The sequence below is a fragment of the Herpailurus yagouaroundi genome, unplaced genomic scaffold (genome assembly GCF_014898765.1).
Source record: "Herpailurus yagouaroundi ecotype Mexico unplaced genomic scaffold, PumYag 163, whole genome shotgun sequence".
Lineage (NCBI taxonomy): Eukaryota > Metazoa > Chordata > Mammalia > Carnivora > Felidae > Herpailurus > Herpailurus yagouaroundi.
In genome coordinates this window covers 9,846,705-9,918,566 of record NW_024412404.1, presented here as the reverse complement: position 1 = coordinate 9,918,566, position 71,862 = coordinate 9,846,705, and the positions used below count along the sequence as shown (strand labels likewise).

General features: G+C 39.8%; 3 protein-coding genes and 1 long non-coding RNA gene across 10 annotated transcripts in view; 2 read left to right on the top strand and 2 right to left on the bottom strand.

Moving 5' to 3' along the window:
• The window catches only part of HNRNPH3 (heterogeneous nuclear ribonucleoprotein H3), a 12,154-nt gene extending 5,997 nt beyond the window's left edge, over positions 1-6,157 (bottom strand). For 2 of the 5 annotated variants that reach the window (XM_040485197.1, XM_040485200.1), the window contains exons 1-3: positions 5,944-6,157; positions 687-821; positions 23-161 (exon numbers count right to left, since the gene is read on the bottom strand). In XM_040485197.1, the coding sequence (XP_040341131.1) occupies positions 23-161; positions 687-798 (251 nt within the window). In that variant the 5' untranslated portion in view covers positions 799-821; positions 5,944-6,157. Of the gene's footprint in view, positions 1-22; positions 162-686; positions 822-5,079; positions 5,189-5,943 lie in introns of those variants that run through there. The other 3 variants (XM_040485198.1, XM_040485199.1, XM_040485201.1) reach the window with 3 other exon arrangements.
• RUFY2 (RUN and FYVE domain containing 2) overlaps positions 1-17,563 on the top strand; it is a 74,847-nt gene extending 57,284 nt beyond the window's left edge. Inside the window, exons 18-19 of one of the 2 annotated variants that reach the window (XR_005793445.1) lie at positions 10,423-10,674; positions 16,990-17,563. Coding sequence is in view for 1 of the 2 variants with exons in the window: in XM_040485189.1 (XP_040341123.1) it covers positions 10,423-10,545 (123 nt within the window). In the remaining variant the exon portion in view is untranslated. Of the gene's footprint in view, positions 1-10,422; positions 11,792-16,989 lie in introns of those variants that run through there. The other variant, XM_040485189.1, reaches the window with a different exon arrangement.
• Positions 17,564-22,596: 5,033 nt separating this feature from the next.
• LOC121036703 (uncharacterized) lies at positions 22,597-24,241 on the bottom strand. The gene is made up of 2 exons (XR_005793444.1): positions 24,067-24,241; positions 22,597-23,828 (listed from the first exon to the last, which is right to left on the bottom strand). It is a non-coding gene; the product is annotated as an uncharacterized LOC121036703 (long non-coding RNA).
• A 6,923-nt stretch (positions 24,242-31,164) lies between these two features.
• PBLD (phenazine biosynthesis like protein domain containing) lies at positions 31,165-52,515 on the top strand. 2 transcript variants are annotated; one of them, XM_040485183.1, is made up of 9 exons: positions 31,165-31,297; positions 41,069-41,168; positions 41,527-41,625; positions 44,316-44,425; positions 44,513-44,542; positions 47,026-47,114; positions 47,374-47,552; positions 50,199-50,261; positions 51,615-52,515. In XM_040485183.1, the coding sequence occupies exons 1-9, from the start codon at positions 31,214-31,216 to the stop codon at positions 51,725-51,727; spliced, it is 867 nt and encodes a 288-aa protein (XP_040341117.1). In that variant the 5' UTR covers positions 31,165-31,213; the 3' UTR covers positions 51,728-52,515. The 2 variants fall into 2 exon arrangements, with proteins under 2 accessions (XP_040341117.1, XP_040341118.1); XM_040485184.1 differs by lacking the exon at positions 50,199-50,261.
• The last annotated feature ends 19,347 nt before the right edge of the window (positions 52,516-71,862 follow it).

The following is a 71,862-nucleotide window of genomic DNA, read 5'->3' as shown; positions in this document are numbered from 1 at the left end:
ATCCCAAACTCTCCATCCCCACCTGTGCCCTATTCTTTCCTTGTGTTTCCCCAGAGCATTTTCTGCTATCTCCTTTGAAGCAAACTGCACGAAGGCCTCCCCTGTGCTTCTCCCCTGGTAGTCCATCGTCAATGTTATCCCATTTGGCACGATTTCCAACCCTTTAACCCAAGGACAAATAACCCCATCAAGGGGAACAGTGTTAAAGGCTGAAACATTCCCATCTGAATCAAATATTTAAAACAAGTCTAAACAAAACAAAACAAACAAAACAAAAAAGCTTAAGTTTCCCATCACCCCATAATACAAGCGGAAGATTTTTTTCAAATATTACTGGATTACATATTTTTTTTTTTTGCAACCAGTGTCTTTTTAAAATTAAATACACTAAAAGCTCACCTATATTACATTTAAAAAGCCAAATCAAATTTATGCTCCATATAATTCATGGTTCATCACACATAATTACTCTCAATTAAGTTTACTGCACATTAGTTAGGTTTTACATATTCTACACATTCTGTACTGAATATTAACTGGAGCATATTTCATAACATAATACATTAACCAAGATACTATACTCAAAAAGACCCCAAAACAAATGGGTTTTACAAATTAAAAACTGAGTAATATAATAAAAATATATAATTAAAATACTACTAAACTTTGACTAATACTAGAGGTACCTTGAAAGAACTGAACTATTTCCTCTTTGCTGCAACCAAATGGCAGTCCACGAAGTCGTACTGTCCCATCACTAGCGTCATTTGGACCATTATGTTTCATAACCCAATCCATCTCAATAACGTTTGATTTAAACGCTATAAAAAATAAACAAGCACATAAAGCAGTCAATCAAAATATACTCTTGCTACAGGCACTGAAGAAACACCACTCAGTGGTGTACAACAGGAAATGTAACATATGGCTTGTTGACAATGCAAAGGCAAAACAACACCTTCCCATTTTGGGGTTGGCAAAAAGGGAAAAGTGAGTGAAACCTGTCCCACCACCCACAAAGTACTGAATTTCTAAGGCCCAAATATTTTATAATGCCCAATCTTAAGAAAACTTACACAATTTCAGATTAGTCTTCAAATTCCATTTCCTGTCACCTTATTGTCAACTCTAGCCTTTTCCTCATTTCTCCAATTTTCATTCACTTTTCAGGTTTTATTATTCATTTGAATCATTATGCAAATTCTTTAAAACTTAATTACTCAAAAGCTGCACATACCACCAGTGTCCACTTACAGCAAGAGCCTAAGTCAAAAGTTCAATGAGTACTTCCTTCAATATTAGAAAAATGGCATTACAAAAGTCGTAACTTTTTAGATGCACTTTAAATCTGAACAGTCAAATTGCTTTTGAAGGAGGGGAAAAAATTCCTATCTCTACTTTAAATCTAAACACTTCTCAAAAGCAAGTTTTAAAATGACTTAATTAGGGTAAGTTTTAAAATCGGGGTAAAAGGCCTCAAAAGGCCTTCCAACAGTGTCTGTTTTTTGAAGCTACCTGTTTGGAGTATATTAAAGATGAGTTTACTCACTGCTTTACTTTTAAACACAAATTTTAAAAGGCAACACATTCACATTTTTTTTAGGGTACAGTAAGAAGCCCTCCTAGCCTTCCAAAAAGAACCCATCCACACCCAGCTCCCTTCCCAAGAGACAACCATCCTTTTAGAATTCCAGTACATTTTCAAGAGGCTAATGCAGAAGTCCTTCAGCTGCAGAAACTTACCAGACGCTACAAATTTCACTAAGCAGCTGTAGGAATCCTACTCACCTGAGTATTTCAAACCTTTCCCTCACCACCTCCTCCCCTGTAAACAAAACAATTTGTTCACTTGATTCCTTTACGCTTGAAGGTATTCCATAACAGTGTTCACTAATATTTAATTTCACACCATCTAATTATCAGTGCAACTGTGAGAAGTAGCATCTGCAAAAAGTAAATTATTTTTTTTTGCTAGAATTGGTACATTAAAAAAAAAGCTAACGGACAAATTTTCCAAATGTGGTTATTAAATACCTCTGCATGTAAACAACAACTTTGAGACTTGTTTTGTGGTTTTAAAAATCCTGGGAGGCACTCTAGACACAGACACCAAAGTGGGAAGATTTTGAATTTTTTATCAGACGTTACAACTGATTTTTACGCACATGAATACTTGATGTGAATTTTTAAGAAAACAAACAAAAAATCATTAAAAAAAACCCTGGTTTTGAATCCCTATTCTGCCACTCAATGGCTGATGTAAGCAAACTTCTTAACCTCTCTGTTCAACTGTAAAATACAGATAGCACAGGTGCTTATACTTCACCGGACTGTTACTTTTAAGACTCGTTTATAATGCTTGGTCCGTAGCATGGTTAAACCTTCAATGATAGTCACTGGGTTTTAAAGGGCCCTGTATAACTACTGAATTATACCACAAACAAAATAAAGAAACCTTAATTAAAGGACAGAAAACTATCCTGAGTCTTGAAATACAGATAGTTAAAGTCTTTTCCATAGTCAACATAGGCTTAAGCTTTCAAGCTTCCTAAGGAAGGATTATGTCCAAGGCAGAGGAAAAAGGAGGGCTTTTTGGAAATGTTTTCTATAGCACCTATTAGATAAAAAGCAGAGTAGTCCTGAAAAAAGTAGACCCTGAATCCGTTTGAGAAAAAGGTACGACATTTTGAAGATCTCTACCATTTTCTTAAAAAAAAACAAAACCCAGAAGACTTTAAAAAATGGCATCAACTTGAAAAAATTCCTATAAAAGAGAACTCAATAGAAAAAAGAAAAATTAAAGGATGTAACATCAAATGTTACTTCTGAAACATGTAAGTAGTTTGCAAAATCAATTTAATGTGTTGTAAAAAGACCTTGGTGTAACGCTTTTTATTATTTAGCACGTTTCTTTCTTCAAAGTAAAGATACTTTGTTTTGGGAACAAACAAAAAGATGGTAACTGACTTATCTTCACTAAACTTTAGCCCTTTCTAAGAAACACAAGCAAGCATACTAGTTTTGATTTTTGGATCAGTCTATACTAAAAAGACCTATACAAAACAAAATATTAAGCCTGTAAAAAACACAATAATAAACTTAACACAATTTTAAGTGGAGAAAAAGTTAACCAGATTCAGAAGACAAACTATTTCACAGGATAACTCTCCTCCACTCTACATGTATGCAGACTACACAATTTTAAAAGCCACACTTGATTATTCCTTCAAAACTCAAAATTTGAGTCTAGAATTCTACTTACAAAACCAAGACAAACTCTGAAAGCATACAAAAAGACAATCTGCTCTAATACGTTAATAAAGCGGTCTCAGACACTACCTAGAGTCTACCAATTATTCAGGACAATCCATCTCGACCTTTCTTTGCAAGAGTTTCACGACTAATCCCAATTCTGCTTTAAGACTTCCAAGTGTTAGCACCAATTAAAAATACCAGCAGCTGAACTAGTACAACTGAAGTCACTTTTGAGTGAGACTTTAATTTCCTAAACATGATATTAAGTGAAAGAAGCCAGTCACAAAAGTCCATATGATTTTAAATAGGTGAAGTTTATGGTATGTGAATTCTATCTCCAAGTTGCTAAGCATCTAAGAGGTTAAATGAAATATAAAATTCCTGGGGCGCCTGGGTGGCGCAGTCGGTTAAGCGTCCGACTTCAGCCAGGTCACGATCTCGCGGTCCGTGAGTTCGAGCCCCGCGTCAGGCTCTGGGCTGATGGCTCAGAGCCTGGAGCCTGTTTCCGATTCTGTGTCTCCCTCTCTCTCTGCCCCTCCCCCGTTCATGCTCTGTCTCTCTCTGTCCCCCCGCCAAAAAAAATAAAAAATAAAATTCCTTTATTACACAGAGGCATATACTATCTTCTGAAATATAATGAAGTTAGGGTTTGATGTAACAATAAATAACTTTATAAATGGTAGCTCACTGGTCTTAAAAAATGAGAATGAACTTCAAATTTTGGCAATAAAGTGATAATTAAACTGAACATCTTACATCATTTCCCCTTGCCAATGTGTTTGCTCCTTAATTATCAGTAGAAAAGGTAGACACACCACTAATACCTAAAGGAGATGTTAAGTCCCTAAAATTATAAAAGAGTTCTTTTTTAAAACAAAATTTATCATCACCTATTGCAGCTCAGCCACTTGTATACCAAAATAAGAACATCAAAAAAAGAAAAAAAGAACATGGTTATTAAAAATATAAAGGTAATTAGTAATCAGATGGATTTCCAGATTATGCAGGTGAAAGGACACAAAAAAAGGTTTCTAGGGTAATCCAATTAGGAAAGCCATTATATCATGTACTACTTTACAGAAAACTCTAGGCTTTTTCAAAGGCTACTAAAATCAGACCATCTTCAACAGTAGGAAGGTTTTTTGTTTTTAAAGCTGAAAAAAGTAGGTAATAAGAGTTCTTGTAAGGACGCATATTCATGATCGGGAACTCTTTATAAAATTCTCAGGCCCTGACTCACTTTTTTAGGTACTCAGTGAAAATTACGGACCTAGCTTCTCTGTACAGTTCTAAGGAACCCCCGCCCCCCATCACACCACCACGTGACTGGGCTTTCGGTTTGTTTTTTTGTTGTTGAGTAGGCTTTTTTTCTTGGCCAAAATATCACCACTGTCCTATACTAAATAAAAAACATGCTTAGCTGCCAAAAGAAAATAAATGCTAACTGTATTTTGATGTATTTTACTTCTACAGCCTCTCTGCACAACATACAACTCTTGGAGACTTAATATTGAAAGTAATTAAATTCCTACACAAATTTATGCCATCACTGTTTTAACTGCTTCCCAAAGGTAAAACTCCTACTTACATTATTACTCAGTGTAGTGCCAAACTACACAAAACCCACTGCTAAACCACCCACCCCTGCCCAAAAGTTCAAAAGGCTGTTATCAGAGTTCACTGGACCCGAACGATTAAGTTGCCCATTTCACATCCCTATTGGAAGTCACCCGCTTTTCTTCTTACAAAAACAATCACCCACAAAGTCTTTACGTTTAAGAGAAATGTGAGAAGAATAAAACCCTCTGGAGAATCAGTACGTACTCTTTTCGAAGTTCCAAATCTGGAATATAAGGGCCGGCTAAGCGTCCTTTATTCCTCCCCGGAGACTTTTCGTTTATCTAGCTGCCCTAGAGACCGGAGAGCTAAGGAGAGTACGCCCCTTCCCCCCCGCCCCCCCATCTCTCCGTCCGGCAGCCAAGCCTGGCTTAAAAACCTTCGCCACCGGGCGGCGGAATTACAAAGGAGGCCGTCTGCCTCCTTTGTCCTGGATTTGGGAGTTGAGCGCCTTCGTCGCCATTGGCTTTCCTCCCCCAGCTCCAGCCTCTCTCATCTTGGGAATCTGCGTCAGAAGTCACTCGCAGTCCCGCCAGCCCAGGGTAGCCCAGCCGAGACTGCGGAGGTAGGGAGGCCGCGGTGGGAGACCAGGCCCATCCGGCGCCATTTCCATCGGGAGCGCGCCCGCCAGCCCAGACCCTCCCCCCCCCGCCCCACCAAGTGCCCAACCTTTCCCTGCTCGCTTCGCTCCCCTTCCGGGGGCGCTGTGACCTCCCCCCGGCCTTCTAAATCAGTTTTAGGAAGCTTAGGGGCAAAAAAGTAGAAAGAGGGGGAAGGGCGGGAAGCCGAAGTGGCCGCGCCACCGTACCCAAAATGGCGGAGGCCAAACCAGCAGGGAAAGAGGGGAAATGCTGGATGACCCCCACTTCGGGCCTCAGTTTCGTCCACTGAATTTCACCTGAGCAAGTTCTCCCCCACCGCAGGCCGCCCTCCTTGAAGTGGGAGATCGCCTGGGAGGCGCAGTGTGACCGCCTCCGAGCAGCGACCTCCACACTTCCCCCCCCCACCCCCTCTCAGTCTCTCTTTCGTCCTTCTCCCGACTCCGCTCTCGAAACCACCAGCCCAACCTACCCCCTTTTACTTCAGATACCCTGTCGGGCGACAGTAACGCCGACTCTGGCGCTCGAGGGGTCGGTCGTGAAGAGGAAGAAGTCGCTCGCCTCGTGTAGCGCTCACCACAACGGTTCTTCCAACCGTCTCAGGCGGTGGCAACCGCTAAGGGAGCTGCGCAGCAGAGCGACTGGCTTGGGGGGATGGGAGAGAGCGAGCGAGAAGGAGGGGGTGGGGCGAGAGCAACGAAGACCAGCTACCCGCTCTCGCGAGACCTGGGAGTCGCTCCCGCCTTGGCGCTGGAGGCAAGAAGTGCGCATGCGCGCTGGTGGGCCGACCAATTTGTTTGAGGAGGAGGTGGGGAGAGTGGGAGAGGAAGTCTAGTTAGACGCGCGGGTTACTGTAAAACTGTTAAATGCTCAGAGCTCACCTTTCTGCCCATTCGGGGAGGATGTGAAGTGGCAGTTGCAGCCAGTGTGTGTTGAAGGAACCATGGTGTCGCAGTTTGGAAAAGTTTTCCAGTACTCTGTCCCCACCAAAAACAAATTCGATGGAGTCCCCACCCTGACCCCTCCCCCCACCCTCGTCACCTGCAGGGAAAGGATGCCACGTGATACGGAGGCCAAATGCGGAGAGGGATTTTCTTGTCAGGTTTGCGTTATGCGGTAAAAATATTGTTTCCCCGCTGCGAAGACACCGTAGTGGGTACCAGGCCCCCATTCCGCCTCTAATCTGGGGCTCCTCCTTCCCTGTAGTGGCGCTAGGGCACCGGGCCCAGCCCCCTACCCACAGGCGGGCCTCCTCCCTGAGGGGCTTCTTGATAAACCCCCTCCCCCCCACTAGTCCCACGAGAAAGTTCATCTCTCCACTTGTCTATATTGACGTATAATTAATATGCAGTGTTATATTAGTTTCAGGTATACAACAATGATTTGGTAATTATGTATATACATACTACTCAGTGCTTACCAGGAAGCACTGTACCTCTTAATCCCCTTTATCTATTTCACTCATCCCCTCACCCACATCCCCTCTGGCAACCACCAGTTTGTTCTCCCTTTGGAGGAGTCTATTTGTTATTTTTTGTTTGTTAGTTTCATCTCTCCCACTTTATAACCTGGGGCATGGATCAGGTGCTGAGGACTGACAATTTAGGGTTGTTTTATAAACAGGGCTTTGCGTTCTTGAAAATTGCAGTGCAAGTGACACCTACCTAGTATTTTTTGGTTGTGCTGTCCTACGCCACCAAAGTCCTTAGGGACTTTTTTTTTTTTAATTAAAAAAATTTCAAGCCAAATTTCTGTTGAATGGGTGCAGGCCAGTCCTGGTAAAGAGATCAGTGCAAGTGCAAACATAGGAACTGTACATGAAGTGCAAGAGAGGGAAAGAAATGAATTTGAACACAGGGATGTTCCTGTAGTTGGAAATGTGGACAATGCTGATGAGGGATACTAAGGCAAGCTGAGGGCTAAGCACAAACTAGCACAATCCCCCCCACCCTCAGGTGGGATATGTGTGATGTTCCTCAGGTACCCCTGGCTGCCCAAAAACAAAGGAAAGGACAGAAATCAAATGGTTAAACTGATAGTTTCCATCAGTTAACAGATATCTCATCAATAGCATAATCTCTGGGAACTCCCTACTATCTTAATGATAATGCTTTGCTAGAGGTAAAAAAAAACAACCTTAGTTTGGCAACACCTAGGCTTCCAGTAATCTGTAAATCCTCTTTAGTATATGGAAATCCCTTTAAGAAACTTTCTTTTGACTTCAGCTCCCCCAACTCCACTGTATATAAGCAGTCACTCTGCACAACCCCAGTGCATCTCTTTCTCTGCCCACGGATCTTGTCCTGTGCTTTAATAAAATCACCTTTTTGCACCAAAGATGTCTTCAAGAATTCTTTCTTGGCTGTCAGCTCTGAACCCCACCATCACCCTAAAACCCCAACAATACTAGGTTGCAGACCTTTAATCTCCAAAGACTTTGTACGTTCTACTATAGAAGTTGGGAAGACCTTGAAGGGGTATAAGGGGTGTTAGCAGTGGAGAAGCTTGAATAATTTTTTACCCCATGAGATCTGCAATGTGTAAGGTGTAGGCCAGAGACCAGTTACCTGCATATAATGGAAATGTCCATTTATGGTTTAATTCAGCCTCAAACCTGCTTAAGACAAATGTAGGACAGTAAGAATTGGCTAGGTCATAATGCCCTAATTTTCTTGAGCCCACTCCTTCAAAATACCTCTTGGAGAAAGGGGGATGGGACAGTGTGGTCATTATTACAAGACACAGAAAAACAAAACCTGGATAACATAACATTATGATTCATATTTATTAAGAGCTTGCTTGAGCTAGTGCTGTGCTTAATTCACTGACTCCTTACAATCTAAAGGATAATTATTGTCCCCATTTTACAGATCTGATGTGTGAGTTTAGAAGTACAAAAGTTGGGGCACCTGGGTGGCTCAGTGGGTTAAGTGTCTGATTCTTGACTTCTGCTCAGATCATAATTTCATGGTTCATGGGTTTGAGCCCCAAGTTGGACTCTGTACTGACAGCACGAAGCCTGCTTGGGATTCTCTCCCCCTCTCTCTCTGTCCCTCCCCTGCTTGTGCTCTCTCTCTCTCTCCCTCTCTCTCTCAAAATAAATAAACAAAAAAAAAAGAGGGGGGCGCCTGGGTGGCTGAGTCAGTTGGGTGTCCAACTTTGGCTCAGGTCATGATCTTACAGTTCGTGGGTTTGAGCCCCGTGTTGGGCTCTGTGCTGAAAGCTTGGATCCTGGAGCCTGTTTCAGATTCTGTCTCCCTCTCTCTCTGCCCCTTCCCCACTCATGATCTGTCTCTCTGTCTCTCAAGAATGAATGTAAAAAAAAAAAAATCTTTAAAAAAATTTAAAAAATTAAAAAAAAAGAGGAAGTACAAAAAGTTGCTCAAGGTCATACACGTAGTAATGGAAGCTAGGATTTGAATCAAAATGGTTTTACTGTAGGGGCTAGGGTCTTAAAGCATTCTAGACCTTCCTGGGGTTGCAAATAACCTAACCCTATGCATTAAGGGAACAAGCATCATTTTAGGCAAATTGAAGTTACTTAACAAACATTACCATCTCAGGAGACAGTTCATTGGCTGGAGACTTTTTTTTTTAATGTTTTATTTATTTATTTATTTATTTATTTATTTATTTATTTATTTATTGAGAGAGAGAGAGAGAGAGAGAGAAGAGGGGCAGAGAGACACACACACAGAATTTGAAGCAGGTGCCAGGCTCCAAGCCGGCAGCACAGAGCCCAACGTGGGGCTCAAACTCCTGAACCGTGAGATCCGTGACCTGAGCTGAAGTTTGTCACTTAACCAACTGAGCCACCATTATGCTCCTGGCTAGAGATGTTTGAAGAGGCCTGAAACTTTATGTACTGGTGTCACTGACACCTTCAGCCCCTCTCCTCAAAAAAAAAATTGCTATGTTAGTAAGACTCTAAGCTCCCACACTTCAGATGGAGTTCTTCCTGGGTTCTAGTTACATCACTACTTTACCTTTTCAGTCTTTCAACTTGATTTGGCAGATGTAATGCTGTAATCCCTTTTACCTCTTGCCTGAATTCAAATAATACATTTAGTGCCTGATTGAGTTTGGCATTCTTTCCACATACTTAATTTGTATGGTTCTGGGCCACAATCCTTAAATCATTCTAATGGCTTTTCACCACTGAACTGCAATGTTTTCTTTGTGTTTTGGCCACAATTCCTGTATATTGGGCACTTTGTTGTTTGCCAGTGTAAATTCTTAGGAAGGACTTGAAATTAGTACATGTATTCCTTTTGCTTTTTTATTACAGCAAGTAGGAAGCTTTGAATTAAAAAAAAAAAAGTACACTAGGGGCACCTGAATGGCTCAGTTGGTTGAGCATCCGATTTCAGGTCATGATCTCACGGTGTGTGAGTTCAAGCCCCGCATCAGGGGGCTGTCAGTGTGGAGTCTACTTTGTACCCTCTGTCCCCCCCTCTCTCTGCCCCTCTCTCGCTTGCGCGCTCTCTCTGAAAAATAAAAAATAAGCATTTAAAAAAAAGGACACTAATTTTGGGGCAAATGTAATTTTAAAAAAGATTTTCTTTTTATTATTATTATTATTTTTTTTAAGTAATCTCTACACCCAGTGTGGGGCTTGAACCCACACCCTGAGATCAAGAGTTGCATGCTCCACCGACTGAGCCAGACAGGTGCCCTCGAGGCAAACCTAATTTTTATTTGGCTTCCTATTTTACTATTTTTCTCAAAAGAAAAAAAAAAAGTCTATCTACTATTCCCATTGGCAAATTGAATCCTGTAAGTCTTGGTGGATTGGTTCATCACTGCTCCAGTGATCCCTACAGATTGTTTCCAGATTGATCTCTGTGGAATTGTTTCCATAGAGATGGTTAGAACTAAGGGCTCCGAGCTGCTTTTGAGATTTTGTTTTCTCTTTGTCTTCCTTTCAGTCATTACAGTACTTTTCTATTAGTACAGAGATCAGAGGAACTCCGGAGAGGATCTTGTTGGAGGCCATAATGAGAGAAAAATGAAAAAGGAGAGGAAATGGAAGTACCCACACTCCCCAGAGGAAAACAAGACAACAAATATGTAATCATGTATTACACCATCAGGATGAAGAGGAGAGGAAAATTCCATGCAGAGCCCAGAGAAACAAAAAGAAAGAGAAATTGAAAGAGATTGCACCCTGCTGGGAGAGGGAAGACACATTCACTAAAAATTAGTTAAGATAATTGTTCACATACCTCCAATAGCATTCTAAAATAACATAAAAACTGGATTTTACCATAATCTTTTTGCCATTATGAAAAGCAAATAAACTAAAAAAAAAAAAATTAGCAAAACCCACAAATAAGTTTCTAGGAGTGTGTTTATAAAGTACTTGATGCCTTTGAACACTAAATCTGTCTTACTAAGGTTTTGTAAAATGCTTGTTCTTTGATTTATATCATACTTATCTAGTGTCTTTGGAAAGCAGTGATCTTCCTTGTCATGATTCAAAATTATTTCTCAAGACAAGGTTTCATTACATAGTTTACATTCTTGATACTTTTTGTTTCTTTAAGTCACTTTTAACTGTTCATTCTGGGACTAGGGAAACCAAAATATTTCACCCAACTTCAATTATACACTAAGTAAACAAATGGAAACTTAAAAGGAAGAAAGCACCTAACACACCCTTTTTCTATTTTTTGGAAATAATTAGAAGTATTGAACATTCTTTCTGTTCTAGTGGATTATTGTGAAGAATAGAGACAACAGCTACAAAAGTTAGCTACGTAGGAATTTAAATCAAATTATTGTACAGCTTTTAATGTGTCATAAGCATTAATAACTTAGAAATAGCACAGATAATACAGTAGCAGACTGTTTCCACATACACATGATTTTCAGTTTCTGAGTGGTAAGTGAAAATATAATTTTCATTATATATGTACCTATGTCTCTCCATATACAATGATGATTATATTGGGGGTAGAGCACTTTAAGTAACTAGTTTTCAATACAGGCTAGCAAGTTATTATTTTATGGGCCAAAAAATAGAAGAACCAAGAGATAAATTAATGCTTCAAATTTTACAAAGAAATTCAATGGCAAAACTTAGTATGGTCTTCATAATCGAGGCTTTGGTTCCAATCTCAGCTTTGACACTTCCCTACCAGCTGCTTGATTCTGAAGCATTTAACTTTTCTGAACCTCAGTTTTCAATCTCTAAAGTGGCTTGTTAGGTTGTTATATAGGATAGAGATTAGTAGCAAATAATTCTAGTCATATCCTCTTTCATGTGTGTCCCATCATTGTTAATAAATTTGGCTCATTCTTGTTGAATTTTTATTAAATATGGTGTTCTAAGCACTGTGTTGCAGGGCAGCAAATTATTCCAAGGAAATCTGTGAACTCATATGAATACCAAGTATCACCTCTGGACAGAATAAGTAATATGTCACATGTAATGTATTGTTGTTTTTCTAATATAGTCAGACATGGTTGCTGTTGATACAATAGAAATTGAGGAGCATATAGGTACTCCATTAAATGAATATATTAAACTATAGAAAGTACTCAAATAAGGTAAGCATAGAGTGTTTGAGGAACATAGAGTAAGACCATTAGCATAACCGGAGATAACTCCTGAGCTAAAAACTGGATAATAAGTAAAATTTACCTAGAAAAGGCATTCAAGGCTGAGGACACAATAGGATCCAAGGCATGGAGGCAGGAAATAATTTGATAGAAGTGGGAATTCTAAGCAGCTGGAGCACTGCAAAATAAAGGAAGGGTATAGGTAGTAACCAGATCTTGGGGGAGTTTTTATGCTACCTTGTAGAGCTTGGCTTTTGTTTTTAGATTGAGATCAACCTCAGATTATATACTTCTGGCTGAAGTACGGAGGGTGGATGTCGAGAGGAGAAGAGAGAAGACTAGGAGAAGGCTCAGCAGAGATGATGAGGCCTTAAACTAGAACAGTAAGGATAGACATATGAGGATGTCTTCAAGAAATATTTATTTTCAAATGTTTATTTATTTTGAGAGAGAGAAAGGTGGGGGAGGGACTGAGAGGGAGAGAGAGAGAGAGAATCCCAAGCAGGATCTGTACTGTCAACAGAGCCTGACTTGGGGCTTGAACTCATGAAACCATGAGATCATTACCTGAGCCGAAATCAAGAGATGGATGCTTAACCGACTGAGCCACCCAGGTGCCCCTGGGAATTAATAAACGTAAAAGAAAATTAAGAGACTTATTTATGGCCTAACATATAATCTATTTTGGAGAATGTTCCATGTGCACTTGAGAAAAATGTGTTATTTACTATTATTGGGGGATGTTGTATAGATGTCTGTTTGGTCTGTAGTGTTAGGTTTATAGTGTTATTTAAGTCTTCTGCTTCCTTCCTGATCTTCTGTCTCCTTGTTCTATTACTGAAAGTAGACTTTGAAATCTCCAACTATTATTAAGTTGTCTATTTCTCCAATTCTGCCAGTTTTTTCTTCACGTGTTTTGGGGTTCTGTTGTTAGGTGCGTATGTGTTTATAATTGTTACATCTTCCTAATGAATTGCTCCTTTTATCATTATAAAATGTCTTTGTCTCCAGTAACAACTTTTGTTTTAAAGTCTGTTTTGTCTGATACTGGTATGGTTATTTAAACTCTTTTGGTTACTCTTTGTATGGCATAATTTTTTCCCATTCTTTTACTTTCAACCTATTTGTGTCTATGAATTTAAAGCATGTCTCTCAATGAGATACCACATCACACCTGTCAGAATGGCTAAAATTAACAACTCCGGAAATAACAGATGTTGGCAAGGACATAGTGAAAGGGGAACCCTTTTGCACTACTAGTGGGAATGCAAAATGGTGCAGCCACTCTGGAAAACAGTATGGACGTTCCTCAAAAAATTAAAAATAGAACTACCCTACGGCCCAACAATTGCACTACTAGGTATTTATCTGAAGGATATAAAAATTCTTATTTGAAGGGGTACATGCACCGTAATGTTTATAGCAACACTATCAACAATAGCCAAATTATGGAAAGAGCCCAAATGTCCATTGACTGATGAGTGGATAAAGAATATGTGGTGTATATATACATATATATATATGTGTATATATATATATATATATATATACATATATATATATGTATATGTATATATACACAATGCAATGGAATATTACTCGGTGATGAAAAAGAATGAAATCTTGCCATTTGCAACAACATGGATGGAACTAGAGTGTATTTTGCTAAGGAAAATAAGTCAGTCAGAGAAAGATAAGTATCATATGATTTCACTCATGTGGAATTTAAGAAACAAAACAGATGAACATAGGAGAATGGAGGGAAAAATAAGATAAAAAGAGAGATGGATGCAAACCATGTGAGACTCTTAAATACAGAGAACAAACAGGGTTGCTGGAGGGGTGTTGTGTCCAAGGATGGTCTAAATGGGTGATGTGCATTAAGGAGGGCACTTGTTGGGATGAGCACTGGTGTTGTATGTAAGTGATAAATCACTAAATTCTACTCCTGAAATCATTATTACACTATATGTTAACTAACTTGGATTTAAATAAAATTTAGGGGCACCTGGGTTAAGTGTTTGACTTCGGCTCAGGTCACGATCTCACAGTCCGTGGGTTCAAGCCCCGTGTTGGGCTCTGTGCTGATAGCTCAGAGCCTGGAGCCTGTGTTGGATTCTGTGTCCCACCCGCCCACCCCCCTTTGCACCACCCCTGCTCATGCTCTGTCTTGCACTGTCTCTCAAAAATAAATAAATGTTAAAAATTTTTTTGAATGAATAAAATTTAAAAATTAAAAAAAAGTGTGTCTCTTATAGAAAGCATAGTTAGATTAGTTAAAAAAATTAATTCTGCTGACATCTGCCTTTTGATTAGAGAGTTTATTCCATTTACATTTGATATAGCTACTGATAAGTTATGGTATAAGTTTGTCATTTGCTATTTATTTTCTACATGTCTTATGTCTTTGTTTCTCTATTCCTCCATTACTGCTTTCTTTTGTGTTAACTACAAATTTTATATCTATATATAACTTTGTATATATATGATATATATTTTATATCTCTATATATCATATATATGAATATTTTTTAATAATATATGTATATTTCTGTAAGAATGCATTTGTAAGTGTACATAAAACAGAAGGATATACATAAATAGAGAAGGCTAAAAGTTTTTAAGAGTTATTATTGTTTTGTTTACTTATTCATAAGATTGTAATAAGATCCATAATATTAAAAAGCCCACTATTTCCCACCATTGCTAAAGTTAAATCCAAATAGTATGTTGTAGAGAGAGAGCATTTTTCTCTAGAGACTCTGTAGATCCACTTTTCCCCATTAATTTCAAGATAGAGCAAAATTTCACAGTGCTTTACAAAAAGATTGATGTCTTTTAACTGTGAGACTATCCAGAGATTCAGAATTCAAAATACAAATATGCAGTATAGTTGGATAGTCAAATATACCTACTATATTGCAGTAGAAAGAGCCTAAGCAATTTTTGGCCTATGTTCAAAGTTTTACTACTGCAAACAAAGTGCTGAATCATGTTTTTCTTAGAAAGAATCATAACATCAGTTTATAACCTATTTTCTTCAGTTCACTCTAACTCCTTGGACTTTTTAGGGGGCAAGAATGTGGGTCTTATTTTCAAGTAGTCAAAGTATTTTTTAAAAATTTGGTTGAGGGGTGCCTGGGTGGCTCAGTCAGTTAAGCATCCGACTTTGGCTCAGGTCATGATCTTGGGGTTTGTGAGTTCGAGCCCCACGTCGGGCTCTGCTGACAGCTCAGAGCCTTGAGCCCATTTAGGATTCTGTGTCTCCCTCTCTCTCTCTGCCTCTCCCCCACTCATACCCTGTCTCTCTCCTTCAAAAATAAACATAAAAATTTTTTAATTTGGTTGATAAATAGTATGTCAAAATGATGAGAATGGTAAACTTCAACAGAAATGTGAAAAATTCCAAAACAGTGGGTGTTTGAACATAAACATAGGTGAGGAATTCAAAACCAGGTTATTATTTTAACAAAACCAGGCTAATATTTTAGCAAAGGCAGTGTTCCAGAGCTCTATTAAGTCTAGGAAATATGCATAATAGTAAACACAAAGTAATAGAGTGCCACATACACACACACACACACACACACACACACACACACACACATACATATATATAATCTCCACCGCTAGATGAAACTAATTCAAACATAAATTTTCTTCCAGATTTTGATTTAAAACTTATTTTACTTATAATTATTTTTTATAGTTATTTTCTTTTTACCAGCTAGTAATATAGACAGTGTTTATGTACATTTTGAATGCCAGTACTCTATTCCTAAGGATTTTACATTTTCAAGGAAGTAAACTGGTATTTACTAATGAGTAACCTAGTTTTGAGGCAGCAGTCATAAGCAAAAGCTAAGTGGATTCTTTTGTGCTGAGAGCTAGGGAATAACAGGAATCAACTTTCTGTTGTCTGTAGTCCCAGGAGACTGTAAACAAACTAAGAGTATTACAGAGGGACAAATAAGCATTAGTGTTCCCAGGCACACCCATGGGCAGGTTTAATAACTAAGCTATTTGAATGTGAGGCTTATGATTTCTCTACATTTACTTGGTAGATTAGAATTCAGGAAAGTGTCAGGGTGCCTGGGTAGCTCAGTCAGTTGAGTGTCCGACTCAGGTCATGATCCTAGGGTCGTGGGATCAGCCCCATGTTCAGTTCTGTGCTGACTGTGAAGCCTGCTTGAGATTTTCTCTCTCTCTTTCTTTCTTCTCTCTCTCTCTCTCTCATTCTGCCCTTCTCTCCTGCATACGCTCTCTCTCTCAAATCAAAAAAGAATTCAGGAAAGTGTCCACACAGTTCTCAAAAACAAACCTGATGGATCTCTGGGGGAGGTAGTAGGATGGAATTGTCAAATGGGATTTTAGTTTTTTCTGTACTATCTTATTGTTTATAAGGAGATTATATTCATATGCTAAATTGATGATTAAAAACTTTAAAAGTTAAAAAAGATACGAATAATTGAGAAATCATCATATAAATGTAGATTTCTGAACTTGTACCCTCTCGGGGTAATTGATTCCTCTTTAAACAGCATATTTATTTGGCATTTTTGAAGGGCATATAAAGCCACTCTAGGGGTCCAAATGGAATGTGATTAAAACTAGAGAAGGATAAATAATTAAATTAAATAATTTGGGTCATTTGAAAAACACCCTGCCTGGTATCTGCACCTCAGGACCACCTTAGGCTAACCAGGATGCCAGAATTTGTGCAAGCCTACTTACTGGGTGAAGAAAGGCAAGCTGCTTAAACTTTACCTGCCTCAAATTTTCTCAGCAATTCAATGGGAGGTTATGCTGCTTTTTCCTTGCAGAAATGAAATCACAATTTATTTTAAGGGGAGAGAGAGAAAAAAAAAAAACAGAGACATATTCAGTAATAAAGAGTAGAAGAGCCTTGAGATTGAGAAGTATAGCTCACTCACTGATGTCTCTCCTCTCCCAGGGTACCTGGCATTGGACCCTGACACACAGTCACTGTTGAACCGAAGTTTGGATTTCCAAATCTACAAAGATGAAGATCAAATTGTAGACAACGGCTCCAGCAGATCTTTAAAGGCTCACCTCTGCTCTCTCCTATCCTCTTCTCTCCTCTATTTCTATATCCAATTTGCTTGCCCTGTCATCAATCCATGCACTCTGCCTAAGATACCTATTCCCACTTTTGGAACAGCCAGACACTTTTTTGTGTATGTTTTTGGACCAACTTAAATGCCACCTCATCTCTGAAGCTCCCTCTGACTGTCTCCTGGGCAGGTATTGCCCTAGCATCATGTTCCTAAGCATCTTATGTAATTTCTTTCATATTACAATTTTTATGTTGGGTTCCCCACTGGTTGAGAATTCTTTGAAAGAGAGCTAGTGACTTATTTATCTTTTTATCCCCAAAGTCTGGCATGTGCCTGGCATTTAGGAAATACAAAGTAATGTTTAAAAAATAAATTGTTAATGTGAATTTTACCTTAAGCATAATCTGCCACCATAGGGCACAACAGGGCTATCAATTGATTACATTAAATAAAATAAAAAAAAAAAACCTCTTCCTTTCTCTACTTTTTGACCAAGAATAAAAATTAAAATAAAATTATATAACATTTTAGATAAATATTTTTATGATTTAAGGCATTAGAAACATCATGCATTTTCTTTCTTTTTTTTTTTTTCAACATTTATTTATTTTTGGGACAGAGAGAGACAGAGCATGAATGGGGGAGGGGCAGAGAGAGAGGGAGACACAGAATCGGAAACAGGCTCCAGGCTCCGAGCCATCAGCAGGGCTCGAACTCACGGACCGCGAGATCGTGACCTGGCTGAAGTCGGACGCTTAACCGACTGCGCCACCCAGGCGCCCCATATCATGCATTTTCTATATGATTCTTCAAGTATAGCATCAGCATCACTTGGAAACCTGTTAGAAATGTAAATTCTTGTGCCTCATCTCAGACTTATGAAATCAGAAATTCTGGGCATGAAGTTCAGTAATCTGTATTTTAACAAATCCCCCAAAGATGATTCTGATGCACTTTTTTTTTTTAATTTTTAAGAGTTTATTTATATTTGAGAGAGAAAGAGACGAGAGAGAGAGATAGAGAGAGAGAGAGAGAGAGAGAGAGAGAGAGAGAGAAAGCGAGCTTGAGCTGGCAAGGAACAGAGAGAGAAAGAGGTGAGAGAATCCCAAGCAGACTCCATGCTGTCAGTGCAGAGCCCAACTCAGGGCTTGATATCACAAACTGTGAGATCATGACCTGAGCTGAAATCAAGAGTCGGACGCTTACGTGACTGAGCTGCCCAGGTGCCCTGACCAAGTGTAAGTTTCTCAAGCATTTTTATTTGTTCTAGAACAGTGTTTCTCAGATTTTAGAATGCAGCAGAATTGAGGCTTCTGGGTGGCTCAGTTGGTTAAATGTCTGATTCTTGGTTTTAGCTCAGGCCATGATCCTAGGGTCATGGGATTGAGCTCTGCATCAGGCTGAGCATGGAGCCTAGTTAGGATTCTCTCTCATCTCTCTCTCTCTCTCTCTTTCCCTCTCCCTTCTCTCTCTCCCTCTGCCCTTATTCCCTGCTTGTAATCCCATTCTCTCTTAAAAAACAAAACAAAACAAACAAAAAAACCCTTACACTTGGTCAACAACTATTTTTATGTAATCAGAAATAAATCTTGCGTGCTTAAGACAATACAGTTTTCTAGTATTTCTTTTAATTTTGTTTGGAATTTCACACATTTTTCATAAATGATAAAATGATACATTTGCTTTCAAATTCTAGTGTTTCATAGAAATTAAGAAAATAATCCCATTTACAATTGCACCAAAAATAATAAAACATCTAGGAATAAACTTAACCAAGGAGGTGAAAAACCTGTACTCTGAGGACTATAAAACATTGATGAGAGAAATTGAAAATGACACAAGCAAATGGAAAGATATTCCATGCTCATGGATTGGAAGAACAAATATTAAAATGTTCATACTACCGAAAGCAATCTACAGATGTAATGCAATCCCTATCAAAATACCAACAGCATTTTTGACTGAACTGGAACAAATGATCCTAAAATTTGTATGGCACCACAAAAGATCCTGATTAACCAAAGCAATCTGAAAAAGAACAAAATTGGAGGTGACACAATCCCAGATTACTACAAAGCTGTAGTAATCAAAATGTATAACTGGTACAAAAATAGACTTATAGATCAATGAAACAGAATAGAGCCTAGAAATAAACCCATGATTATATGATAATTAATCTTCAACAAAGGAAGCAAGAATTTGCAATGGGAAAAAGACAGTCTCTTCAACATATGGTGCTGGGATAACTGGACAGCTACATCCAAAAGAATGAAACTGGACCACTCTCTTACATAATACACAAAAGTAAACTCAAATGGATTAAGGACCTAACTGTGAGATCTGAAACCACAAAAACTCTAGAAGAGAGCACAGGCAGTAATTTCACTGACATTGGTCATAACAATGTTTTTCTATGTATGTCTCCTGAAGCAAGGGAAACAAAAGCAAAAATAAATGATTGGGACTATATAAAAATAAAAAGCTTCTGGACAGTGGAAAAAAACAATCAACAAAACTAAAAGACAACATACTGAATGGGAGAAGATATTTGCAAATGACATATCCAATAGAGGGTTAGTATGCAAAATACATAAAGAACATATATAACTCAACATCAAAACCCCCCCACAAATAACATAAAAAATGGGCATGAACATTCATGAAGACATGAACAAACATTTCTCCAAGAAAGACACAGATGGCCAACACACATGAAAGTATGCTCTACATCACTTATCATCAGAGAGATAAAAATCAAACCCCAATGAGATATCACCTCACACATGTCAGAATGGCTAAAATAAAAAACAAACAAACAAAAAAACCAAACAAGAAGTGTTGGTGATGATGTGGAGAAAGAGGAATCCTGGGGCACTGGTGGTAGGAATGTAAACTGGTATAGCCACTGTGAAGGATGGTTCCTCAAAATTTTAAAAATAGAATGACCATATATCCCAGTAATAACACAGCTGGATATTTACTCGAAGAACAAGAAAACACTAATTTGAAAGAATATGTGCACCCCAATATTTATTGAAGCATTATTTACAATAGCCAAATTATGGAAGCAGCCCAAGTGTGCATCAATAGATGAATGGATAAAGAAGATGTGGTATATATAGACAATGGAATATTATTCAGCCATAAAAAGAATGAAATTTTTCCATTTGCAACAACATGGTTGGATCTAGGGGGCATAATGCTAAGTGAGATAAATCAATCTGAGAACGATAAATACCATATGATTTCACTCACATGTAGATTTTAAGAAACAAGCAAATGAACAAAGGAAAATAAGAGACAAACTGAAAAACAGACTCTTAACTATAGAGAACAAACTGATGGCTACCAGAGGGAAGGTGGGGGGGGGGGCGGAATGGGTGAAATAGGTGAAGGGGATTAGGAGTACACTCATCGTGATGAGCATTGAATAATGTATAGAATTGGTGAATCACTATAGTGTACACCTGCAACTAATATAACACTGTGTATACTGGAATTAAATTCTAATGTTTCTTATACCAAATTCCTTTGTATTTTTGAGTGTCTGTAAATTGTAAGAGAATTTTAAAGTTCTGATTTTTTTAAGTTTATTTAATTATTTTGAGAGAGAAGAGAGAGCGAGAGGGGAAGGGCAGAGAGAGAAAGAGAGAAGGGAAGGACAGAGAGGGGAGGAAGAGGCAGGGAGGGGGAGAGAGAGAGAGAGAGAGAGAGAGAGAGAGGAGAGAGAGAGAGAGGGAATCCCAAGCAGATTCCACACTCTCAATGTGGAGCCTGATGTAGGGCTTGAACCCACAAACTGTGAGATCATGACCTGAAAGGAAATCAAGAGTCAGATGCTTAACTGACTGAGCCACTCAGGTGCTCCAAAGTTCTGAGTTTTCATTTCAGTGATCTGAAAAATTATTTTGCACTTAAGACAAAATTTCTCATTTTCAGTGTTAGTTTACAATTTCATGGAACTAAGATTTTAGTTCCTTAAGTGAGAGTTTCTCAAATTCTGGTCCTTGCATATATTCTAAAGCATAGTGGTTAAGAACATGGACTCTAGGATTCGACGGTTAATTAGGTTCAACCTTAGGTATTACCTAAATGTAGGACTTGGGCAAGTTACTTAAATTTTCTGAGCCTCCATGTACTTATTTGTAAAATAAAGATGGAGATTATAATAGCATTTATCTCATGGGGGTGCTCTGAGGAGTAAATGTTCTCAGAACCATGTCTAGCACATAAAAAATACTCAATAAGTATTATCTATTATTCTTAGAAACCTGTAAAGCAGTTAGGCTTCTGTTTAAGTGGTGGTCTCTTAATTTCCACTCAGGTCATGATCTCAGGGTTAGTGAGTTCAAGGCCAGCATCGAGCTCCACACAAAGAGTGAAGAGCCTGCTTGGGATTCTCTCTTTCCCTCTTCTCTCTACCCTTCTCCCACGCATGCATGCTCGCATGCTCTCTCAAAATAAACAACAACAAAAAGAAATGTTTTCATTTGAGAAGCAATGCAGTATATCTAGAAGCTTCAAAGTACTGAGTTACAAAATTTTATCCTTCTAAACTAGATTAAGAAAACTTCAAAAAAGTAAACACTGTACTTTCATTATTTATTATTATTTTTTAAAAGTTTATTTTGAGAGAGAGAGAGAGAGAGAGAGAGAGAGAGCGCATCAGTGGGGTAGGGGTAGAGAGAGAGAGGGGGAGAGAGAATCCCAAGCAGGCTGTGTGCTGTCAGCAGAGAGCCTGATGTGTGGCTCGGTCTCAAGAACCAGGAGATCATGACCTGAGCCAAGATCAAGAGTAGGATGCTTAACTGACTGAGTCACCCAGGTGCCCCTAAACAAACACAGTTTTTACTTATTTATTTTTAAATGTTTATTTTTGAGAGAGAGAGAGAGAGAGAGAGAGAGAGAGAAATGAGCTGGGGAGTGCAGGGAGAGAGGGAAACAGAGGATCTGAAGTGGGCTCTGCACTGAGATTGGAGAGCCTGATGTGGGGCTCGAACTCAGGAACTGTGAGATCATGACCTGGGCTGAAGTTAGACACTTAATGGACTGAGCCACCCAGGCACCCCACGACCCCTGCCTGTATTTTTAAAACTTGCACATGTATTTCATGATCACTATGGAAAAATTAAGCAGTCTTTTCAATATATATTTTCTCATCCAATTGAACATGTAGCTGATGGTTAGGACCAATGAGGCTGAAGTTCAATGAGGTTAAAAATGTGCTCCTTTAGGCACACCTATGATAGTATTAATTCTGTTAAATTTGTGAAAACTATGCTCTAGTATCAGAACTTTAATTTGTTCTCTATTCAAGTTTTCTAAAATAAGAAAGGCAATCTATAATAAAATTTCCATGTAATTGCATGAACCAACTGCAGTGTACTGACAATAACAGTGATGCTCCTGAAACAGAAATGTTGGCTGGCATGTTATGGAACCAGGCTGGAATGCTGGCGGAAAGACCAAGTGGCACTCAGAGATCTTGGAAGGCAGGAGGTTTATTTTACACTGGTGGGCTCAGAGGAGATCATTCTCCAGAGGTCTGAGAACCAAGCACAAGCAGGGGGACAATTCATCATCTGTTACTTCCGCATTCCACATTAGTAGTAATTTGGCACGCATGGCAAGCAGGGCAGGAAGAAGAACCCGGAAGAGGGGTCTCTAAGCTAGAAACTAGAGCTCATGTCAGTCCCATAGGCCATGTGATGGTGCATAACTTTACTTATTTTCCCAACATTTCCCCCTTTGATGCCTCTTTTAAAGATATTTTTTTAGTACGCATCACCCTTTAGCTCTAGGGGTTGGTACCCTTGGAAGGCTAAGGTGTGTGTTGCAGTTTGGCAAGCAATGGTGTTTTCAGTGAAGCATACCAGGGTTTTAAGATACAGAGGCCGATGGTCACAAGTAAAATTATGGAAAGGAGGGGCCCTGCCAGGGCAGGAAGCCAGGATTTCCAGTTTGTGGGGCAGCCTCTAATAGTCCAATAGTAAGGAGCAAGAGTTGGCAGAGTTGCATCCAAACACCTGGACTTAGTCCACACACTGATTCCTCAAGCTTCTGCTGTGCGCAGGCCAGCCAGCTTCCGGGGTGTGGCTGGAGCAGGGCTGAAGATCTCAGGGGCCAGCATCTTTTTGAGGGTCAGTTTAAGCGGGTCGACCAGGTCTGAGTTACTTTTCCAGGTTGAGGGCTCTTTAGAGTTGGCCTTCTTAATTCTGGAGTGATGGACCCATGGGGTCTTATTATTATCCCCACAGAATAACCACCACAGAAGATTGTCTATACATGAAATACTGTGACAATTTTTCTAAAGTTTACCTCAAGGTGTCTAGTTTAGGCAAACAAACATTTAAAGACAATCAGAACTGGAATTTAACACTCATAACAGTGTGTTGTTAAAACATAGTTTTTCTCTCTAAAACCCCCCATTTCCAGAGATAGCCAAATCGAGACCAACGCATTTGTAGAACAAATCCAGTCTTAACAAACCTGGCCTAATTATTTACATAAGCTCAGCAAAAATAGTGACAAAGTTTGCTTTGTTGGAACCTTTTGTAAGGAATCTCCATATTGAACTTTTAGTAGCCTCTCCAGGCCAGAAGCCAAGCCAAATACTTGCCATCAGACAGGCCTGCAACACCTGTAGAATTGGGCAAATTCCTCTTCATGAGGTCCCCAAGATATTCTGAGGTTCCTGCACCTGCCAGGAAGTGACCTTTTTTTTTTTTTAATTTTTTTTTCAATGTTTATTTATTTTTGGGACAGAGAGAGACAGAGCATGAACGGGGGAGGGGCAGAGAGAGAGGGAGACACAGAATCGGAAACAGGCTCCAGGCTCTGAGCCATCAGCCCAGAGCCCGACGCGGGGCTCGAACTCACAGACCACGAGATCGTGACCTGGCTGAAGTCGGACGCTTAACTGACTGCGCCACCCAGGCGCCCCAGGAAGTGACCTTCTTTACTCACCTAGTGAGACTGCTGGGAACTCTGCAAGCAAGGTATCAGGCCAACATTTCTAAGAGGCTTTATGGCTCTGTATTTCATAAAGCCAACCTTAGTTCCTTAAAGCTGTCTGGTCATATTGAGTCTATGCATATAATTCTCAAATATGACATTCCAGTCAAAGCCTTGGTAAAATAACCAGTATTTCCAATAGTGATCTGTAACAAGATGAACAGATTCTTATTGAACTTATGCAAACAACTGTAATTGCTATGAAAGAAAGAATACTGAGAATTTTTGAATTTCAGAGAGTTTAGGTAGAGAGAAAAGATAAACGCTTCAGTTTACAAATGAATTTCTGTGTATTCTTAATCTGGAAGAGCAAACATTAGAGAACCAGCAATATTTCCAACAAGAGTCTCAAAACTATAATCTTCCTCAGTTCATTTAGTCCTATGTTTCTAGTTCTTGTTCAGTTTGAACGCAGCTTTTTTAGTTCTAGAAATTCTTTCGTGAAAGACCTCATAAAAATGAAATCTAAAGCTTTGGTTTTCCCAGCAGACAAAGGAGAAAAAAAAAACCCTTTGTTTACACTGTCTTATCAAGAGCAGATCAACAGTCCAAGAAAACTTTGTCTTTTGAACACAGAGAAAGGCAGGATTTCAACCTTATACCAGTGTACTTTTCAAATTCCATTTATCTCAACCTTAATCCATCCTGAGCACACACAAAATTCCTTTCCAAAGATTTCCCTTCACGAACCTTCTACAACTTTCCTTTGCCTTCAAACTTTGTACCAAAGCCATTTCTCTCCAAACAACCAGTCTCATTTAGGACAAAATTATTTTCTTTTACTCTCAATAAAAAATGTATTTCCATTCCTTATATCTTTCTTACATACCTCCTACTTTCCTACATACAGGGTTGCTTTCCTTGTTTACACCAGAATTTTTTTAGATGATAAGTTCATGAACCAATTAAGCACAAAGCATGTTTTCCATTAGGTCCAAACAGCCTTCGTTTCTCTGCAATAAGAAGTTAAAAACACAAACCTATGTTGAGTAATCAAAGCTTTAGCACTCCATCCTATTTGGAAAGTTTCAGGTTACCAAAGACCTTAAAAGCTATCTTAACAATTACCCATGAAAACTTTGAGACAGACAAAATTAACTATCATTTTAAGTCATCTTTTTGCTAACAAATTGCAACAGAGATAACATGAGCTTTTTGACCTTTGCTGATAACTTTAAACACAGGTCCAACAAACTTAAATTAGTTCAAAAAATTTTTTTTGCATTTTTTAAAATTATGTTTTTTTAAATTTTATTTTTTATTTTTAAAAATTTACATTCAAATTAGTTAGCATATAGTGCAACAATGATTTCAGGAGTAGATTCCTTAGTGCCCTTTACCCATTTAGCCCATCCCCCCTCCCACAACCCCTCCAGTAACCCTCAGTTTGTTCTCCAAATTTATCAGTCTCTTCTGTTTTGTCCCCCTCCCTGTTTTTATATTGTTTTTGTTTCCCTTCCCTTATGTTCATCTGTTTTGTATCTTAAAGTCCTCATATGAGTGAAGTCATATGATTTTTGTCTTTCTCTAATTTCACTTAGCATAATACCCTCCAGTTCCATCCATGTAGTTGCAAATGGCAAGATTTCATTCTTTTTGATTGTCGAGTAATACTCCATTATATATATATACCACATCTTTATCCATTCATCCATCGATGGACATTTGGGCTCTTTCCATACTCTGGATATTGTTGATAGTGCTGCTATAAACATGGGGGTGCATGTGTCCCTTCGAAACAGCACACCTGTATCCCATGGATAAATGGTGAGTAGTGCAATTGCTGTGTCATAGGGTAGTTCTATTTTTAGTTTTTTGAGGAACCTCCATACTGTTTTCCAGAGTGGCGGCACCAGCTTGCATTCCCAAGCTGGAGAAAGATCCTCTTTCTCCACATCCTCACCAACATCTATTGTTGCCTGAGTTGTTAATGTTAGCCATTCTGACAGGTGTAAGGTGGTATCTCATTGTGGTTTTGATTTGTATTTCCCTGAGGATGAATGATGTTGAGCATTTTTTCATGTGTCGGTTGGCATCTGGATGTCTTCTTTGGAGAAGTGTCTATTCATGTCTTTTGCCCATTTTTTCACTGGATTATTTGTTTTTTGGGGGTTTAGTTTGAGAAGTTCTTTATAGATTTTGGATACTTACCCTTTATCTCATATGTCATTTGCAAATATCTTCTGGTTGCCTTTTAGTTTTGCTGATTGTTTACCTTCGCTGTGCAGAAGATTTTTATTTTTATGAGGTCCTAAGAGTTCATTTTTGCTTTTGTTTCCCTTGCCTCCAGAGACATGTTGAGTAAGAAGTTGCTGCGGCCAAGATGAAAGGTTTTTGCCTGCTTTCTCCTTGAGGATTTTGATGGCTTCCTGTCTTACATTTAGGTCTTTCATCCATTTTGAGTTTATTTTTGTGTATGGTGTAAGAAAGTGGTCCAGGTTCATTCTTCTGCATGCCGCTGTCCAGTTTTCCCAGCACCACTTGAAGAGACTGTCTTTATTCCATTGGATATTCTTTCCTGCTTTGTCAAAGATTAGTTGGCCAATTTTTTTTTTACATTTATTTATTTTTGATAGATAGAGAAAGACAGAGCACAAGTGGGGAAGGGGCAGAAAGAGAAGGAGACACAGAATCCGAAGCAGGCTCCAGGCTCCAAGCTGTCAGCACAGAGCCCGACGCGGGGCTCAAACTCACAGACCACGAGATCATGCCCTGAGCTGAAGTCGGATGCTTAACTGACTGAGCCACCCAGATGCCCCAAACTTAAATTAGTTTAAACACCGAATATGTTTTGCCTGCGTCCACTTAAAAGCAATCAATTTTTTCCCATCGTCAATTTTCACCTGGGACACCAGTGGAGGCATCTGAAGTGGGTGGTCCAAGGGGGTGCACTTTGCTCCTTGACCTCGAGGGTGGGAGGAGGAACCATTGGTGCCTGAGGCACTGAGGATGGTATAGGACCACACCCAAGTTGGTGCAGAAACATGAGGGGGAGGGGAAGGCGAAGCAGCAACTGCTTGGGAATATTCCTTAAAGTCCTTGTCCCGAGGAAGACTACCACACTTGGCTCCAATTATAGCTGTTAACCCGGAAAATGAATGAGGGAGAAGCCCTCACATCTATTAGGCAGAGGAACATACAGAGTAAGTGTCCCCTTCGGTCTGATTCTATCTCCGCCTAGACCAATAAGGTCCCCTTCTTGAGGTTCCTCCTGATATCGGCTGGGCTTTGGGGGCCCCTTCCGATTCAGGCACTCATTCTTCCAGTATCCCTTTTCCTTGCGGTAAGTCTTTTGCTAAGGGGGCTCTGGGCTTCCCCCGCTTTTGGCGGCTGGACCTTCCCTGGCCTGATGCCGCCATGGACTGTATGCTGTTCACCACTGAATCGCAGACGGGCCCATGTAAACCCTGTGGGCTTTTGGGAACCTTAACGGTGCCCACCCGTGGAGCCACAGAATCGAACTTGGCAGGCGAGCCAGACCGAGTCGCATGTTCACACTCACATACACACCAGAGGTTATTACATTCCCTCCCACAGAATTCCTACCTATGATGTCTTTGGGGAGTGATCAGGTCCCCGTTGCACCTCTAAGGGTGGGCCGGACTGAATTGGGGCCCTGTACCAGAATTCCTACCTGTGAGACCACTGAAGTCTACGGGGAGTGATCAGGTCCCCCTTCCACTCTTGTGAGTGGGTCTGACTAGACTGGGGCCTGGCCTTACCAGTTCCGACGTCAGGTCCAGGTCCTCACCTGCCAAGTCTCCTCGTGTCCGGCGGGAATGGCGGAGCGGGGCCAGCCTGAGGAGACCGAGGGAGAGACTGCCGAAATTCAGGCAGGACTTGCCTTCTCCGTTGTGATTCCTGATTCTGTCACTGCCGTGTCATTTTCCCAAACCGGTGGTAACAATGGGCCAGCCCGGTTGGGTTTCCTGGTCAGGGAACCAAATATGTTACGGAACCAGGTTGGAACGCTGGAGGAAAAACCAAGCGGCACTCGGAGATCTTGGAAGGCAGGAGGTTTATTTTACACCGGTGGGCTCAAAGGAGATCATTCTCCAGAAGTCTGAGCCTCAAGCACAAGCATGGGGGGTGGGGGGCAATTTATAGTCTGTTACTTCTGCATTCCGCATTGTAGTAATTTGGCGCAGACAGCAAGCAGGGCAAGAAGAAGAACCTGGAAAAGGAGTCTCTAAGCTAGAAACTAGAGCTTATGTCAGTCCCATCTTATGGTGCATAACTTTACTTATTTTCCTAACAGGGAAACTTGTTTTCCTAACAGGTTCTGTGTTGAGAACCCCTAAGTATTTGTCAGCAATGTATGAAATTCCAGTTTTGATGTATGCTTAGCATACTATTTACTTACATAATTAATTCAATAAATATTTATTGTGTGCCAGGCATTGCTCCAGGAACTGAGATCATAGGAGTGATGAAAAACAAGAAAAGGTTCTCTCTGCTCTGTACAGTCTGGTTAGAATAATCCAGAACACAAATAAAAACCCAAGATACATTTTGTTTGTCACATTGTCAATGGTGGAATGCTCTCATTTGCTGTCTAAATTGGTACTCTCTTTCTGAAGGTAAATTTAACTGTATGTGTAAGTTAAGATGTCTTATATACTTTGACCCAGGGATTTCGCTTTTAGGAATCTCTTGTAATTAAAGAATCAGAAACGCAGATGATGTTCAACAAGTTTGATCACTACATTATCTACACAATTGAAAAATTAGAAATCAATATTCACCAAAGGGGAAATGGTTAAATAATTTATATACCTTATACACATAAGCCTATTTATTGTAAGTCTATTAAAATGATGTTTTTGAGCATTTTTTGAAGCATTTAGTGCCCTCAAAAATACTCAAGCTATTCTGTTAAGAAAGTAAAAACTCTGATTAAAAACTGTGTATCTAAAATATTAATAATGTTATTGCTTATAGGTCAAAAGGTACAGACTTACTGAAGAGACTGAATAGGGTCAAAACGTATAAACTTGCAGTTATGAAATAAATGTCACGGGGATGTAATGTACAGCATGGTGACTATAGTTAGTGCATATTTGACAATTGCTGAGAGCAGATCTTAAAAGTTCTCAACATGAGAAAAAAAATTTTATAACTATGAATAGTTAACAGACATTAAGTAGACTTACTGTGGTGATCTTTTTGCAATATATACAAATACCAAATCATTGTGTTGTGCACTTGAAATTACTATCATGTTATGTGCATTATACCTCAATTTTAAAAATTTGGTATTTGGCAAGAAAGTTAAGCAAAATACTGGTATAATGAAAGGAAGGAAGGAAGGAAGGAAGGAAGGAAGGAAGGAAGGAAGGAAGGAAGGAAGGAAGGAAGGAAGGAAGGAAGAAACCAACCCATAGGCTTGGGAGCTGCCCAGGTACTGCAGCCAGGTGTGGGTACTGCAGTCAGGTGTGGGTAGCCAGCAGCGCTTCCCATGTTGTTTATCTTAATTCTCTTGAGAACAAGAAATGAATGTTAGGATTTTTTTTAATGTTTATTTTTGAGAGAGAGAGAGAGAGCAAACGAGTGTAGGTGCATGAGTGGGGGAGGGGCACAGAGAGACGGGGACAGAGGATCTGAAGTGGGTTCTGTGCTGACAGCAGTGAGCCAGATGAGGGGCTCCAACTCACGAACTGTGAGATCATGACCTGAACTGAAGTTAGATGCTTAACGAACTGAGCCACCCAGGCGCCCCTCTTTTTATTTTAAATGTTTATTTATTGAGAGAGAGAGTGAGAGAGAGAGTGAGAGGGCAAGAGGGCACAAGTAGGGAGGGGAGAGAGAGAGAGAGAGAGAGAGAGAATCACAAGCAGGCTCCACACTCAGCACAGAACCCAATGTAGGGCTTGATACCAGGACCTTGAGATCACGACCCAAGCCGATATCAAGAGTCTGATGCTTAACTGATTAAGCCACCCAGGTGCCGATTTTTTTTTTTTTAATTTAAACAAAGTATCCCCTAATTTGTGGAATTTTTAAAAAATTCTGTAACTTTGGGAGAGAGGGATCCATCCATTGCTCTCACAAGGACCATGCTTTGTAGTAAAGCAAAAGAAGCACCCAGAATGTTAACAGAATTTATCTCTAGGGAGTAGAAGTACAGAGTTTTTACCCCTGTTTTTCTGTATTTTATAGATTTTTCAGTAAAGAGAAAGTATTATTCTTATAATGAAAAGCTTTATTTTAATAAATATGTCACATGAGCTCAAAAAAGTCTCTAGGTGAAAAAAAAAGTCTCCACGTACAGGTTTACAAAATAACACAAAATTAATTAAAGCTTGAGACTCCTTTACTATGTTAAATCCAAAAAAACCCAAAAACTAAAAAACCAAAAACAACAACGTTATTGTTGATTTGCATGATTATGGGTCACTCTTTAACTTTCCAAGTTTTTTATAGTGAGGATACTTTTTACAATTGGAAAAAAAGCACTATTTTAAAAGGCTTGTGATTCATTGGGAGACTATAAGCAACATATGCCCCTTGGACATATCATGTACTTCATTAAAAATATAACCTAAGTAGGGGCGCCTGGGTGGCGCAGTCGGTTAAGCGTCCGACTTCAGCCAGGTCACGATCTCACGGTCCGTGAGTTCGAGCCCCGCGTCAGGCTCTGGGCTGATGGCTCGGAGCCTGGAGCCTGTTTCCGATTCTGTGTCTCCCTCTCTCTCTGCCCCTCCCCCGTTCATGCTCTGTCTCTCTCTGTCCCAAAAATAAATAAAAACGTTGAAAAAAAAATTAAAAAAAAAATATAACCTAAGCTAGTTTGGCTACTCTAACAAAGAATATGATTATGTTCTTAAGTATACGTACAGTATAAACATCAATACAAAATTTGAAAATAAAATATTCTATTTATCCAGTATTTGAAAATAAATTCAATTTAGAGACTTAAAAATACTAGGGGATCACCTATCTTTAGGTGTATTAGAGAAATTGTTGACTTTGTACCTGGGAATTAATTATTGGTTGCTTCTGTACACCAAGTAAAACATTAACTTCCTGATTTTTTGCAACAACAAGAAATAAAGCAGGCTACTGGCAATTTGGAGAGCAAGGAAAATGAAGCTCCCTATTTTCACAGTAGATGCATTTACAGCAAAAGCATTTCATGGGAATCCTGCTGCTGTTTGTCTTCTGGAAAATGTAAGTACTTGGTTTTGAAGGGCGGTGCTTAAAATTCTAGATTCCCGTAGAACCAAATATTTCTTAAAAACAACAACAATCAGACCCACCTGTTTGTCTTTGGTTTGTGTTCTTTGTCAAATGATATCAGCAATGTTTATGTCTGCAAGTTGATTTTGACCAAATTATATGATGAGAATGCTTACACCCAGATGCTTTAAGTCTAGAAAAATAAAGACTTACGTAAGGAAGAACTAGAACCTATTAAAAAAAAAAAAAGATATAGAGCTCATTTTTAGCCATCAGGTTTTCATTTAGTGAGCACCAAATGTGAAAGCAAATGAAATTAGATGAGTTTTATGTGACCAGACATGGATGATATTATATTTAACATAAAAGATTTTAGCTGGATATCTTTAACCTTAGCTATAGTTCAGACAATTAGAAATTCTTTTCAGGACCAAGTAAATGAAACATTTTGCAAGAAATTAAGTAATTAAGTGATAATTAAGCTCTAATGTAGGGAGAACTTTTTTTCTTGAAAGTCTCATTTAATAAAAAGTTTATTCATTTTTGGTATTCATTTTTGAGAGAGAGTGGGGGGAGGGGCAGAAAGAGGGGGCGGGGCAGAGAGGGGGGCGAAATGAGGATCCAAAGCAGGCTCTGCCCTGAGAGCAGAGAGCCCCATACAGGGCTCAAACCCATGAACTGGGAGATCATGACCTGAGTCAAAGTTGGATGCTTAACCGACTGAGCCACCCAGGTGCCCCCTAAAAGTCTCATTTTAAAAATGGCTTTTGGTTAGGATGAGTATTAACAGAATAGTTAAATATTCACTGACCTTCAGTGCTTTGTGTTGGTACCTGGGTATTAGGAAACAAGCCAAGGAGCCCTTCCACTCAGAGCAGTTAGTGCAAGAGCAGATTGTCTGAGAATTACTTCGAAAACACAGTAAGCATTTGATGATCTTAAATAAGTTTTACTAAGCTGGGCCAAGTGTGTGTTGGAGACTTTAAGTGCAATGAATGTCAAATTGTATATTAAAATCACCCAAGGAGCTTTAAAATTCCTATGCTCACGTGCATCCCAGAATCTCTAGGGGTGGAACCCAGGCAGCACTGTTTTTTAAAGTTTCCCCAAGTGATTCTATTGTGCTCTCAAGATGAAGAATGGCTGAGGTTTTACTGAGATGGGTGAATGCTGTTGATTGAGTTCTTGGTACACTTGGTACCCTTTCTCCCTCAAGCAGAGCAGCAAAATGGTGATGAAAAGTCCTCATCTTGTCCTTAAGGATACATTCATTATGCAACCTTGCAGCTGGCATCTTCCAACCATAAAATGCATGAAGTAATTAAGTTAATAGGCTTTACCAAGTAACACAACAGCTTGGGAGGATTATTGAGAGAATGATTAACAACCAGATTCTAAATCATGAACTTTCTTTAGAAATAATCTGGCAAACAGCTTCATGTCAAGGAACTGTGGAAATGAATGAAATTGCTTAAGAGACTTAGTGTATTTGTTGCATGTCCTCATGTAATCCCCTTGAAGAGTTCTGAAAATAGTTTCTAGTGATTTATATACTCAATTTTCACCAAATGACAAGAATTAGCAATATTCTTCAATTTATTCCTTTTACTTCCAGTACATGCACTACACACCAGAGCCTTTTTCTCGCTCTTCAATTATATTTTACATGTTTTTTATATATTCGGAAAAACCAGGACATAAACATTTAAGCAGAGAACTTAGCATAGTTCAAAGCAATATGCTTCAGTAAGAATGGAAGAAAGAAAAAGAAAATGAGGAAGCCCACGATTCAGGGATGCTCTCCCAATTCATTTCCGGGCTTTGGACCTGTGGGACCAGGCTAATTTGGTGGCCTGTCAGAGACAACTGAATAGATATCTAAAGAATAGTTTGCTAGTTTCCTATTCTGTGGTCTGGGGAATCCTCTTCTCCTAGAGGCTAACTTGGCACTTTTCTCAATTCATAAGCAATAAAAATTAGAGTGGAAGTATAAACTGTGGCTTATGCCCTTGGATTTTTTTACCCATGGTTGGACACAGTGGACACCCGAAACACCTAGAGAGAACACAAATAAACTTAGGAAAATATCAGAGACAAATAACTGTTAAACCTTGTAATGTTTCCCATAGTTTGGTCAGTGTTTAGCCTGTCATTACTGTATTCTACAAATATTTGTCCATATCTACCACGAGCCAGGCTTTGGGGTAGGGACAGGAGGTACAAAGTTGAGTAAGTTTGCCTGCCCTTGAGGTGCTCAAAGTCTAGTGGGAAAAACAGACATGTAAACCTGATCATTATTCAATAGTTACCACAAAGGCTAAAAGATCTACAAGAGGGACTCAGAGAACAGAACAATGTTGGATTTTTCAGAAGGGAAACTACTTCAGATTTTAAGTGAAGGGCTTCAAAGGGATGTTCTTTTTTGTTTTGTTTTTCTTAAAATTATTTAAAAATTTGACCGAGATGAGACTAATCGCAAAAAACTTGGTGGGCAGACTAAAGACAAAGTAATTGCTCTTTGAGCTGTTTCAATACTTGATAAAAGACTTCTGGAAGGAAAGAAAAAAAAAAATCTGGCTAACAACATTCCAAGAGCTTCTAGAATATTGTAAAGTTTCTTTTGTTTTCCTTTCTAGACAAGTCCATTTAAAGAATTTTCACGCGAGTAATTTTTAATGCTGTACATTAGCTGAAAATAAAACTGATTAAGGGCTAAATGGAATATGGAACAGATAATTGAAAAAATATTTAAAACCTTAAAAACTTGATGGTGTCCTCAAGTGCTGGACAATCAATTTGACAATAAAGATCATGTACAGGTATAAAAATGTATAGAAACAATATTTTAAAAAATGAAACAGATATTTTACTTTGATAGCTGTGTAACAACTACAGGAATTCATGACCAAAAACTTGAATGGTTCAGAGGGCTATGGTAGTGATAAGGGGTGATATGCTGTTTATTCTTTTGTAAAACAGTGTTAATTAATGAAAATAACATATCAACAGGGGTAGGGAGCCTATAATTATTCTCCTTCATATTCTAACAAAGCCTCAAGTTGTTTTGTTGTTGTTGTTGTTGTTGTTTTTGTTGTTGTACATAGGTGTTGTTTGTGGGTGTATGTTTAGGGTGGGGTTTCTCAACAGTGGCAGAACTGGGTAGTTCTTTGTAGGGTGAGGTTGTCATCTGCAGTGTTGGCCGTATCCTTGGCTTCTACCCACTAGATGATAGCAGTCTTCCCTTTTCCCTATCATGACAATAAAAAATTGCCCCCAGTTGAAAACCACTGTTTCAGAGGATCTTTTAAACAGTCGTTTAATATTTGTTTTGTTTGTTTTAAAAGTTTTTATTTATTTTTTTTAGTATTCTCTATACCCAACATGGGGTTTGAACTCATGACCCCGAGATCAAGAGTCGCACATTCTTCCATTTGAGCCAGGCACCCGTAAACAGTGGTTTATTCTTGAGTTTTCCTGTTAAAATTATCTATAAAAACAGCTTTGTTGTGTGCCTAGAATATACATTTATTCCAATTCAGCTGGCATCTCCTGGCCACGTACCATGTGCTGGACACTATGCCACAATCAATATAATATTCACATATATACATATGTGTGTGTGTGTATTCTTTTAAACACTAACCCAAACATTTCCAGGGACAGTAAGGAGGATTGGCTTTGCACTTTTAAAGAGCAATGCTTCATTTTAGTTCCTAAACAGCTCGCTGTTCCAGTTTTCCTGGTTAAATTTAGAGGGTAACGAAGGCTTCTTTACAGCTTGGTGTGTTATGTATTTAAGGAAAAACAAGTATACAGCAATACTGTGTTCAGTTCAGTTTGTGCTTTAACTCATGTGGGGAAGCTTATGACGCAGTGGCCATTTCCAAATCTGGTGCCCTTCCTTAGAGGATCACTGGCTCTGTGTGCCTCTACCAGGTCAGAGGCTCCTAGGGTTTCTCAGGAATTACAAAGTCATCTCATTTTTATGGCCAGAAAAGGGATGAACAGTGCAGAAAAGATTTTTCTAGGCCATTGAAAGGTTTTCTCTTGCCCAGTATTTGAGGGAAGAGAGAAATGCAAGGGAGGAGACGCTGATGTGGGAATTTCTACATCACTCTCTTCGAGCACATAACCCTCAGCTTTGGGAGCAATGACTTTAGGCAGGTTCAGCCAGATACTGTGCTAAATTGCTTTTTATATGCTATCTCATTTTATCCTTACATTTACTCTAAGAGTAGGTCTTATTATCTCATTTTACAAATGCGAAGATAGAGGCAGAGGAAGGTTAAGTAATTACCTAAGTGGCTGACTTCAGGATCCCCACCCCAGGTCTGCCTGACTGCATGGCCCATGCTTTTAACCCATCATACTCATCACCACAGTAGATATGTTCTCCTACGGCACCCCTTACTTCCCAGCTGGTAGCATGCATCACTCTTGAAATTCATTTAATGCCTGTCTTCCTCACTAGACTGCACATTCTATGAAATCTTAACCTATTCTAACTTGTTCTATTACACATGGCCTAGCACGTGTCAGGCACTAAATAGCTATTGAGTGAAAGTAAATCTATTAATTAATTAAATTATGGCAAAAATCTCTAAGAGTTCTAGCTAACAACTACTGATCTTTTATTCTCATTGGTGAGGTGGGGTGGGCGGGGTATGCAAGGTGAGTATGAGCTTTGGGTTCTATGATGGAGCTGGAAGGACTAGGCACCCATAAGAACCATCAGGAACAACCAAAGATGGCCTACAGTTTGAGTGCTGCATTGTGTGGACATAATTTCAAAATATGAAATACAAGTGCCTCATAAGGAACCTCCTGTTTCTTCCTGGATGATTTAGAACTTTCCATATCCAAGTGTGTTTCCTTTGTTGGGATCCATCTACAGCAGAGGGACAAATGAACTGGGAACGATAGCAGGACTATCATGTTTTGACTGTCATGTTTCTAAACTGCCACAAGATGGGAGTATTTTAAAACTTTGCTCTGATTTTCTGATCATTAATGTTTGTGGGCCAAATGGTGAGGATACCTTAGTGTCCCAATGCAGTACACTGGAACTCAGAAAAACAACCATGCCTCTATTTTTGCTGTTGGAAATTTGACTTATGAAATTGCCAAAGGGAAATGGATATTAGAGGAAGAGAATTAACAGTTGTTGGTGTGTAACCTTGATGTGCTGCATTTGAAAATAAACAACTTTAGGGTAAAATGAAAAAAATTATTAGAACAAAAATTCAGTTTTTTGAATGAATGCAGTCTCTTCTAAAGCTCTCAAAGTTGAAACAACATTAGCCCTCTCACGATTCACCATTACCTTGACCTTTGGTTCCAGTGTAGAAATTCAGCTGCCTGAATTTGAGAGCTGCTACTATCAAACTTTCTACAGTGTCTCTGGTCCTGCAGACAAATAACAAGTGCATTTTAAGTGTCCTGGGACAGAAATTAGAGCCACAGAAATTCAAATTGCAATTGGTGCAATACATCGAGGTAGAGAGGACTAAAGAGCTGACAGTCATGAAGTGTGTGTTCTAGCTGATGTGCAAACAAGCCCATTTGCAAAGAAATCTATTACCAATAGATGGTGAGCTTGGCTACAATGTGGGATGCTTTAATGAATTTTGAGACTCTTGTTGTAAAGGTAGAGGGAAGAAGTAGGCAAAGAAAGGAAGGATGAAGATAAGGAGTTTGGCCAGATCAGATAGAGGAAGGATTGGCAGGCACCACAGGTTCCTGCAGCTGCAGAGGCAAATCTGGAAAGACCAGCACAGGCTTTTCTTTATTACGCCTTCAATCACCACTGAGGTCTGTACTAGGGAATTAGTTGGCTCCCAGTTTCTCTAGGGTGTTGTATGCACAGACATGTGGGCCAGTTTCCACACAGAACATTCAGTGGGCTGCAAGAAGTGCTCCTTTTTAAAAAAAATTTTTTTAATGTTTACTTATTTTGAGAGAGAGAGTGCAAGTAGGGGAGGGGCGGGGGGGGTGGTGGGGGCTGGGGCACAGAATCCGAAGCAGGCTGCAGGCTCAGCTGTCAGCACAGAGCCTGACAGGGCTCAAACCCATGAACCGTGAGATCATGACCTGAGCTGAAGTCAGATGCTTAACCTGCTGAACCACCCAGGTGCCCCTGCGAGGAGTGCTTCTTAACATTGTTGCCTTATTGGCTAGGATGCCCAGCAGACCGCCCCCCCCCCCACACCTCAGGTGGGACTACTGACTCTCTGGGCCCACAGGTGTGACAGGTGTTCATGCCATTTCATTACTACCATCCTAATTCTCCTTGCCTGGGCTCACAGAATCCTAGAGTGTCAAGGAATTAACAAGAACAGAAGTGAGGTCAAGTGAGTTGCCCAAGAAGCATCCCCAGTATAAAGCTCTTTGCACAAACTTTCCTGTCCAACTCACCAAAATTTGTCCTTTTCCTAAGTCTACCTCATAGCTTCATCTTTAAAGTCCTAGAGTATTGGGGTACCTGGGTGGCTCAATCACTTAAGCATCTGACTTCAGCTCAGGTCATGATCTCACTGTTTGTGAGTTTGATCCCGGCATCCAGCTGTGTGCCTGGAGCCTGCTTCAGATTCTGTGTCTCCCTCTCTCTCTCTGCCTCTTCCCAGCTCATGCTCTGTCTCTCAAAAATGAACATTTAAAAAAATTTTTTTAAAAGTCCTAGAGTATTTATTGTCAAAATCTATGTGTCTCAATTATATACTCTCTGGTGTTGCTCATTGTTGCTGCATCTGTCTTGATTCCCTGCAAGATGCTAACCCCATTGAACATGGGTCCATATCTTATACACCAGGGTTTCTCAAACTTTAATGTGCACACGGATCACTTAGAGATCTAGTAAAAAAAAAAAAAAAAAAAAAAAAAAAGGGAGATTCCAGGGGCACCTGGCTGGCTCAGTTGGTAGAGCATGTGACTCTTGATCTCAGGGTCATGAGTTTGAGTTGGGTGTAGAGATTACTTAGAAATGAAAATCTTTTTTTTTAATATTTATTTTTGAGAGAGAGAGAGAGCAGGGGAGGGCCAGAGACAGAGGGAGAGAGAGAATCCCAAGCAGGCTCCGTGCTATCAGTGCAGAGCCCAACACAGGGCTCGAACTCACAAACTGGGAGATCATGACCTGAAATGAAATCTAGAGTCAGACACTTATGAACTGAGCCACCCAGGCACCCCCAAAATAAAAATCTTTAAAAATATGAGGACTCTGATTCAGAAGGTCTGGGGTGGGGCCTGAGACTCTGCATTTCTAACAAATTTCTTCAGTAGTGGTGCTAATGCTGCTGGCCTAGCACAGCACTTGGTAATTGACTGATTTCTGCCTTCCCTGAGAAATGTTGCAAGAATCCATCTTATCTGATAGACATTGTTTTTCCTGTTTGCAGTGTGTTAAAGGGATAATAATAGTTTGTCTTTGTTATGGAGAGGAAGAGAAGTGTGGCTGGTTAAAGCATGGGCTTTGAGCCACTCAAAATAAAAGCTAACATTTATCAAGTACTTACTATGTGTTGGGCACTGTGATGAGCACTTTATGTTTATTATTCGATTTAATCTTTTGAAAGGAAAATGTTAACTAAAACACAAAACCATTGTGTTATGTTTGGGTTTTCAGGCAATAAATACCAATTTCTTTTTTTTTTTTAAGTTTATTTATTTATTTTGAGAAAGAGGGAGAGAGAGAGTGAGAGGGGGAAGGGCAGAAAGAGAGAGAGAGAATTCTAAGCAGGCTCCACCCTGTTAGTGCAGAATCTGATGTAGGACTTGAAGTCATGAACCACGAAATCATGACCTGAGCTGAAACCAAGAGCCAGGTGTTTAGCTGACTGAGCCACCCAGGCATCCCAATAAATATCAATTTCTTAAGTAATTTCTCTTTCTATAGGACTACAGAGCATCTATAGGTTTTGAATATGGTGTTCCTTTAAGAAAAGCTTAGTAAGTCCACTAGGATTTTTATATTAGCTGATAGTTTAAAAAATAACCACTGTTTTGTGCCTTATATGAGTGTGTGGAAAGTGTTTCCAAAGAATGTGCATCAACTAAAAGAGAATGGGTGTTTAATTTACATAAGTCAGATAAGTGAATTATGAATTTATTAGTATAAAGTTGTAAATCTTATTTCTGGGTTTCAGGGGCTCAGGAATAGTACATTTGGCCAAAGCAAAAATACATTTGTCTTGAGACTTCTTTAGAATTTAAATCTAACTAGTGAGCATTTGTTGATTAAAAAGTTGATTTTCATTCTCTAAAGGAAAACGCATATTTCTGACCCATTTTTTTTCTTAAGAGGAATGTGTGTGTGTGTGTTATTTTATGTGTCTCTACAGTAACTCTTTCACTTAAGTACTGTTGTCTATTTTAAAGTTTGTCTATTTATTTTGAGAGAGAGAGCAAGAGAGAGCACACACGAGCTTGATCAGCGGAGGGGCAGAGAGAGAGGGAGAGGGAATCCCAAGCAGCCTCTGTGTTGTCAGCACAGAGTCCAATGCGGTGCTCGATCCTGCAAACCCGAACCATGAGATCATGACCTGAGCTGAAATCAAGAGTTGGACGTTCAACCAACTGAGCCACCCAGGTGCTCCTGTTCTCCTCATTTTTAAAGGTGTGGAAACTGAGGCTCCATGAGATAAGTGACTTGCCCACTCTTGCACCGCTACTAGGACCTGACCCAGGATACAAATTCACATTATTTTTTTAACCATTTTCTGAAAAATTAAAAACTTACAGAAAAGTTTGAGAATGGTACAATGAATATCCATATACCTTTCCTCTAGATTCACTAGTTGTTACCACTTACAAAGTCCACACTCTTAACCACTCTACCATTTATTAGGCATATTATGACCTTAGGATATTACATAACCTCTCTGTATTTGATTTCGTTATATACAAGTAGATAAAAATATCTATACTGAGGGTTTTAAAAATGAAGATAAAGTGGGGTGCCTGGCTGGCTCAGTCAGTATAGCATGTGACTATTGATATCAGAGTCATGAGTTCGAGCTCCAAGTTGGGCACAGAGGTCACATAAAAAACAAAATAAAAATGAGGATGAAGTGAATAATGTATTCTTTCAGCAAATGTTTACTGAGCTCCTACCATTCTGGGATGAATACAGAACATTGTTCTAAGCCAGGACAAAGCAAGGTAGCACATTGTATGCCCTCATAATATCCCTTCATAATGTCCCCTCAGATGGTGGGAGACAGACAGCGAAGGGATACACTGGGTAAATTCAGGTGGCCTAAGCACTGGGAGGAGACAAAGCCTTTAGACAGAGTGGTCTGGATGGCTTCCTGAAGGAGGTGAGCTCTGGCCTGAGGCCTGACTTATAAAAGGAAATGCATATATAAATGGGGGCAGAATGGGCCAGCCTACCCAGAGTGCATGCTGAACATCTTTTTATTCAACAAGACAGGAAGATTGTGAAGTTTCTTTTTGTGGAGATTGTTTAGAAGAGAGCATAGGCTCTCAGACAGATTAGATAATAGTCTGATGAAAGATAGGCTAGGCCAGTAGGTTTTCCAGAGTCTGTTCCAGCTCCGAGCATCTACAACCTATGAAGGGTGCTACAAGCATAGATTTCTGAAAAACAACCTTTGTAAAAGTATCTGGACTTCCTTGGCAATTATTTCCTGTGAAGCACGTAACTTCTAATATTAATAAGCTATATTATTAACTAATGGCAGTTGCTGTCCAAGGAAGTCTGATTTGTTTTTTTGGAATCTCAATAAACTTTTGTTTCTAATTTAGAAATTGGATGAAGACATGCATCAAAAAATTGCAAGAGAAATGAACCTCTCTGAAACTGCTTTTATCCGAAAACTGCACCCAACTGACAACTTTACACAAAGTAAATATGCTTTTTTTTTTTTTTAAAGCCATTCTTGAATTATACCAGAAGCTGCTTTTCCAGTGGGGAATGATATTTAAGAGAGATGCCTATTTAGTATTTGCATGCAGATAGGAGAAGAGCAGGGGGAGATTCTGATTTAGTTTTCAGTTCATCTCGGGGAGCAGGTGTTGGGTGATTTGAACGTTTCAGCTCCACATCAGCACTGGGGAGCCTGACGATGCTGGCCTCCTTCATTCCTCCTTTCAGGTATTAATCATGCTAGGGAAATATCTAGAAAAGAGTAAGAAAATAAAAAATTTGTGACCCACTTGTATGGGAATGATCTCATTTCTCTTTGGTTTTTCTTCCTCTGAAGGTTCCTGCTTTGGATTAAGGTGGTTTACGCCGGCAACTGAGGTTCCTCTCTGTGGCCATGCTACCCTGGCTTCCGCAGCTGTGCTGTTTTACAAAATAAGTAATGTGATTTTCTTTTATGAACCCATCATTTAGCAAATAGCCAATATTTAAAAAAATTCTCACAAAGTCTTTGTGATGAATCAAAGATACTGGTATAAAGACATCACAGAATCTATTTCATGCAATTCGGTACACCAAAACAAAAACAGCCCCCGAGACTTTGGCCTTCCTGAATATGTGCCAGGCATGTTGGAAAGCCATGGTCAGTGTTCTCTAGAATGCCATTTTATTTTGAAGAGGAGTTCTCTGGTCTCTGACCAACACAGCGGGTGAGCTTGTGAGACACAACAGGCATCTCACATGATGTGATATCTGGGAACCATAAGGCACTTTTTGCTCTGAATATGTCCCCACCCACATTGAAATTCATTTTGCAAGAGCAGCAGCAGCTGCTGCTGCTTCTTTCTTTCTTTCTTTCTTTCTTTCTTTCTTTCTTTCTTTCTTTCTTTCCTTTTTCTTTCTCCTCCTCCTCCTCCTCCTTCTGTAAACTGTACACCCAATGTGGGGCTTGAACTCAGGACCCCGGGATCAAGAGTCACATACTCTACAGACTGTGCCAGCCAAACGCCCATCACAAGAGATTCTTTACTCTGAAGATTCATGAGCGCTGACTATACACATTTACCTTATGAAGAGATGATGCAGGACCTCAATCCTACCAGTTTTCATCCTAGCTACATTTAGTGTAATAAAGGTCAGGGCTTTGTGGGAATGGGGTAGGGGAGAGATGCCTAGAAATGCCCTAAAAGTGGAGATGGAAGTAGCCATGAATAGGTGTAGACAACAAACAGGAAGTTAAACAAGGAAATACACAGGACGATATGACAGAGGGTAACTGTAGTGAGTGCAGACTTGGAAAAGGAGGTTCTCTGAGGAGTTACTTAGATGGAGGTGGTAGGGAAGGTGTTACAGGGTGAGTTTCCCCAGGAAGTGGACTCTGAGACATATTGCATGCTGGAAGAACTGCGGGCAGTATTCTTGGGATCAATGTTTGTAGGGGAGTAAAGAAAGTGGAATACAAGAGCGAGAAGGTGAACTGCAAAGTGGTAGCAACAAAGAAAGGCCTAGGCCAAATCCACAGGGAAGTCTAAAGCTGCCAAGGTTCTTTAAGTAGTATAGTTCTAAATAGAAGCAAAAGTTTAGGCCTTTGTACCTTCCATTGACCAGCCTCCAATGCCCAGAAAAGCAGCATGACCTTGGGTAAAATAGCTCTACTCACCCAAGGGCAATTCACAGAGTGGGACTCAGCTGAGAGCTGTTGGTCACCAACACCTTCCACAACCCGGTTGGGGTTTGGTGAAGGGGGAGAAAATCAAGCCTTCAGGCTGTACCTGAGAGCAGATGCCTCCTTAAATTTGTTCCTCTGTATTTCCTTGCCTCACCTAGTCCTTGCCTTGAGAGGGGAAGGTTGAGTGAGATTTTGACAACGGCATGCACTACAGAAGGGACCTTCAGGCTGAAGAATATGAAGCCATCTGTGCAAAGAGCTAGACTGTGAGAAGGAATCAGAGGTAGCAGCACATGCAAAGCCCTTGAGATGCAGCCTGTATACTAGGAGTGGCTGGAGCTTCTTGGGGGTGACTGGCAGGAGATAACATTGAGAGTCAGGTCAAGGCTCCTCTACAATGTAATCCATTATATGTCTTAAAAAGACAATTTTGGTTTCTGTGGATAGGGGACAAGAATGAAGGCAGGAAAGTATCCTGAAATATTGTTTAGGAACTCAGTCTTGAAAAGTAGATTTTACTGAAGTTGGATTGAGTGTCTTTTGAAACCCCACATTGGTTGAAGTGAGGCAGAGACTTGGAATAATAACCTTCAGATCCCCCACAGGGTGGTCTTAAGGTTATATAAGTTATGAAAAGGTGCTTTGTAAATAATAATGTATTCCACCAATTATAATAAGAAAAATTAAACTTTGGGTTTTAGAGTATAAATTTTATATTCAGTGAAAGTTAATTGACAATGCCAAATTTCCTTACCTTTTAGATATGGTTAAGTTTCACAGAAATATTAAGGGGGAGGAAAGAATTAGGTCATAAATCTTTGTTTTCACTAAAAATGCTACCCACAATGAGGTCAGATAAGTGGCCCAAGTTGTATCAGTAACATGAAGGCTCAATCTTCAAATGATAATTTTATGTATAGCTTGGTTTATTTAGGGTAAGCTTGATTTGTTCCTTTAGACTGTTGTTCATAATTTGTATATTCTATTTGTCATCCCTTTGGCATATCTTAGACTAGTATTATTTGTAACTCTATAGAGTATATTTAAAAATCTGCATTAGAAAACACTATTGCATCCCTATGAGGTAGGTTTAATTTTTACCCCATTTTATTGATGAGGAAATGGAGGCTTAAGGAGGTTAAATAGTTTGCTCAAAGGTACAGTTAGTAAGCTAAAAGAAGCTGGCATTTGAAGCCTTGCAGTATGATGTCAAGTCCAATCAGTTATGTTCTCGGTTCTCAAGTGAGAATCCAGGGATGCCTTTCTCTACTCTGGACCACAGTAAGGCAAACTTGGACCCCTCCTTATGGGAAAAGGCAGCACTGCCACAGAATCTAGGGAAACACAATAGTGATCAAAACAGATATGTAAATATATAACAAAGTTTATTTTCCTATTTCTTGATTTTCTCTCAAAATTCCTTTATAATTGACAAAAGTAAGACTCTTTTTTTTGGCCAGAAAATGTAAATAGCACTCTAACCTTTGTCACTCTGAGTGGGGAACTAACGGCCAGAAGAGCACAGGATGGTATCATCCTGGATCTGCCTCTTTATCCAACTCACCCCCAGGTAAGCTCTTTCTAATTATTGCCATGAACTGTATACAACTGACAGCTTGCCTGTTTTACAATGGTCTTGTCTTTTCTCCTCATCTAGGACTTCCATGAAGTGGACGACTTGATAAAGGTTGGTGAAAGGAATTAAACTTAAGCTCATGTGATCTGGTCATTTGAACATCTGGTCTGATCTGTTGTTTGAACACAAAGGAACAGTAGCCTTTGACCCCCAAAGATAGGCCTTCTATCAGTATAAATGTTCCAGTCTAAGCTCGGATGAAGAGTGCACAGTGCATTTGAGGTGTGGATTTTAATACTGAATGTTATTTGGTGAGAAGGTTGAGCAATTTTCCCTGACCCTTCATTGTCAGTATTAGCTTCCATAAAGGTAAGGGGAGGACAGACTGCTGTGTGGTGGCTGAGAGAAAAAGGAATGGAAGCTGCCTGGCAGGGCGATCCTAATTTCTGTGGTGGAGAATGAGGCTGAGGTCAGGGAGCTGTGCTTTGATGGAGGAGGGCAGGAAAGTCTGGGTAAATTGAGACAGAAGGCAAGATTCATAGTCTGCCTTCCTCTGGAGGTCTATATAGGGGTGGGTCTTAAAAACAAGAATAACAATAATGATAATAAACATTTCGGAGAGTCTCCCTGTGCAGTACCAGGTGCTAATAAGCATTTGACATGCAATATCTCCTGTCATTCTCACTGTTCCCCAGTGAAGTACACACTATGGTCATCCTGTGGAGATGCCAGAGGGGCAGAGCAGCTCTGGATGACCAGGTACTTAGTTTGTAGAGAAGGAAGGGACTGGTCAAGACCAGGACAAGGGCTGCAGCGACAAAAAAAAAAAATTCTGTAAAATGGCCTTTGTGGGTGCCACTGGGGTGTTTCTCATTGACTTTTCAACTAAAGCATTTATAATCTGTTTAGTGTCTTATATTGTCTATGTTTTCAAAGAGTAGCAGTAAGGATTATAGATTCTGATTTTACACTCAGCCCCACCTGTGGCTCAGGTTTTGGAAGACAAGCCAAATTCAAAAATGAACTACTTTAAGCATGTTGTCAAGAAAGTGGAAAATATTCACAGCATAGACCTTGGTCATGGTAGAAAGAACCTAACCTGGTATCTTTATGCCTGAGGCTCAGCATTTGTAAAATGGGCATGATAAAGAGTTAGTTATAGTGAGTATTGTCATTTTATGTTCCTAGAAACTAACAATAGGATTCTCAGCTGAGAATTAGACTTTCAAACTGACATAAGAATTCATGCAGAGGAGGGCTGAATAATCTTTCCGAGAAACTGAAAGTCCCCAAGAGCAGATGGGATCTGGCTGCAAGAGTTTCCATTTCTAGAGGGACGGACATTATTTAGCTGTGGAAACAGGGGCAGACAGTTGAGGCATCACCCAAAGTGGATGGAGTCTTGGTTTTGGGACCTGGAACATCTCAGCCCCTAGAGAAGATTGGAGGACCTGAAGCGACCTAATGATGGTCAGATCACTTCTGTGTAATTCTCATCTACTCTGCCTACAGCCAGTGGTGGTGCCAAAGGGTGACTTGGAGAGGCTTTTCCCCCCTCATAATCTCAGCACTCCAAATCAACAACCAATCACACAAATAATGTTCTAGGATATGAGCAAGATTGTGTGCAGTCTTAGGTAGAGCGTGAATGAAAGTATCTTTAGTAAATGTTGCTATGTTACTGATCCACAGCACACAGTCTGAGTGAAAACAGTGCTTGCCAAACAGAGTAGTGTTAAGATGAGTGGTCTAGTCCCCACTTTTATTCAAACTGCTGGCCCTGAGTCCTTGCCATATAGAATCTCCTATTTGCTGATGCTGGGACTCCATGTATATTCTTTCTTTTTTTCTTCTTTCTTAAAAAAAGTTTTTTTTTTTTTTTAACATTTTATTTTTTTGAGAGACCAAGAGAGACAGACTGCAAGCAGGGGAGAGGTAGAGAGAGAGGGAGACACAGAATCTGAAGCAGACCCCAGGCTCGGAGCTGTCAGCACAGAGCCTGATGCGGGGCTTGAACCCACAAACGTGAGATCATGGCCTGAGCCGAAGTCGGACACTCAACCAACTGAGCCACCCAGGGCGACCACATATATATTTCATTTAATCTTCACAACAATGTTAAGAGGTGGGCCTGAGGCCCCCGTTTCTACAGACAGTAGACAATAGACAGATTCAGAGCTTTGACTCCAGGGCCCCTCAGATCTGGGTCAAGGTGTGTGTGTGTGTGTGTGTGTGTGTGTGTGTGTGTGTGTCCGTCCCTGTCCCTGGGCCTCTCTAAGTCTTCCTCTTTATTTGCGAGGAAAATGCACACTTGAAAGAGTAGAGTGTGGAGGCACATAGTAATACTTGTGAACAGTGCCTATCTTTGGCTCTCAGAGGGTAAGCTCAACCCCCTTAAAGGTCTCTGGTCTCCAGGAAACTAGCCTTCCTTGGGCAACACCTTGAGAGCTGAAACTGAACTAAAACTCTTGGGATTGGAGATGTTGGCTATGCCTGGCACACAGGAGATGCTCATGAGAGGTTTTTCCCCATACAGAAGATCAATGATTTCACCCAGGAGGCACTCCTGAGGAGTTTTTGGTCTGTCTCCACAGACTGCCATAGGTGATACACTGGTCCAGGACATCCGCTATTCTCCAGATACCCGAAAGCTCCTTGTCCGGCTCAGTGATACTTACAAGAGGTAAACAAAATTTTTGGCTTTGTCAGCACTTTGGGGAGGGCTGAGAACCCATGTTTATAGCTCTGGTTTTGTTTGACTGTGCTATGTCCAGTCAAACCATGATTTATGCAGTCAGAGAGTTTTGTTCCCAGGATATTCAACTTGCTTTCCTCCCTGACTGCTGAGCTGTTTGCTCAAGCTGCACCCTATCTTGCTTTAGAGAGTCTGTGTAGTGGTCTGTGAGATGGGTTTGTCCTAATGGGTCCTATTTATGAACAAGGTCATTTTTGGAGAACCTGAAGGTGAACACACAGAATCTTCTGCAAGTGGAAAACACAGGAAAGGTGAAAGGACTCATTCTCACCCTTAAAGGAGAGCCTGGAGGGCAGAGCCAAGCATTTGACTTTTACTCCAGATATTTTGCACCGTGGGTTGGTGTGGCTGAAGACCCTGTAACAGGTACTTTTTGACTGGGTCCTGGGGATGGTTCAACAATGAAGGGGGAGGATAACAAATAGCTGTTTAAGTGACCTTCACATGACTTTTCAGGTTGCTTGGGTTTTGAGCTGTTTCTGTTTCCTTATCTCCCCTGCCCCCATCCCTTCACTGAAGTTTCATGTGACAACTACAGAATTAAGCAGGCAGTATAGCAGCCTTATGTCAGACAGTCTGAGTTTACATCCTAGTTTCCTAGCTGTTGACCTGGAGCAAATGACTTAACTTTTAAAAATTTCTGTTCCCTCCTCTATAAAATATGAGTATTACCTCATAGGGTTATATAAAGATAATGTATGGTAAGTGCTTAGCACAGTACCTGTCACATGATAAGTGCCCAATAACTATTAGCTATTTTAATAGTAACGATAAAACTGGCTCCCTGAACCAACACTTCCAGATCTGCCATTTGCAAAATTCAGGGGCTGATGTCCACTACAGTCCCAAAGCCTTTTGTTTCTTTTTCAATGACCAGCCTGCATGATCGCTGACATCTAGATAAGATTTGGTTTTTGAAGGATAAACTCCTGGGTTGTAGGTGGGAAATAGGGACAGGAAGAGCTTTCCCAGACCTACCCCCAAAGTGGGTGGGATGGGTTTGGGGACAGGGTTATTCAAGATCTGCCAGCTGGAAGCAGAGGGATGAAATCGAAGATGGGCAATGATGTGAAGCTTCCTCCTCTCATGCTCTTTGAGAAGAGTGGGCTGAGGAGAAAAAGAAGGGAATGCTGGATGGAGGAGGCTGGTGGATGGGATGGTGGCTGGGGCAGAAGGAGGCTGGGAAGGAACTTTGAGGCTCCTTTTCTGGTCAGAAGGCAGAGGCTGGAATGGTTTCAGGACTTTGACTTAGTTACTCTCTGAGAAAACACGTGAAATTCAAAGCTCAGCAAAGCACTTTTAAGGACTCAGGAGAATGCCCAATGACATCCAAAAAGTACAGCTCAGCGCTCCCCCATGGAAAAGAAGTTTTGACTGCATTTACACACGCACAGCTGCTTCTAAAAGGTTTTAATTGGTACAGAGGGCAAGTGTTTTCCCCTGTAATAATGCTTTTCTAAAGTGGGAAGGTCTTTGGACATGATGACAAACCATCTCAGCTTGCTTGGGACTGAGGCATTTCTCAGCCTACAGGACCTTTGGTGATAAAAGCAGGACAGTCTTGGGCAAACCGGGATGTTTGGTCATCCTAGGTGGATCCCTCATAACATCTGATAAGTTTTCCTGAAGAAAACCCATCCTTTTCTTCCCCCAGAGACTTTTCTGTCAGTTATTACTTTATTATTTTTTAAAGTTTATTTATTTTTGAGAGAGAGAGACAGAGCGCAAGCAGGGGAGGGGCAGAGAGAGAGGGAGACACAGAATCTGAGCTGCCAGCACAGAGCCCAATGTGGGGCTCAAACTCACAAACTGCGAGATCATGACCTGAGCTGAAGTTGGACGCTTAACTGACTGAGCCACCCAGGTGCCCCTGTCAGTTATTACTTTATATATTTTTCCTTCATATTAATATCTATTCACTGATCTAAAACTAGGGTACAATCCAGTGAAAAAAAAATGTCTCACTAAAAGAAAGTTCTATTGGTACCAAAAGCCTGAAAAAGTTGGCTTGGTGGAAAATTTAACCTTTTGTCATAGTTCCCAGTTTTCTTCGCATGTTCATCCTAGGGGGAAGGAGATATTTTCCTTGAAAGATGGAGAAAGATTTATGTGAAGCCCTTGATCTTCCTACCATGTGCTGACAATGAACTGATAGGACAAAAATTAAAACCTGCAGTTTAATTCAAAAAGATATATGCACTTTGATGTTTATAGCAGCTATTTATAGCAATTCAATAGGTGAATGGATAAAGAAGATGTGATACATGTATATGTGATATGTGTGATACACACACACACACAAATATTACGCAGCAATAAAAAAGAATGAGATTTTTTTCCATTTGCAACAACATGGATGGACATAGAGGTATTATGCTAAATGAAATAAATCAGGCAGAGAAAGATAAATACCATATTATTTCACTTATATGTGGAATAAGAGACAAAACAAATGAATAAACAACTAAAAAGCAGAATCAAACCTATAAATACAGAGAACAAACTCATGGTTCCCAGGGGGAAGGAGTGGGGATGGGTGAAATGGGTGAAAGGGAGTAGGATATATAGGTTTCCAGCTATGGAATGAGTAAGTCACAGGAATAAAAGGCAGAGCATAGGGAATATAGTCAATGATATTGTAATAGCATGTGGTGATGGACAGTAGCTACACTTGTGGTGAGTATACCATAGCACATAGAGAGATTGAATCACTATCTTGTATACCTGAAACTAATATAACATTTTGTATCAATTATACTCAAATTAAAAAATTATAAAAATAACCCTGCAGTTTAATTCAGCCTTCAGAAAGTGTAAAACATAAGAGATACATCATTTGGAGGAGCTTATCCATAAATTCTGTATCTTTGTTTCTATCTCCATTCATAATTCCACACTCAGCTGTGGCTAAGCCATCTAAGGTTTAGTCAAATTGGATAGTTGTTTGTAATTGCTTATAAATTTACCACAAAGTCACTCCTGTTTTTGTATCATAACTTCACTTCTTTTAAGGGTCTGCCCATGCCGTTCTCAGCAGCTACTGGTCTCAGCAACTGGGGAAGAAAGACATGCATGGTACGGCAGGTTTTTTTCCAATTTTTAAAACATTTGTGAACTTGAAGTTAGCATTCCTTCTCATATATACTATTTACTTGCAAATGTAATAAAATGTCATGGAAGTTTTTTTCATGAAAAACCCACATGAAAATGAAAGATTTTAAATTCCTTCACCCTGAATCCTCTACTCAGAACATCTTCCACCCCAAACATCTTCCACCTCTGTTCCTCCCAACACATAGACACACTTCTAATACAGTGAGTGTCCAATAAGCATTTGTTGTATAGAATCAACAAGCTATGTAACTTTGGCCCAATGAGGTTACTTAGTTGAGAGTGGATGATCACCAAAGTTCCATACTGCCATTGCTAGTCATAGGATTGAATCAAAAAAACTGCTTTTGAATTAAGTCCCCTAATGATTAATATATTGCTTGGGTGTAGAGAAAAACAGATTGCAGCCAAGGGAGGTTACACAGTTGCATTAATCAAAGTAGGAGCCTGACCCTATGGGATGGAGGTCTTACTTAGTGGGAGGGTTAGGCCTTAGTGGGAGGGTTAGGGTAGGGTAACTCTGATTTGGGGATGGCAGCTTGTGGTCTAGTTACTCCCCTACGCACTGAACTCCAGGAAGACTGAGGCTGTGCCTCTTGTTTGCCTGACGTGTGGTTGCTTGATAAGCACAATTAGTGAACAAACTCCCTCTGTCCTCTTTAGGCTCAGGAAGATGAGGCTGTCTCAGGAGGGCCAAGATCACCCCTCTTTATCTTCCTAGACCTCTAGTCCATGCCTCTATCTTATCACATTTCCTTGTTTACTCCTGGATAAAAGCAGGGAGGAAGCTATAGGTGGAGTGTATCTGGGACATTACAGGAAGTGATAGAGGAAATGGCTCAGGAAGAAAAGATGTGGAGCTGTGTGTTTTGTGGATCAGTTGTGTTTGTGATTCCTCAGTGCTCAGGAGAACAGGGCAGGGCAGTACTGTGGACAGATGAAGGAATTTATTTAAAAAAATTTAAAAAAAAATTTTTTTTTCAACATTTATTTATTTTTGGGACAGAGAGAGACAGAGCATGAACAGGGGAGGGGCAGAGAGAGAGGGAGACACAGAATCGGAAACAGGCTCCAGGCTCTGAGCCATCAGCCCAGAGCCTGACACGGGGCTCGAACTCACGGACCAAGAGATCGTGACCTGGCTGAAGTTGGACGCTTAACTGGCTGCGCCACCCAGGCGCCCCTGAAGGAATTTATTTTAAACTGAGCTGGGAAGATTCTAGAGCTTACAATAAGAGGTCTTTCACTATGTTATGTTAATTAAAAAGGGTGGAAACAAACAATATTAATTTGTGACTTGTATTATGTTTTCTTTAGCCTTTCAGTGTTCCTGCCGAGGAGGAGAACTGGAGATTTCACTGCGTCCTGATGGACGAGTTGACATTAGAGGTGGCACTGCTATTGTTTTAGAGGGCACTCTGACAGCTTAGAGGCGGTTGTGGTTCCATGCTGCTATTTTGAATGACTAAGTATTTTCTGCGTAAAAAGAAATGTGAGAGGATGCTTTTACCAAATTCGTGCATAAATTAATCCTCAGGTTAGAAATAGAAAAATGAAGATATTTTAATGGAAATTTAATAATGCTTCCTGACTAATTAACTAATGGAATTTCGGCTCTACCCATATTTGAAATGTAAGTAACCAGTAATGAAGACTAATGTCGTCACCTTTGATTAAGACTACCAATCACAGAATGAGGAACAAATTTATGAGGAGTAAGATCAAACCATTTAAACTTAGGTGCGAGTATCTGATAGAATATTTTGCAGACATTAAAAAGACCTAATAACTATGTGGAAATATAGAAAAATATCTCATGATATAGTGCTAAGAAAGGAAATTACAGCGGACTATAAAATGTTAGCAATGTTATGCTATGTCTATGAATAGTATGAATTTATATGGACGAATATGCGTCATGAAGATAAAAAGGCGAAAGCTGTTCATATGTGTCAGAGGGTAAGATTAGGAGTCATTTTAATGCACCTAAAAAATTACTCCCTTATTGGGACACACTCATGTTCAATAACTAAAAATCAGGACATAGAATAACCAAAAACCCCAGAAATTTCAAGAAATGTATGTGTACTAGAGTGGTAGTAAAATTAAATACTAAAAGTAATATAATACCTTTATCTTGATATATAGATTTAGAGTGATAACTTAAAAAGGCTTTATTCTCTTATTTTAATAAAATTAGTTTTAACATGAATTTCAATTCAGTGACATCTATAATATTGGATACCTATAATTGACTTTGGGATGGGGACTTTTTCAAGTCATTAAGTGTTTGTTTCAGGTGATCTCATTGATGGCAATTCTCAGCCATCTCAGAAACTGTAAGCTAATGAGTTAGAAATTCCTGTAGTGTCCCAATTTTTGTCACCTTACTGCTACCATGTTTTCTATTTTTATTTCTTTTTGTTAAGGCATGTGACAGTGAATTTATTATAGCAGTAATCTTGATTTTCCCCAATTTCCAATGAAGTAAACAATTCCCTAGCTTCAGGGTTTTAACTTAATGAGTAACCAGTGACTTGCCACACACCTCACAGTTTATCACAATTCATCAGTATGACACCAAGGGTGAGAATCACTGGAGGGTTTTCACAGAGTGTAGTTTTCTCAACCTGGGACTGAATTGTATGAATGATTTTATATAAATGCATAGTTGAAAGGGTCTGAATTTTATCTCCCAAATATATGCTAAGTTCTTTTTTAAAAAGTTTATTTTTATTTTTATTTTATTTTTTTATTTTTATTTTTTTTTAACATTTATTTATTTTTGAGACAGAGAAAGACAGAGCATGAATGGGGGAGGGTCAGAGAGAGGGAGACACAGAATCTGAAACAGGCTCCAGGCTCTGAGCTGTCAGCACAGAGCCCGACGCGGGGCTCGAACTCACGGACTGCGAGATCATGACCTGAGCCGAAGTCGGCCGCTCAACCGACTGAGCCACCCAGGCGCCCCAAAAAATTTATTTATTTTTAAAATTCCAGTATAATTATATTAGTGTTGTTTTAGTTTCAGGTATGCAATATAGCAATTCAACAATTATTTATACTCAGGGCCTATCACGATAAGTGTACTTAAAAAAATGTTTATTTATTTTGAGAGAGAGAGAGAGAGAGAGAGAGAGAGCACACCAACAGGGGAGGGGCAATGAGAGAGGGAGAGAGAGAGAGAGAATCCCAAGCAGACTGCGTGCTGTCAGCGCAGAGTCCAACTCAGGGCTTGTTTCCATGAACTGTGAGATCATGACCTGAGTCGAAATCAAGAATTGGACGATTAACTGACGGGGCCATCCAGGTGCCCCTTGATAAGTGTACTTTTAGTCTGATTTTGCATTCTGCTATTTCAACATGTGGCCTCCATGGTTGCTGCAGCAGGAGGAAAGAGTGCATGGAAATCTCACTATGTTAGGCTCAGAAATGATAGGTGTCAATTCTGTTCACAGCTTATTGGTCAGAACTGGTCACATACACCATCTAAGAGCAAGGGAACTGAGAAATGTGGGGGAGCTCATGGATATGTGCTGTGTATGGTGAATATAGCTGCCACACCTGGGGAAGATTTTTAGGTCACTCAGACGGTACCCCCTAGAGTGGCATTACTAGGGTAAATTCATCATAGTCCAGGGGCACAGGGGTGCAGGCTCAGAAGCCTATTATGTAAATGTACCAAGAGTGAATCTATCTTTCAGATGCAGACTCACATTTACCTAGTGCATAGAGACTGATGTATAAAGCCAGAATACCAATTTTTAATATTATAATGAGAAATGTAATAATCATGGAATGGGGGGCGCCTGGGTGGCGCAGTCGGTTAAGCGTCCGACTTCAACCAGGTCACGATCTCACGGTCCGTGAGTTCGAGCCCCGCGTCAGGCTCTGGGCTGATGGCTCAGAGCCTGGAGCCTGTTTCCGATTCTGTGTCTCCCTCTCTCTCTGCCCCTCCCCCGTTCATGCTCTGTCTCTCTCTGTCCCAAAAATAAATAAACGTTGAAAAAAAAAATAAAAAAAAAAAATCATGGAATGGATTAGAGCAGAGCATTTTTTTCAGCATTTGCATATATGTTTGGGAAGCCAAATTGTATTAAAAATTTTTTTTACATTTATTTATTTTTGAGAGACAGAGAGAGACAGAGCACAAGTTGGGTAGGGGCAGAGAGAGAAGGAGACAGAGAATCCAAAGCAGGCTCCAGGCTCTGAGCTGTCAGCACAGAACCCGACATGGGGCTCGAACTCACAAACCTTGAGATCATGACCTAAGCCGAAGTCGGATGCCTAACAGACTGAGCCACTCAGGTGCCCCTGGGAAGCCAAATTTTAATCAGACAGCTGCTTTATTACTGCGGAGCTGAAACAAAGAGAGTCAGCAAAATGGACCTAAATGGCAGATGTCACCAAGACAAAAGCTTTCCCACTCTAACAATGCATTAGAATCCCATCATAATGCATTTAATTTACTTGAATTTAACTATACATGCTCATGGCATGGCCAAATGTGATTTTAGGGTTTAAGTATATTTATTTTTGGAATGCCCATGGTCCCTAATTCAAGCCAACAACTTTATCTGGCACTCAACAAAACAGTGAAGTGTTCCAGCACTAGAGGAAAAACTGGCAGTATTGGGCTTGTGCACTGGTATATCTGTCTTCTATGCTTTATAGGTTATTTACAGGATTTTCAAGAATAATTTGGACAGCACTCCGTTTTTGCCTTATGCACCATGTATGGTAGCCTGCCTCCAAAATGGCTGTCAATGATCCCACCTTCTGCTATTCAGACCCTTGTGCAGTCCGCTCCCACATTTCACTAGGGTTGGTCTGTGTGACGAATAGAATATTCAGAAGTGATGGTATATCACTCCTGAGATTATATTATTAAAGACTGCATTTTCTGTTTTGGTAGGGGTGTGTGTGTGTGTGTGTTTCTCATCACTTGCTCTGTGGGAAGCCAGCTGCCCCTTGTGAACTGCCATAAGGAGCGGCTGATCGACAGCCACACGAATGAGCTTGGAAGCAGATCCTCCAACCCCTCAAGACTGGGATACCTGTAGTTCTGCAGCCTTGTGAGACCCTGAACCAGACACACCAGCATAAGCTGTGCCAGATTTCTGACCTACAGAAACTTAGATAATAAATGTTTGTTTTAAATTACTAGGTTGTGAGGTAATTAGTTTTGTAGCAATAGATACACAGGCTGTCTTTTTATTTACTTTTAATTTTATTCTAAAAATTTCAAACATATAAGAAAAGTAGAGAGAATATATAATGAGCTCCTATGAACCTATCACCCAGGTTCAACAATTTCCCACTCATGGCCAATTATTTATGCCTCCACTTACTTCTCCTCTCCCTCTGGATTATTTTGAAGCAAACTCCAGACAGACGTCATATACATTCATTGGTAAATATTTCTGAATTTAGCTCTAAAATATAGGGACTCTTAAAAAAGAAAGTAATCATGTCAATGATACTTCAATTAAAAAACAAAAAGTTACTTCTCCCTACCAAAATAACACCAGCATTCTTCACAGAGATAGAACAAACAATCCTAAAATTTGTATGGAACCAGAAAAGACCCTGAGTAGCTAAAGCAATCTTGAAAAAGAAAACCAAAGCAGGAGGCATCACAATCCCAGACTTCAAGCTGTACTACAAAGCTGTAATCATCAGACAGCATGGTACTGGCTCAAGAACACTCAGATCAATGGAACAAAATAGAGAACCCAGAAATGGACCCACAAACATATGCACAACTAATCTTTGACAAAGCAGGAAAAAATATTCAGTGGAATAAAGATAGTCTCTTCAGCAAGTGGTGCTGGGAAAACTGGACAGTGACATGCAGAAAAATGAATCTGGACCACTTTCTTACACCATACACAAAAATAAACTCAAAATGGATGAAAGACCTAAATGTAAGACAGGAAGCCATCAAAATCCTCAAGGAGAAAGCAGGCAAAAACCTCTTTCATCTTGGCCACAGCAACTTCTTACTCAACACATCTCTGGAGGCAAGGGAAACAAAAGCAAAAATGAACTATTGGGACCTCCTCAAAATAAAAAGCTTCTGCACAGAGAAGGAAACAATCAGCAAAACTGAAAGGCAACCAATGGAATTGGAGGAGATATTTGCAAATGACATGTCAGATAAAGGGTTAGTATCCAAAGTCTATAAAGAACTTAGCAAACTCAATACCCCCAAACCAAATAATCCAGTGAAGAAATGGGCAAAAGACATGAACAAAACAGGCAAAATGTCTCCAAGGAAAACATCCAGATGGCCAACACATGAAAAAATGCTCAACATCACTCATCATCAGGGGAAAATACAAATCAAAACCACAATGAGATAACACCTCACAACTGTCAGAATGGCAATGGCTAACATTAACAACTCAGGCAACAACAGATGTTGGCGAGGATGCGGAGAAAGAGGATCTCTTTTGCACTGCTGGTGGGAATGCAAACTGGTGCAGCCACTTTGGAAAAGAGTATGGAGGTACCTCAAAAAATTAAAAATAGAACTACCTTATGACCGAACAATTGCACTACTAGGTATTTATCCAAGGGATACAGGTGTGCTGTTTTGAAGGGGCACCCCAGTGTTTATAGCAGCACTATCAACAATAGCCAAAGTATGGAAAGAGCCCAAATGCCTATTGATGGATGAATGGATAAAGAAGATGTGGTATATATATACAATGGAGTATTACTCGGCAATCAGAAAGAATGAACTCTTGCCATTTGCAACTACATGGATGGAACTAGAGGGTACTATGCTAAGCGAAATTAGTCAGAGAAAGACAAATATCATATGACTTCACTCATATGAGGACTTTCAGACACAGAACAGATGAACACAGGGAAGGGAAGCAAAAATAATATAAAAACAGGGAGGGGGGCAAAACAAGAGACTCTTAAATATGGAGAACAAACAGAGGGTTACTGGAGGGGTTGTGGGAGGGGAGATGGGCTAAATGAGTAAGGGGCATTAAGGAATCTACCCCTGAAATCATTGTTGCACTATATGCTAAGTAACTTGGATATAAATTAAAAAAAAATTGGGGGGGGTTCACAGTTTAAATGGTATATTTAAAATTAAATCTCATTTCTGGGGGACCTGGGTGGCTCAGTTGGTTAAGTGTCTGAGCTGTGACTTCAGCTCAGGTTATGATCTCGTGCTGATAGCACGGAGCCTGCCTCAGATTCTCTGTCTCCCTCTCTCTCTGCCCCTCCCCCACTCTGTCTTTCTCTCTCAAAAATAAATAAAATTAAAACTAAAAAAAAAGTTACTTCAATACCAGTATCAATGATATGGTACACAGACTCTTAAGGTGACCCCATGATTCCTGTGTCCGTGTGTTCATGCCCTTGTATAATCACTTCCCTTTGAGTATGACTTGCTTCTAACCAAGGAAGTATGACAAAGATACTTTGGGATATATGTGATTACATGTACATGATTCCATGGTTATATTACTTATATAAGGCTGTCGTGCCAGTGTTGCTGGAATCTCTTTCTCCCTTGCTGGCTTGGAGGAAGCAAGGTACCACGGTGGGGAAACCTCTGGAAGCTGAGGACAGCCTCTAGCCAACAGCCAGGACCAGAGTGAAGCCCTCTGTCCTACAACAGCAAGGAGCTGAATTCTGCCAACAACCTGAGTGGCCTGGAAGCAGATCTTTCAGCTCAGTTGAGTGACCATGAGGTGGAGAACCCAGCCCTTCCTAACACCTTGATATCAGCCTTGCAGAGAACCCAGCTAAACCATGCCTGGACTCCTGACCCACAGAAAGTGAAACAACAAACGTGTTGTTTTAAGCCACTAAATTTATGGTAATAGTTACACTGCAATAGAAAACCATTACAGCATTAAAAAAAACAGAAAAAAATTACTTAATGTTATTGAATGTACAGGTAATGTGTCTATTTCCTGTCTTATGATTTTTTTTTTTACAGTATTTTAGGAAGACACTATGACTTTAGCCTGCACGTGTGAGATAAGAGTTCACTGTTACCTGCCTCACAGCACAGCTCAGCCTTTCTCCTAGATCCAACTTGGCTGGGCCTTGCTGATGTTGTCTCCCCGAACAACCTTTCCCAGGGTCTCCATCGCTGACCAGCCCTGTCTTTCCACCTTGATCAGATTATAGTAAAGCCATTCCATTTATTTAATGTTGTCAGACATTGCCCAATATCCTCGATGTTGAGCAAAATCCATCACCCTGGTTGAAAACCACCGCTTTAAGTTGACATTTTTCTTTTCTATGATTTGCCTTTAAAATTTTTGTTATTATATATTTTTTATGGTTTAACCCTCAGAGGGTAGATTATTTATTTGCCTCTTTTCAAGTTCTTTTCAGGGTGGAAATCTCCCTTGCTGTTGCTCCTATGTATTCTGCAAGTTAGATGCCCAGCTGGGATCTGAATTTGCAGCCTGTAGGTCAGATCTGCTGTTCAGCAATCTGACATGGCTGGTAAAAAGCAATTTGCTGTCTCCTGTGTATAAGACACTGTGCTAGAAGCTGGTGGGTTAGAGAGCTGGGGGGCAAGCTGCAAAGGAGATTAGAGAGGGAGCTTACCGAGCTCTCCAGGGACTATAACTGGGGAGACCGGGCTCATCCTTTCATGAAAAGATAATGAGCACTCTTGCTGGTCTGTGATTAGGGCCTTCGTATGGCATAGATACCGAGTGCTATGGCATAGTCAGAGGAGTATTGAAGAACAGCGCTTAGACAGAAGGGGGCATGAGTAAAGATTCAGAGATGAATACACAAAGTATGTCTGCATTTTGTCTGGAGTTTCTACATCTAGAATTTGGTTGTTAGGTTTTGTGGGGGCAGAGAAATAAAAGAAAGTAATTCTTATATGATCAATCCAGTTGAGATAGCACGTGAGTACAAGGACAGATAAGTAATATGGAAAGCTATTGTTATTGTTGTTGTTTTAAACTATTAAAATCTATAGAAAGGAATTGAGATTTATGGCAGTTGTGAGTCATTCCCAGAATCTGAGAAAGGGTAGAAGTGTGGTTCTCCAAGTGTGCTCCCTGGACAAGCAGCATCTGCATCACCTGGGTGCAATTGTTAGAAAAGCAAATTCTCAGCCCCCATCCCAGACCTACTGAATCAGAAGCTTTGCAGGTGGGGACCAGAAATCTGGTTTTTAACAATCCCTGCAGGTGATTCTTGTGTATACTGAAGTTTGAGAATCACTGGTCTTCAGACTTCCACATTTAGCCACTGCTTTCTTCCCTCCAAAGCCATAACTGCCTATACAACTTGATTGCATCACTTTAAAATGTATATTGCTTCAAAATCTCTGACCATACCAATATACTTGCTGCTTAGTGCAGTCTGGGAGGGGCTGTGGTGGTGGTGATTTTTATTAGCTTCCAGTTTTGTTCAGCATAGAAAAATTAGCTGTGCTCAGGTGGGAGCTGTTCAGTAATGTGTTGGTAATAAACAGATTAGTTAATCAGCCATGATTTATTAATGATGAATTAATTATGCCTGATTGTGCAGTTCTGCTAGCTAAATGGAGCTTTAAAGGAGTTATTTTATAAATCATCACAGTGCTAATTGCAGACACTTACAGAAGGGCCACTAATTAAACATGCAACCATATGCAAAACAAGTTGGGCTGCTGAGACCTGCAAGAATAAGAAACACCGATTTTTAGGGGCATCCAAAACAAACTTTGTTTTATGAAATATTAAGGAGTTGGCTTGGCAATGTTAATCATTCACTGCAAATTAATATTGCAATATTTTCCAGCAGGAATTGGTCCCTACATCCAAAAGCATATAGTACTCTAGTGAGATTCTGTTAAAGGGGAAAACTGTTCAAACCTGTTTTCTGTTATACACACATGCAAACCGCTATACTGAGTCTTTGCTAAACAGAGACCATTGATTGAAGGGATAGAACTTACAGCAGAGACAGTCAAAATCACACACCAGTCCTTTGTACCAGAGAAGACAGGTAAGTGGGGGGAGGTTGTGAACTCTTAGAAACTGGGAACAGCCTGTGTATTGAATCACCACAAGGAGATTCACAGCTCTGTGCTACTGGAGCAGAGAAAGACATGAGACTGTCCAGTCAAAGAGGCATCAGGGAAATTCAAGGATAAATAATGGGAAATTGTATTAGATTTTTAGCTCAAGATTTGTTAAAGCCATTTCATGACTTTTTGCTGTTATGAATATTTGTTTGGAGTTATACAGCATCTGAACACCATCCTCCTTGGATGGGAAATTGTCATTGTGAGGAGTCAAGGAGGTAGTGCCCAATTTTCACCAAGGAAGCCAAAGTGGCCAGATGCTACCTCCTCCTGTAAAACAGGGTATTGGCATGCTACTCAGGCTCAGCCAAATCAGAAGCAATCTTCTGGGAATTTGGATCCTGAACAAAGGAAGCAGTATGTTGGAGGCGGCTGGAGGCCCTGGTCCCTGCAGTGGCTGTTCCATGAGCTAACCTAGAATTCTGTCAGTTTGGAGAAGGTACTCAGGATAATGGCTGCAGGAATACTAGTGTAATTTTGGTCCAAAAGGCAATTCAGACAAGTCTGTATGGTAAGATGATAACGATGATGGTGATGACACCATCAAGGTTGTCCTGACTTCTTGGGAGTCCTTCCCACAACAATCCTGCACATTCCCTAGCCTGTTTATTAGCTTATGATTGAGTGTATGATACAACTCTGGCTAATGAGACATGAAGGTAAATTTTCAGTTCAGGAAACATAGTGAGGACAAGAACCTAGAATGGCGTGAGCCAGCATTTGGCATGCATAGGATTACTTAATCCCCCAATTTTTGGTATGGCGTCCCTCCCTCATCTGTACTTGGTGCCCCTGAATACAGAGATCTTCTGTTTTGTATTCTCCAAAGAAAAAGTCTCCAATTTCTCCCTGAGTGAGGAGAGGAAACTGCCCAACATGTGAAATTGGGCACATACATATTACTTGTATTTTACCATATTTATGCAATGTGTATCTACCGTCTCAATCAAAACAATATTTTCATTACACCAGATTTCCTCATTCCCCTTATCAATAAAAAAAAAAAAAAAATTCTCTCTCTCTCATTCCTTAGTAAAAACACTGTTTTGAATAGAATTACTACTCCTATCATGATAAATTAGTTGCCTATTCTTGGGCTTCTATAAACAGAATCATACAGTTCATCCAGTATATACTGTTTGGTTTTGGCTTCATTCAACATGATGTTTTTGAGATTTATATTTGCTGTTGAATTTATTCTTTTTTTAAATTTTTTTTAACGTTTTATTTATTTTTGAGACAGGGAGAGACAGAGCATGAACGGGGGAGGGTCAGAGAGAGAGGGAGACACAGAATCTGAAACAGGCTCCAGGTTCTGAGCAGTAAGCACAGAGCTCGATGCGGGGCTCAAACTCACGGACAGTGAGATCGTGACCTGAGCCGAAGTCGGACACTTAACTGACTGAGCCACCCAGGTGCCCCGAATTTATTCTTTTTAATTGCTATATAATATTCCATTGTATAATTATACTACAATTTGTTTATAAACCTCCTATTGATCAATTTTTGGCCATTATGAAAACTATTGTGAACATTCTTGCACATGTCTTTTGGTAACACAGACACTCATAGGCCTTGGATAGGATATCTAGAAGTATAATTGCTGAGTAATGTGGTTAACTTTAACAGATACCCCTAAATGGTTTTCTAATTCTAGGTGGATGAATTTACACTTCCACCGGTAATGTGTGAAAGTTCTACTTGCTCTACATCATCACTGTCCTTGATAGCGTCAGTCCTAAAGTTTAGCCATTCTGGAGGAGTGTGTAGTGATATCTCATTGTGGATTTAAATTACAAATCCCAGTGAAAACTGTTGTTGAAAACCTCTTCATAGATTTATTGGACATTTGGAGATCTTTTGCAAAAGTTTAAGTTTTTGTCCAGTTTGTAACTGGGTTGTCTTTTTTATTGATTTGGCGGGGGTGGGGAGGGTGGGGAGTTCTTTATATATTTTGACATGAATCCTTTGTCAGATGTATGCACTGGGAATATCTTCTCCCAGTGTATGGCATGCTTATTCACTTTCTTGGTGTCATTTATTGACAGAAATTAATTTTTATAAAGCCAGATTTATTAATTTTATCTTTCATGATTAGTGTTTTTTATGTCCAGTTTAAGAAATCTTTGCCAACCTCAAGAACATGAAGATTTTTCCCCTATGTTTTCTTTTAGACAGTTTATTATTTTACTTTTCATATATAGATCTATGATCCACTAAAATTAATTTTTATATATGGTGTGATGTGGAGGCCATGGCTCATTCTTTTTCCATACAGGTAACCAACTGCTCTAGTACTATGTACTGAAAAGAACCACTTTCCCCACTAAATTGCAATAATACCCTTATCTTAAAATCAACTGACTGTATGCATCTTTGTCTGGACTTCTTATTCTGTTCCACTGGCCTATTTCCCTATCTCGGCACCAACATACTCTCTCAATTACTGTAGCTTTATAGTCAACCTTAATACCTGGAATGTAAGTTGACCAACCCTTGAGGACGATGTCTTCAAAATCTGCTGAGAACTTGATTGGGATTGCATTGAATCTATAGATCAATTTGAGGAGAGCTGATATCTTAACAATATTGAACATAGATTATTTTTCCATATATTTAAGTCTTCTTCAATTCCTCTTAGCAATATTTTATAATTTTCAGCGTAGAGGTCTTACACATTTTTCATTACATTTATTCCTGGGTTTGTGATTTTTTTAATGCTTTTGTAAATGGTATTTAAGAAGTTCATCTTTAATTATGTATAATATTATATATATTACATAATATATAATCATATATTATATATGTAAGTTATACATCTATATACACATATATGTATATACATATATACACAAAATTGAATTTTATATATTGATCTTCTTGCCAGTGATCTTACTAAGATGTAGTAATTCCAATAACTTGTAAATTATTTTGGATTTTCTACATATACAATCATATCATTTATTTGTTATAAAGATACTTTATTTCTTTCTAATCTTTTATCTTCTACTTCTTTGCCATGCCTTTTTGCATTGGCTTGGACCTCCAGTACAATATTGAATAGAAACGGTGAGAGGGAACATCCTTCTGTTGTTCCTGACCTTGGGAGAAAATGTTCAATGTTTCTACCATTGAATATGATAGATACTTCATATCAGATTAAGAAATCTTCCTTTTATGTTTATTTGCTGAGAATTTTTTGAAAGCTTGAATGAATGGGGCACCTAGGTGGCTCAGTCGGTTAAGCATCTGACTTTGGCTCGTCATGATCTCATGGTTCATGAGTTCGAGCCCTGCGTCAGGTTCTGTGCTGGCAGCTCAGAGCCTGGAGCCTGTTTCAGATTCTGTGTCTCCCTCTCTCTCTGTCCCTCCCCTACTCGTGATCTCTCTCTCTCTCAAAAATAAATAAACTTTAAAGCGTGAATGAATGTTGCATTTTGTAAAATGCTTTTTCTCCATTTTTTGAAATAGAATCTATGGATTTTCTCCTTTATTTTGTTAATAATCACCCTGATTTTAGAATGTTAAACCAAACTTGTATTCCTAGAATACATCCTAACTGGTAATGATGTTTTTTTTTAAATTATTTTTTTAATGTTAATCATTTTTTGAGAGACAGAGAGAGAGAGAGAGAGAGAGAGAACAAGAATGAGTGGGGGTGGGGCAGAGAGAGACAGAAACACAGAATCCGAAGTAGGCTCCAAGATCTGAGCTGTCAGCACAGTCCACCTGATGCAGGGCTCACACTTACGAGCTGTGAGATCATGACGTGAGCTGCAGTCAGACCCTTAACCAATTGAACCACCCAGGCACCCCCTGATGTTTTATTTTTATATATTGCTGGATTCTACTTGGTTATATTTTATTTAGAATTTTGAGTCTGTTCATAAAAGCTATTGGTCTATACTTTTCCTTTCTTATAATGTCCTTATTAGTTTTGGTGTCAAGGTTATGTTGACTTTCTAAAATGAGTTGAGAAGTAATCCCTCCTTTCTTATTTTCTGGAAGAGTTTGTGTAAGATCAGTATTATTTATTACTTAAATGTTTGGAAGAAATCATCAGTGCAACTTCCAGTGGATACTTTAATGTCAACCTAAATCTCCTCTTAGGGTTAATGCACCCATTCTCCAGCTGCTTAAGTATCTGACTGACCGCTCATAGCTGTGTCCCTCTCTGGGAAGTGCCTCAGGGAACTGTCCTACCCAAGATAAGCCCCCACCTGGGGGCTAAGCTGGGAGCACTAAGGCCTCTCCCCTTTCCTCAAATTGGTTCAATTTTCAATGGTCCTAGTAGATCTAAAGTATGGCTGAGGCCTCAGTTGCAACTGCATTATGAGTCAGTTTTTCCTTCTGCCTAATCCTGCCTTCCTCAGTTCCTTTCAGGTACATCTCTCAAGCACACTCTTTCTGTACCCAATTTCCTAGCTACTGCTCTGACATGACCAAGAATTGTCCATGACCTGAGGAGAGTTTTCACACAGAATTCTTAGGTTCCTTTTTAAAAATTTTTAACATTTATTTCTTACTTGAGAGAGACAGAGCACGAGTGGGGAGGGGCAGCATGAGAGAGACACAGAATCTGAAGCAGGCTCCAGGTTCTGAGCTGTCAGCACTGAGCCCGGTGCGGGGCTCTAACTCACCAACTGTGAGATTGTGACCTGAGCAGAAGTCAGATGTTCAACTGACTGAGCTACCCAGGTGCCCCTTCGGTTCCTTTTTTATAGCATCCTCACTTCCCCAGCATCCTGCACCTTTAATCTGAACTGAACTCTGAGCCTTTAATTCTGAAGTCTCCTTCCTCTAACCAGTGAGATACTGTTCTGCTTCTCTACTCCATGGTCCCACGTTCTGGCCTAGAATATATCCTCTGGGAGAAAGCTTGGGTGAACTGTGGAGCTCACCTTATGTGCTGCCCTTCTTCCCCTCAATGATCACAGACCTGTATTGGTCACTGCTTAATGTCTACAATACTTGTTTCATATATTTTGTCCAGGTTTTAAGTGTGTGTGTGTGAGTTTAATTTTTTACCACAGTAGTTTAAGTCTGATACCAGTTACTCTGTGGTGACCCCAATTGAGTATTCTATAACCAATTTTTTTAAAGTTTATTTATTTTGAGAGAAAGAGAGAGTGTGCATGTAAGAGTGGGCGGGGCAGAAAGACAGGGAGAGCAACAACCGACTGAATCACTCGGGCGCCCCTCGATAACCACTTCTTTTTTTTTTTTTTTTTTTTAATTTTTTTTTCAATGTTTATTTATTTTTGGGACAGAGAGAGACAGAGCATGAACGGGGGAGGGGCAGAGAGAGAGGGAGACACAGAATCAGAAACAGGCTCCAGGCTCTGAGCCATCAGCCCAGAGCCCGACGCGGGGCTCGAACTCACGGACCGCGAGATCGTGACCTGGCCGAAGTCGGACGCTTAACCGACTGCGCCACCCAGGCGCCCTGATAACCACTTCTTAAACTCCTTTCAACCAGTCCTGTGCTTTCAGCACTCTCACCTTATCTTCTTCACACCGCTGCCACCCCTGACTTTCAGGGGTACTTAAAGCTGCTGATTCTTGAGCCTTTTGAGAATCCAGTCACATGAATTAAATTGGTTCTTTCCCTTTCACCAGTGTAGAATCTGATCCTCAGTAAATTTTAGTTGATTACCACTTGTTCACTTTAGCTTCCAAAATTGTATTATTACTCTTCACTATTCTCTTGATCCTTGTGAACTATGCCTTTTAAAAAGTATCTTTCCAATATGACTCAGTAATTTGATTCCTAGGTATGTACCCCGAAGAACTGAAAATAGTGATTCAGACACATACCTGTACAGCAGAGCTCACAGCAGCATTGTTCATCCTAACCAAAAGGTGGAAACAACCCAATTGTGCATCAGATGAATGGACAAACCAAATTGGCATGTACAGAAAACGCAAGATCATTCAGCCACAGAAAAGGAATTAAGGTCTGATACAACATGGGTGGACCTTGAAAACATTACATTAAGTGAAATAAGCCAGACACAAAAGGACAAATATTGTATTATTCTTATAAGAAATATCTATAGGAAAATGACGGAAAGTAGATTAGGTTACCAGGAGCTGGGGGAAGGGGAGAATGGAGAATTATTATTTAATGGTGACAGAGTTTGTTTACTTATTTTGAGAGAGGGTGTGGGGAAGGACAAAGGGAGAGGGAGAGAGAGAATCCCGTGCTCCATGCCCAGTACAGAGCCTAACGCAGGGACTTGGTCCTACAACTGTGAGATCATGATCCGAGCCGAAATCAAGAGGCAATAGAGGGGGCACATGGAAGATCGAGGGCGTTCCACAGCTATTCACTGTCCCCATTCTCTGCTGCTATCTGGACCTTAACCCACAGCTTTTATGGAGTGAGAGGCATGGTGGTAAGTTCACAGGGTAGTTATCTGAAATGGTGATCCAGAGGGGATCTCTACTAGTTATCTAAAGTGGTGCTATCTGTGCACCAGAGGGGAGACCAAGATGGAGGGCCAAAGATGGAGTCAGTGTTGTGAGCATTCCTAACTGAGTCTTTTTCCTTTTCTCTCCAACTGTCACCCCTTCCTTCCCTAACCAGTACACCTCATTCCCCACCACAGGAAATTGTTATCGATAACCTGGTTATATTCTTCCATACTCTCTTCCATGATCATATAAGCCATCAGTTTATATACACATATATAGTTTGGTTTTGTATGTTTGTTTTAATATAGTAGTGTCATGTGGGGTGCCTGGGTGGCTCAGTCAGTTAAGCGTCCGACTTCGGCTCAGGTCATGATCTCACAGTTTGTGAATTCGAGCGGGGCTCTGTGCTGACAGCTCCGAGCCCGGAGCCTGCTTCGGATTCTGTGTCTCCTTTTCTCTCTGCCCCTCCCCCACTTGTGCTCTGTCTCTGTCTATTTAAAATAAAATAAAATAAAAATATAGTAGTGTCATGTTATATACCCCTCTGCATCTTTCTTTTTTTTCCATGCAACAGTCAACTGCTTTAGATCTTTTTTTTTTTAATTTTTTTTTTCAACGTTTATTTATTTTTGGGACAGAGAGAGACAGAGCATGAACGGGGGAGGGGCAGAGAGAGAGGGAGACACAGAACCGGAAACAGGCTCCAGGCTCCGAGCCATCAGCCCAGAGCCCGATGCGGGGCTCGAACTCCCGGACCGCGAGATCGTGACCTGGCTGAAGTCGGACGCTCAACCGACTGCGCCACCCAGGCGCCCCTCTTTTTTTTTTTTTAATGGGACTTTTTAAATTTTTTTTTTTTAACATTTATTCATTTTTTTGCAAGACAGAGAGAGACAGAGCATGAATGGGGGAGAGGCAGAGAGAGAGGGAGACACAGAATCTGAAGCAGGCTCCAGGCTCCAAGCTGTCAGCACAGAGCCCAACGCGGGGCTCGAACTCACGGACCGCGAGATCATGACCCCAGCCGAAGTCAGCCGCCCAACCGACTGAGCCACCCAGGCGCCCCTGCTTTAGATCTTTTAGCTCATTCTCCAGCTTATTCTTTCTAATGGTTGAACATTTTCCCATATAATAGCTGTTTCACAATTTATTTGATCAGTCCTTTCAATCTCCTACTGAATGCCTTTTATTTATTTCCAGATTTTTACCATTATAAGCTGTACTATAGAGAGTAAATTTATTTTATTTTTTAATGTCCTGGTCCTTTTATTTCTTGAGGGTAGATTTGAGAGAGGGATTTCTGGTTTGAAGAGTGTATTTTTCATTTTAGCAGATATTGTTAGATAGCTTTCCAAAAAAAGGCTGCAGCTGTTCACGTTACCACTAACACCACATCCTTTTTACCACAACCCCGTTGGCAGAATTTTGCCAATCTGACGAGTGATGGCTTGTTGTGATTTCATTTTCCTATACCTGGTTAGGGACATTAAACATCTGGTACATTTACTTGCCATTTGTTCTTTCTCTTCTCTGAACTCGCTATTCATATAGTTTCCCTATTTTCAATTGCATTTTGTTATCAATTTGCAAAAACGCTTTATATATTATGACTTTTACCTGTCATAGGTATGGAAATATTTTCCCCAATGTTTTGTCTGAGTGACTTTCATCAAAGAAATTTTAAAGTATTTATGTAGTCAAATATGTATTACTTCTTTTATAGCTTCTGAGTTTCCACTTTTGGTTAGAAAAATCTTCCCTACACCATAGGTGGTATATATTGTCTCCTAAATTTTCTTCCAAGATTTTTAATATTTTAATTTTTACATTCAGTTTTTAAAATTCCATCTGACATTTATTTTTGTACATAGAGATATTTTATTTTATTTTGGTAGATTGCCACTTGTGCCAGTAACACTTACTAAATAATCCATCCTTTTCCCAATGAATTGAAATTCCCCTTCTGTAATATATTGAAATTTTCTGTAGATTCTGTGTTCTATTTCTGGGCTTTAAATTTTTTTCACATTATTGGGGCGCCTGGGTGGCGCAGTCGGTTAAGCGTCCGACTTCAGCCAGGTCACGATCTCGCGGTCCGTGAGTTCGAGCCCCGCGTCGGGCTCTGGGCTGATGGCTCAGAGCCTGGAGCCTGTTTCCAATTCTGTGTCTCCCTCTCTCTCTGCTCCTCCCCCGTTCATGCTCTGTCTCTCTCTGTCCCAAAAATAAATAAACGTTGAAAAAAAAAATTTTTTTTTCACATTATTAGCAATCCAAGTGTTCATTAACAGATGAATGGATAAAGAGATGTATATACACACACACCCCAGATATTAGTCATAAAAGAATGAAATCCTGCCATTTGCAACAATATGAATACCATAAGATTTCACTCATATGTGGAATTTAAGAAACAAAACACGTGAAAAAAAAGACAAACCAAAAATACAAACAAAGACAAAAACGAAACCAGACTCAACTACAGAGAACAAACTGGTGATTACCAGAGGGGAGGTGGGTGGGAGGATGGGTGAATTAGGTGAAGGATTAGGAGTACACTTATCATGATTACCACTTAGTAATGTATAGAACTGGTGAATTATTAGATTGTACACCTAAAACTAATACAACTAATATAACACTGCACTGTCTTAATTATTTTTATCAAACATTAAAATTTTTATTATATAAATTTTGCCATATAATTTCCCCAAATTCATTTATTCTCATTTTATATTTTTTCTGAAATAGTTAATACAAACACTTGCAAAAGATACAAGTAATACAAAAGTATATCGAGTCTATATACTAAGTCTGTATACTAAGTCTCTCTAGTCTACCTTTCCTCTCCTCAGGGACAATCACTGTTAACCAATTTGTATTCTTCCAGTTATTTTATGCAGCACAAATATATTAATATGGTTTTGTGTATGTACACGTCTTTGTTTATATACATATGTCTCACACTAATGGTAGTTTACCACACTATTCTGTATCTTGCTTTTTACAATTTGATGTATAGGTGCGACTGGTGGCTCAGTTGGTTAAGCAACTGACTCTTGATTTTGGCTCAGGTCATGATCTCATGGTTCACAGGATCAAGCCCTGAGTGGTGCTATGTGCTGACAGTGTGGACCCTGCTTGGGATTCTCTCTCCTTCTCTCTCTGCCCATCCCCCATTTGCTCATGCTCTCTCTCTCAAAATAAATAAACATTAAGAAAATAAAATAAAATTTGATGTATATTAAGGCAATCATTATTATGATCATTTTATGGGTGAGGAAAGCAATGCTCAGAAAGGACTCTGACTAGGTTAAGTTTACTCAGCTAGTAGAATGGATAGATTTGGATTCAAAATCAGGCTAGTGATAACAAATCTAATGCCCTCTCTATACTTCAAGGAATTTCCTTAGAAAGTTCTGGTTACTATCCCTGATCACATTTTACCCTCAAATTTAGAGATACAGAACAACCAGTTGTGCTCACAGATTCTGTGAGGCAGGAATTTGCACAGGACACAGTTGGGGAAGGCTTGTTTCTATTCTACTTGGTGTCAAAGGCAGGGTTGTGACCATCAAAAACTTATTCACATACATTTGGAATCTGTATTGGGAACAAACAGCTGGGAGCTGGAACAGTTAGGGCTCCTTGGACATCTTTATCTTTTTGTATATAGTCTTTCCATATGATGTTTCTAGCATGGCAGGTTTAGGAAAGCTGGACTTCCTCCATGTCAGGTTGATCCCCAAGGCTCTCAAGAGAGCCAAATGGAAGCTGTATTACCTTTTACGACCATATTAGGAAGTCACATGGTTTTACTTCTACTATATTCTACTGGTTGAGGCATTTACAAGGGTCTGTTCAGGTTCATGGGGCAGGAACACAAATTCCACCCCTTGATGGAGGATTGTTAATGTCACATTATAATAAGATCCTATGAGATGGAATATATTTGGCTGCAGCCAACTTTGAAAAAATACATTCTACCACATGGGTGTTTTGGAAAATTTCCCATATTCTTGGGAAACTGGGACAAAAATGACTAGCAGAAACAAGGAATACCTTCATTTAAAAGAAGGAAACTTGGCATATATCCTGAATCTTAAAAAACAAATTTGTTTTTATAGATAGGAAAGGCAGTTCTAGTCAATGGACTATCATCAATTAACATATGGATGTACTTATAGATCATCATCAAAGACTTTTGAAAATGTTCTTAGCCTACAGAACCAGAAGATACTTTCAAGGAACCAGAAACAAACATTTATGTGTCTGCTTTTAAGGACATTTGGGCTTTCAAGCATACTCTGCAAAGTGGATGGTCCAGACTGGATGTGTGCTGCACTTACAGAGTGAAGCAGTGTTCCTTGGCTTAGCCCTTTGTCTTCATTTGTTTGGGCTGCTGTACCAAAAATGCCATAGACTAGGTGGCATATCAACAATAAACATTTATTTCTCATAGCTCTGGAGTCCAAGATGAAGGTGCTGGCAGATTTCATGTCTGGTAAGAGCCTGCTTCTTGATTTATAGATGACAATCTTCTCATTGTGTCTTCTCAGTGTGTCCTCACATGGTGGAAGGGGCAAGGGAGATCTTTAGGGTCTCTTTTACAAGGGCACTAATCCCATCCATGAGGGCTCTATCCTTATGGCCCAATCACCTTCCAAAGGCCTCACCTCCAAATACTATCACATTGGAGATTAAGTTCCAACATATAAATTTTGGGGAGACACAAATATTCAGGCTATAGCAGCCCTTTTAAGGCAATGCCTTGAAGTCACTATTTCCTGATGCTCACAAATGCTTCTAGAGAGACCAGAACAGCCACTGTCAGAGCTGAGTGGTTTATGACTTTGTGCAAGAGCTGGCTGAGGTTATCACAATACCTTTGGGCCAGGTTATTTTAAGTTACAATAGACAGTATGTGAATTTCATCAACCAACTGGAGGCTCTTTCTAGCTAAAATCATGATTTCAGCATAAAAGAAAAGAAGAGGTAAGTTAAAAATGAACACCTGTTCTCCTAAAATTGCTCTACTGCAGGTACCAGCCCTAGAGAGTTGGCAGATGGTTCTGTGTT

Excerpts from the sequence above, each read along its gene's own strand:
- PBLD (XM_040485183.1), top strand. The coding sequence starts at position 31,214 with ATGAAGCTCCCTATTTTCACAGTAGATGCATTTACAGCAAAAGCATTT. Across the intron at positions 31,298-41,068 it reads CTGTTTGTCTTCTGGAAAAT|AAATTGGATGAAGACATGCA; the intron begins GTAAGTACTTGG and ends TTTCTAATTTAG. Across the intron at positions 50,262-51,614 it reads GGGGAAGAAAGACATGCATG|CCTTTCAGTGTTCCTGCCGA; the intron begins GTACGGCAGGTT and ends TGTTTTCTTTAG.